Source organism: Protopterus annectens, chromosome 7.part0, assembly GCF_019279795.1.
Source record: "Protopterus annectens isolate FY-2018-M chromosome 7.part0, PAN1.0, whole genome shotgun sequence".
Lineage (NCBI taxonomy): Eukaryota > Metazoa > Chordata > Ceratodontiformes > Protopteridae > Protopterus > Protopterus annectens.
In genome coordinates this window covers 655,356,893-655,428,981 of record NC_056739.1, presented here as the reverse complement: position 1 = coordinate 655,428,981, position 72,089 = coordinate 655,356,893, and the positions used below count along the sequence as shown (strand labels likewise).

General features: G+C 37.8%; 1 long non-coding RNA gene across 2 annotated transcripts; it reads right to left on the bottom strand.

Moving 5' to 3' along the window:
- Positions 1 to 13,656: 13,656 nt before the first annotated feature.
- LOC122805835 lies at positions 13,657 to 68,249 on the bottom strand. 2 transcript variants are annotated; one of them, XR_006365465.1, is made up of 2 exons: positions 68,131 to 68,249; positions 13,657 to 14,243 (listed from the first exon to the last, which is right to left on the bottom strand). It is a non-coding gene; the product is annotated as an uncharacterized LOC122805835 (long non-coding RNA). The 2 variants fall into 2 exon arrangements; XR_006365464.1 differs by lacking the exon at positions 68,131 to 68,249 and adding an exon at positions 15,867 to 15,935.
- Positions 68,250 to 72,089: the final 3,840 nt, after the last annotated feature.

The window sequence follows — 72,089 nt, the reverse complement described above, 5'->3', positions numbered from 1 at the left end:
CTGTTTTGAGGCTGTATTTAAATAAAGATCCAAGTGGGTCTTCCAAGTCATGTTTCAAGCTATTTAATAGGCACTCTGGAATTCTGTCAGGGCCTATTGAGTGGTGACTGGGGAAAGTGTAGGTAGGCAGCATAGGATGGTGGTTTGTAGGATAATGTTGGTGATCAAGAAGAGGAGAAGGAGTGTAAGGGCAGCACCAAGGATCAAATGGTGGAAATTGAAAAAGGGTAATTGTGAGGTGGAGTTCAGGGAAGAGTTAAGACAGGCACTGGGTGGCAGTGAAGAGTTACCAAATAGCTGGGTAACTACAGCAGAGCTAGTAAGGGAGACAGCTAGAAAGGTGCTTGGTATGACATCTGGACAGAGGAAGGATGACAAGGAGACATGGTGGTGGAATGAGGAAGTACAGGAGAGTATTCAGAAAAAGAGGTTAGCAAAGAAGAAGTGGGATTGTCAGAGAGATGAAGAAAGTAAACAGGAGTATAAGGAGATGAGGTGCATGGCAAAGAGAGAGGTGGTGAAGAATAAGGATAAGCCATATGAAGAGTTGTATGAAAGGTTGGACACTAAGGAGGGAGAAAAGGACCTGTACCAATTGGCTAAACAGAGGGACCAAGCTAGGAAAGATGTGCAGCAGGTAAAGGTGATAAAGGATAATGAGGGAAACATACTCACAAGCGAGGAGAGGGTGTTGAGGAGATGTAAAGAGTACTTTGAGGGGTTGATGAATGAAGAGAATGAGAGGGAGAGACAGTTGGATGATGCGGGGATAGTGAATCATAAAGTGCAATGGATTGGCAAGGCGGAAGTAAGGATAGCTATGAACAGGATGAAGAATGGAAAGGCTGTTGGTCCAGATGAAATACCTGTGGAAGCATGGAGGTGTTTAGGTGAAATGGCAGTGGAGTTTCTAACCAGATTGTTTAATGAAATCTTGGAAAGTGACAGGATGCTTGAGGAATGGAGAAAAGGTGTTTTGGTACCGATTTTTAAGAATAAGGGAGATGTGCAGAGCTGTAGTAACTACAGAAGGATTAAATTGATCAGTCACAGCATGAAGATATGGGAAAGAGTAGTGGAAGCTAGGTTAAGAAGGGACGTGAGGATTAGTGATCAGCAGTATGGTTTCATGCCAGGAAAGAGCACTACAGATGCGATGTTTGCTCTGCTAGTGTTGATGGAGAAGTAGAGAGAAGGTCAAAAGGAGTTGCATTGTATTTTTGTAGACTTAGAGAAAGCATATGACAGGGTGCCTAGAGAGAGTTGTGGTATTGTATGAGGAAGTCAGAAGTATCAGAGAAGTATATAAGAGTGGTACAGGATATGTACGAGGGTAGTGTGACAGTGGTGAGGTCTGTGGTGGGTGTGACGGATGCATTTAAGGTGGAGGTGGGATTACATCAAGGATCACCTCTGAGCCGTTTCTTATTTGCAATGGTGATGGACAGGTTGACAGACAAGATCAGACAGGAGTCCTTGTTTGCAGATGACATTGTGATCTGTAGTGAGAGTAGGGAACAGGTGGAGGAGACCGTGGAGAGATAGAAATATGCTCTAGAGAGAAGAGGAATGAAGGTCAGCAGGACTAAGATAGAATATATGTGTGTGAATAAGAGGGAGGATAGAGGAATGGCGAGGATGCAGGGAGTAGAGGTGGCTAACGTGGATGAGTTTAAATACTTGGGATCAACACTTCAGAGTAATGGTGAGTGTGGAAGAGAGGTGAAGAAGAGTGTACAGGCAGGATGGAGTGGGTGGAGAAGAGTGTCAGGAGGGATTTGTGACAGACAAGTACCAGTAAGAGTGAAAGGGAAGGTCTACAAGAAGGTAGTGAGACCAGCTATGTTATATGGGTTGGAGACAGTGGCATTGAAAAAAAGGCAGGAGTTAGAGCTGGATGTGGCAGAGTTAAAGATGTTAAGATTTGCATTGGGTGTGACGAGGGTAGACAGGATTAGGAATAAGTATATTAGAGGTTCAGCCCAGGTTGGAAGGTTTGGAGACAAAGACAGAGAGGCAATATTACATTAATTTGGACATGTGCTGAGGAGGGACGATGAGTATATTGGGAAAAAGATGCTAAGGATGAAGCTACCAGGTAACAGGAAGAGAAAAAGGCCTAAGATAAGGTTTATGGATGTGGTGAGAGAAGACATGCAGGTGGTTGGTGTGACAGAGCAAGAAGCAGAGGACAGGAAGAAATGGAAACAGATAATCTGGTGTGGTGACCCCTAATGGGAACAGAAGAAAGAAGATGAAGTAGACATATACATAGAGGTAGTTGTGAGGTGGTCAATGGTATATGGCAGTAATCACAGTCTAGTTGTGAGGTGGTCACTGGTATATGGCAGTAATCACAGTCACACTATCTAAGCAGTGATGGACTCAAGCCACCTACGTATTCACTTACACCATCTATACTGCACATTATCAGCAACCAGCACCACAGGAAAGTACAAGTGAGACATACAGCATATATGAAGGGATGACATCAGCAGTGTACTGCCAAGGAGATGAGTCTGGTACAGCCATCTGGAGTTGTAAAAGTTGCCACTGAAAATGTGTGTAAAACAATCCTGAATTCATTTGCAGTCATATTTGTAGAAGTTAGGCACTGCTATATTTGTACCTCCTACCTATCTATTTACACATTCTAGAGAATAGTATAAGACATGTAAACACCACAAGTATGACATTTAAATTGCAACAGTTGACTTGCAAAATAATTACCTCATCAGTGTGTTGCACCAGGGGTGTACGCAGACAATATCATTTTGTAATTGTGTGGTTTTATTGCTGCCTCACAAAACATCTGTCAATTGAAAAATGGAAATGTTCCATCTCCTACTTAATAAATGTTTGCATCACCTCCCCTCTAAAAACATTAAATGGATGTTTTTTTTTCAATCTTTGAAGCTGGACTGTAATTGGAAGCATTAATTTAGACATCTGTGGACATATTAAAGCCTAAAAAAGTCATGTTTTCTTTAATTATTGTATAGAAAATTGTACTCAGAGGAATACAAACAGTGTGTCTAGCTACACCCTTTTGTTGCAAAGAAATTGTGGATGTGAAAGGTGGGAGTAAGGGACGGTGGCATCAGGTAGCAATTTAAAACATTTATCCAGAGTAGAAGTTGAGCACATGCTCACCTACATGTAAGCACTCCAGCTCACACACATGCATACAAGTTCTCCATACTGGGCAATGAACCAACTACCTATCTAGTTACACAATATAGACACCACTGTACTAGTTGCAAGCACCACTGGAGCAGACTGCACCTTAAGGGTAGAGAGTGCATTTTGTCAGGATGACCTCATCAGTGTGTTTCATAGAGGATGTTTCATCCAAAAGTGGGATAATGGAGCTGTGTGAACATTAAATGTATTCTGTTAATAGGAAGTGGAAACAGCACCAAGTGTTGCACAAAGTCTCACACACGTTTCCCATGTTGTGTATCAAACCTTCTATCTATCTAGGTACACAATCTAAAGAGCACTGTGTTATTTGCAAACACCACTGGAGAAGTCTGATGTTAGTAATGTGAAATAGAACATCTGACCTTTTTTAAAATCCACTGTTTGGAACGGATGGTGCAACAAATGCATATGTGTGCACAGGACAATGCAACATCACTATGATTGTCACACATAATGACATACTTCTCTACTAAAATTTAGATAATATCCTTCATGTACATTATGTTACTGTAGGGAACATTGATATGTTGATGACATAGATTTTCACTGTTGTACACCACTGGATTATAAATCAAACTTTCCTGGGAATTCATGTCAGGATCATTGCACCCTTGTATTGTCTCATACTTGCACTATGTGCATTGCCAGAACAAACATACAAGTCATACATACAACAGTGCACTGCAGAATAACAGGGATGTATTATGTGAGAATAGGTTCACCAAAGTTGTAACACAGCTGCAATTGTAAACACAATACAGTAGACATATGTTAAACAACTGAATTAGTTGAATCAACATCATTCTAAAATCAAGAATGCCTGCTGACAATAAACAATGTATATCATAAAAAAAGAATTTAAATTTTTTTTCACTCTTTGAGTGCAGCACTACCAAGCTGAATTGCGCTGTTGAAAAGTGTTAGTGCATGCATAATAATATCTTGAAGTTTTGAACTTAGAGTGGAATTAACAGTCTCTGTTGCTCTGTGCCAACTTTTGTACATAGATCTGTACAATACAGGCTTCAAAATTGATTGCAGGCACATTAATATAGCAGCAGGATAAAGATGTGTTAAGTAAAGGTGTAGCCAACATTTACATCCACAAGAGTCAGACAACACATCCTGAAATATTTTTTATCTATCTGTATTTGAACGTTTACAGCATGCCAAGAAGAACAATTGTACATGAGTATTATCTAAGCACACAATGTAGGAAGGCATACTTCTGACAGTTAACATTTGAAACCCCAACTCAGCAAACGTAAATGAATGTATGCATCTTCATTACCCTATTGAATGCTGTAATCTGTACTTCCAACTCTTCAGCTTGTTGAGGAGTACATTAAACTGACTAAACATAGCTTAGTACAGTGGTGCAAAGTGTGACAGAGTAATGCGGCCCAAGGCAATCAGCTCCCAAGATATTGCCATAAGCTGTGTAGTTTCACTTAGCCCTAGTTGCATTTGTTGCTTGGTGCCAGACATTGTACAAATGCAGAGGTGAAAGAGTAATGATACATTGACAGGGTGAGATGGAGGCAGGGGCAAAGTAGGTTATGATGAAGTGTGATAATAGTGGCTCAAAGTAATACATAGCCAACAGGTGCACATAAAATAGTGTACTAAAAACAGTCAGTAACACTTAACTAATGGCTGGATTAGAACTCTTAAAATTAGTTAAAGCCTATCTATACATGAGTATTAGCTCATCCTGTCACAAAGGAATTATTACTTCACAACATTTAAATAACACAATTGAAGGACAGTGACAACTTACTGAAGCAGGAGGGGTGAACAGAGAAAGAGAGAGAGATAGCGACAGATGTAGAGAGGAATAGCAACAATATGTTTTGTGGACAAGTAGGAACATCTGTATGTTGTGTTACTTCCTTATTAAGTCAACATTAATCTGTCATGCTCTGTACAATAAAATTCTTTCTATAGGGACAAATAAGTGGTAGGAGAGAGCAACAAACATGAAAACATTAGCAGGATAAGGCTTTCTTAATAAGTCTTCCTGTTGGGACTGCAGTGTTTTTAAAATGATGTCTTGTTGCACTATTCAAATAGTATGATAAGGAAATGTTTTACAGAAATATAGACATTTGCAGTTAAATATATGATAGGCATATGAAATTTCATGAATTAATAAATTGACCTACAGCTGCAATCAAACCCATGATGCAATGCAAAAACATCAGGCTATAAACAGGGTAATTATCTCCTACTTTAGTACATCCATCAGCCTTAGAACTGTTACATTGACTGTTCCACGGTACTGCCTTTAGTCTGCTTTTACACTGTATTCCCATAGCGCTGTGGATTTAAGAACATTTGCTTGAATGTAACCATACCACTGGGGATTCAATGGGCATTTTTATCTTTTCAATAAGAAGTTAAACAGCAATCACTGTCATTCAGCATTGCTGTGCTATGCCAAACTCCTCGCAAATGCCAAGGATATAAAGTGAAGGCTTTTCCATGGCTCATTTCTGACCAAGTGTGCTGTGTGTGAATTTATTTTTGACCAGATTAAACATGTGAAAAATGGGTCAATAGGACAGTGGTGAAACATGGTTGGCAAGCAGAGGGTAGGACACAGGTGAAAGAATACAGGAATTTGCAGGAGGGTCATGGGAGAGCATCATAGCTATCCACTTCTTCACAGTATAAATACACACACTTTCATGACTTTACAGAATCACCATACCAGTGATGGATTAAAACAGCGGAATAATGTTATACAGCCTATTGGACCAAATCAACATAGACAAAGAGGAGAGCTATGTATGGATGTATGGATGTATGGGACATTTTTTTAATTTTTTTGTAGGACAGGCACCCTTTCTTTTTTTTTTCTTTTTTTTTTTTTTTGGAGAGAGAGGAATACATATTTGATTAGTGTTGTTGCTTATCACACTAACACACTTATATTGTGTAGGTTTAGTGTAGCACCTACATGATTTTTAACATATCCCAGGGATGGTTATGTACAAACTGAATTTTTAAGGAGCATATTATATATAATTTTAGATTTATTGATGACTTGATTTTCATCTCACCCTGTTGATGCATTTTGTCTGACTTTCGCAAGAATTATTTTTAGTTTAAAATTAACTTATAAATATTTGGATGATACTATTGAGGATTTAGATTTAAGCATGATCAAGTATAAGGGTGGTTTAGTAAACAAATTATTTAGAAAAGAAATACTTCCAATGAATTTTTTAATATGGTACTAGTTTCTACCCTGTACACAGTAAGTTCATAACTGTATGGCAAAATGTTGGCTGGATTTTTCAAAAATTAGCCATTTTAATTATGGACTGTTTTTCTAAACATAGATATGATAAAAATAGTTATAATGCTGAATGGAAATACATATTGTTACAAAACAATTTCTGACCACTGATAATTGCTATAAAAATAATGATAGTTTAGTTTAGTTTAGTTTAGAAAATCTGAATTGGAAGACAATTATTTTATTAAAGAATATATGTCTTAAGGAATGAAGTAGTTAAACTAACTTATAAATATTAACATGTTCTTAAGGCAAATTTAGCTTTGTCACAGATTATTAAAACAAACCTAATGTTTCCTTTTCCGTATGAATTTAGCTGACTATTTAATACATAGTCATTATAAAAGACCACCATCTAATATGATGGCAGGTATCATTAGTAACTATGGTGTGGTCCCTTTTAGTAAATGCAATGCATGTAAATTTGTTATAGTACTTAATAAAATTAAAATCCCGCGGTGGTGGTGTTGCGGTAGCGTTGTCACCTCACAGTAAGATGCTGTCCGGTTCGATTCTCAGCTAGAGCGTCTTCTGCGTGGAGACATGAGTGAATGGATGTACCTTCGTTGAAGGTTGTGCATCAGGCCTAGCAAGCCGGTACGTAAAAATATACTGCCAGTCATTACCGGACTGTGGCGACCACTAACCGGGAAAAGCCGAAAGACACAAACAAACTTAATAAAATTAAAAATGTTCAGTTTGATATACAGGAGACATTCGCCATTCAAAAGGAGAGTTTATGCTAAATGTATTTTAGAAAGTCAAATTACAACAACATTGATGTGCATAACATCAATCCAAAATGAGTGGAATGGAACAATTTTGAAGGGCCACAAAAGTGAAAGTCAAAATATTGCACAGTGCAAATAGTTGTTTGTCCAAGTTTATGGTACAGGTGGGAATCGGAGTTGTAGTGTGATCTCAAAGTTGGTGTATATAATAACAGGGGTGTGTGGGGTGCAAGGAGCCCCCCCCCCACTAAAACATGTGTTGGAGATATTTTGACATTTGCATTTGTAGCATTTAATTATTGTGTTGTTTCTCTTATTTGGGATCATTGTTATGAATGTCAATATTGTGGGATTCAATGTTATAACAAACATCTGTTTATGCCATATGATATGACTGTAATTTATATTATATTGGTGACACTACTAAAAATTTTAACATCCGGATATAGGAACATCTAAATAATATTTGTCTGGGTGAAAGGGAGAATCCAGTTTACTGAGCACATAAGAATGTTTTTGGTTCAGAATAAACAATTTTGGAACAAGTATTGTGTAATTAGAGAAAAAGAAGACTTTTGAACCTTTTAAAACAAAAAGAAGCAATGTATATTTTAGAATTTGGCACTTTAAAACCAAGATTTATAAATCAGGAATTGGTCTGAAAGTCTGCTTTAAAACTATTTCATTAGATTTTTTTATGACGTCATGTTTTTTTAATTGATTGTTTATTTGGGAGCAACATCAGGTCATCGAAAGTAGTTTAATTGAACATAAAATGATCGTTAAGTTCACCAAAACTACATTTGGTGACTGCAGAGTTTGCATTTTTCTCGATTGTTGTGCGACTCTGAAGCTAAAATAATTAGTAAATCTACAGATCTCCATGGAATAATATACTTGGCTATATCATTGCACCCTCAGATAGAGGTAAGGACTTACCACTAAATCTCATTACTCTAATTCAATTAAAAATGTTAATAGTACACGCTTTGCATCAACATGTATTTGTGAACATACAAAGTATGAAACTCTAAGCACTGGCACTATTGGCAATTGTAATCCTAATTGCATTACGAGAATATCAAAATGTTTATGATAGACTGAGCGAAAATATGTGGCAAAATCACAGACAGATGAGTGTTATGGGTATTAACAACTACCTTGCTTTCCACTTCTGCAAAAAAGCCAAAATGTTTTTTATACTCCAGCTATCTGCAGCTGTGGCCAGTGTTTATTAGGGTGATGGTGACCTTTTGGTCTCTAGGCTTACAACAGTATTCCATTCCAAATGGCTTTTACAGAATTATTAGACAAGGCATCAACATAAAACCTTTTGAAAGATAACAAGTTCTTATATTTCTCATATTGTTCTACAAAATCTCTCATACTTGAATGAAGAAAAATGTGAAATATTCTGCAATAAATAAGCTTCAATATAAGCAGTTGCTTTAAATATGTTTCTTTACATCATTGTGTCAATAGAGCATGAATATCGACTGAATCATTAAACCATGTAATAATGCCTTGAAGTAACCCAAAAATTTGTGATGCATAGATACTTTCTGGAATTCATTGATAGTGCATCTCGCTGTAATAATCAGTGAGTGGACGGGGTGTCACACATGGGGTATGAGGGATCCAGAGACATACCTGATTAGCAACAAGGTGCCTGACCCAGCAAACTCCTTCAATAGTGACACCATGCAGTAACCTGACACTTGTGCCTAGCATTTGTAATATTAGGAAAACAAAAGCATAAAATATTTTTATGTTTCGTTGCTTCCCATAAAGGCAGTTTATCTGATATAGTAGAATGTTTCAACTTAACTATATAAATATGAACCAGAAGGTCTTATTAATAAAAATACATGTTACACTGTACATTGTGTTACAACATTATGTTCAGTGTTGCTTAAGTAGTATATAATATCTCTGTCCTTGTCTTTGTTTTCTAATATACTGAACATTGTTTGATGATTTAGCCTGCTGAAGGGTCAACGTGACAATAAAGAGACAATTCACTGGGATACATTTTTTACTATAAATTAACAACTCATACTGCCACACTGTGGTGTTAATAAAGCAAGTTAAACATTAATATTATGTCTCTGTCCCTGTCTTTTTTCGGCTACACAAAACATTTGAAGATGTACTCTGTCTGTGGGTTTAGTTAGTCTGCATAACAATAAAGGTAAATATTCAGTAGGAGATATGTTGCTCATAAATGTGTAAATATCCATCACCACATGTTGGTGTTAAGGGAAAAATAAATTAAAAATGAAGGCAGCATTCCCTAGGTTTTGCACCTCTCATCAACTCTCATTTCATATCACTGTTTGGACAAAGTTGCTAATTGTGTATTGCTATATAATCGACTTCCTATTGAAATGTTGGCACTCAAAATGCTAAAAAAAAAAAAAATAAATAAAATTACTTGAAATGGCAAATTATCCAAACATTGATTTAATCCTCAGATTAGTACTTTCATCTAAAAATCAGCTTCATCAGAAGATGAGCTAAAAACTTGTATACTCCAAACATTGATTTAATCCTCAGTTTAGTACTTTCATCTAAAAATCAGCTTCATCAGAAGTTGAGCTAAAAACTTGTATACTCCACACTTGTAGCAGATGCACCAACAAATCCATTTCTTATATAATCCATAAAATAAATAAACCATTTATCAAAATATATACAAACTATTTAGCATTCAATATTTTACAACACTTTTAAAATTAAGATGCCCATTTAATCCAGGTGGTTTTTCAGCACTGAATTTAACCTGCCACCTGAGTTCCTTTATTTCAAGATGATTGTTCAAGCCCGAACCCATGCTAATATCTAAACCACTGTCTAAAAAAAAAGAACATTTTCTAAAGTTACTGCAAACAGTCCAATGTTTACCCAGAGCATTAAAACAATCCTTATTTTTAATTGCATTAATATGTTATACAATTCTCATCGAAAATGCTCTCACTGTTTTACCTACATAAAATAAACAACATGCTTCACACAATGTACAATAAACAACAGCTTCAGTTTTACATCTGTATGTACCCAACACAGCTATTGACTATTGCCATGGCGGATGTAGAATCCAGCTCAGATATTTCCTTGAGTGATGTTTTACCACTTGGTATCCAATTCACTACTTTTAAGAATGCAGTTCCTGTTAAGATTGCATGTGACTCTGAGACATGTACTTCAGCTGGGGACTTTATGAATATTGGTGCCTTTTTGTCCAGACCTGATAACCCCTTTGGAGCACGCTGTTAATATAGCAATAACCCACGCCTGGGTGTGGGTAATGCTGGATTTACCCATGGTTGGTGTGGTTTGGTCCCGAGGGCGAAGCCCGAGGGACCAAACAAAGCCAACCATGGGTAAATACAGCATTACCCACACCCAGAAGTGGGTTATTGCTATTATACCATGACATTATTTAAGAAAAGAAACTATTACTTTTCTTAAATAATGGCATAGTATAATGCCTGTTTACTGCCCTTCCGCAGATGTCTGGCATCCGTGGCAGTTCTGATGTACTCAGAGCTGTGGGCAAAAGCAACGGAGAAAGCAAGATCTCAGTTGCTTTTTTTTTTACTGTTTTCGCTATGTTAAATGGGTTTAACATAGCGAGACAGTTTTAAAATAAGCAAACCCATTTAACATAGCGAAACAGTAAAAAAAGCAATGGAGATCTTGCTTTCTCCGTTGCTTTTTTTTTAAAACCTGTCTCGCTATGTTAAATGGGTTTAGCATAGCGAGACAGCTTTAAAATAAGCAACGGAGATCTCCGTTGCTTATTTTAAAGCTGTCTCGCTATGTTAAACCCATTTAACATAGCGAGACAGTGTTTTAAAAGTAGAGTTATACTAATGGAAAAAAGTCCGGGAGACCGGACCTTTTTCCATTAGTATAACTCGATTTACATTGTGCACGCTGGCCAATCAGCATGCACGTTTTGGGGGGGGTCATGGTATAATTGGTAATAGTGCTTTCAGTTTTTTTATCAGATTCTATCAAGCTTTTTGAAAATAAAGCTAAGATGTTTAAGTCACTTTTGTGGGACAATTTATATTTAGAACAATGTGTAAGAAGCAGACAAGTACCACAAGGCTTGTGTATTGATACATTTCTGAATGTACGGATGCAGACACTCCATTTTACAAAGAATTGTGCATATTCTTTGATCAGATTGGCTTTGAGCTCACGAATATATTAATTTTGCACAAAGTAAAGCTCTGCAAGGATGTTGAGAAAGATATTGTTAATCTAAATGATATGACATGTGGCAATAACGCCTTTCCAGTTCATAAAAGAGAATATGAGGCTATGTTTCATACATTAAATAGACTGAATATGAAATTTAAACAACAGAAGCAAAAGATTATCATTATGGACAAAACATCTATGATGAAATGACAACTTATTTTGTACTGAAATGTAATGTAGCATCAACCAATAGCAAGGCAGTGAAATTATAGTATGAGATTTTATTTATACTTATTTATGACATTTGATTACTATGAACGTCCAACTTGGTAGGTGCCCATTTTCATTCAAGGCCTGAGGAGAAAGTTCCAAAGTATTATAAATGCATTTTAAAAACAAGAAATTTACAGTCTTCAAAAATAATATAAAAATCTCTACATTTAAATAATTATATCAAATTAGACATAATGTGAAAACATTGGTTAAGAACAGATGCAACTTTTATGACAATGATTCAATATTTGGAGAACTTTTAGTCAGTTTATGGAGAAATTAAAGGTAAGTTAGTATAATACAAACAGGAGCTGAACAGGGTTATGGCACATTTAGAAACAGAGTCAGGGGACAGACGTTGATTGACGTAAGGAGGTGAGAGAAGAAGGAAAAGTAAGGAGATATAAGGTTCATATTTAGTGATATAGTTTATCCTGTGGTTAAGCAAGAACAGAGACAGATTTTGCCTAGGAAGTCTTTCAGAATGGTTTTAAAGAGCTGGTGGTAGCTGATGCATACAGGTAAAGAATTCCAGGCCTTAGTAACATGATATGAGTACAGACCATGCCCAGCAGATTTGATAGGTTTGTGAACAAAGACAATTTTGAGGTAAATGGATCATAATGACTTATTGTATTAGATAATATTTTAGATAATTGCATGGGTGGGAACTTGAACAACTATCTTGAAATAAAAGAGCTCAGGTGGCAGGTCAAACGCAATGCTGTGAAACCACCTGGATTGAATGGACATTGTAATGTTAAAAGTAATTTAAAATATTGAATGTTAAGTAGATAATTTCTATATCTCTTGTTAAATGATTTATATATTTTATGGATTATATAAGAAATATATTCATTGGTTCTCTGTGTCATATGATCTGTAAATTTCGGTTTAACTGCTGTTGCTATGCAAGTGTACATAAAGTCAATCTGGACACATCAAGAGAAGAATCTCTAACACAGAAAAACAGCAGGTGGGACTGCTGTCAGTTTGGTAGCTGGTATCTGTAGTGATATAAAATTTGTAAGGGCTACTGCCTAGTAAACATACAGAAGTCAAAACTGCTGTTTTTCTGTGTTCCATATTTTTCTCTTTACTTGATTTTGCTATCCAGACATACTTTACATACACTTGGACAGTGACAGCAGTTAAAAATATGCACCTGTAACACAGAAAGTGCCAGCTGTGACAGTTGTCTGTTTGGTAGCCAGTAACTGCAGTGGTACCCAATTCTGTTACCAGTACAAAACTAATTTGCATGAGTAATGCTGGGTTTATAATATGAATGCTGATTAGTTTGTCCAGTGTGCATGTTTACTGTTCAACTGTCTATGCACATGTGTAGCAGTCTGTTTAATACCAAGCTTCTACTTCCAAACTTACATCTGTATATGTTTTAATAACAAGACTGTAATGTGTGTAAACTGACAAAACTTCAGACTAGAAATGCTAACATCACAGAGTAGTTGTGTAATTAAAGTGCCCATCTTACTACACTGGTAATCTGCCAGCTGTAGATTTGTTGAGCTATAACTGTCATGGATGTATAGTGATGAGTATACTAAATGAAGCATTAAGTACTGCCGCATGTGACTTAACAACAAAGCTAGAACATCACATCCTACTATCCCTGGTTATGTCAGTGAGATATATCCATCATCCAATGCACAGCTGCTGATTAGCTTTGCAGTTATAAGACTGTAAACCAAGAGACAGTGTGTGGTGATTATGTTGTTAGCAAGGGTGACAAAGAACAGAGGATGATTTTCATGTTACAGGAGTTGTAATGGCAATGCGAATGACTTAAACTTTCATTACACAAAATCATGACCTGTGTGAATGACTGCACACAGTTATATTTATTAAATAAAAATGCAAACATACAGACACATGGCCAGGATATAAAAGTTTAAGTCCCAGTCGATGATGTGTTTTGCTTTTGGGTGTTTATTAAATAGTTGTCATATTATCATAAATGTAGCAAAAGTTCATGTATACTAAATGGGTGCCTACTGTGCCATTATATGGTTTATTCTTTATATTTATTTGACAAAAACAAACAGAACTTATAAAAAAATTCAAAACTCATAAATGAACTAAAATACATAAATTACATTTCATAATAACATCCCTAACATATAAAAATGAAATAGTCCTTTTGAGGGATAAGACTTAAAATAATCAGATGGTCCTTATGGTTCATTGTGTGCAAAAAGAACGATTAATAACTTAATTACTAAACACATTTAACTGAAGCCGAGCTTCTAAAATAACTAAACATGCCCATTCATTAAATACTGCAGCCAACATGACAGGCTAATGAAGAACATTAATCATAATATCATGCATTTCTTTGCTTTAATAAATATTCACATCTTGTTCCCAAGTCAGAGCTTTTCTTGTAAGCATACTGCTTTTTCTCCATTTAAATAACACAAGTATGAAACTGCAGAGCAAGTTCTATAATTACTGTAATCATGCCTTCAATTCATGGAAATATGAACATCTTCCTTCATCTGAAAAACAGAAGTATTTCCATTAAATTTATGTTAATTATGCAAAGCTATGGCAGGACTAAAATGCTATATGTTTATTAAAATGAGTTTAGTGCATTCACCATAAGGATCTATCACTCCTATTTCTTTTTTGAACCTTAATTTTGTCTGTAACCCTGCCTTCATTCATACCTATTTGCAGGCATACCCGACTGTAACCATGACAAAACACATTAATTACATGCGTCAGGCAAATCTTTTTAAAGAACAGCATCAGTACAGTGCAGCTTAGGTCTTGAGGTATTAATATTTGGTGATAAAATTCTAGCCACTGCAGATTTCTAAGGGCAGATTTTTATCAGACTCTTTCCTGTAAATTCTGCACAATCAGTACCATATTCTAAATTCATTCACTTCCTTCATACTACATTGCATACTACACCCTGTTCTTCATATTACATTGCATACTACACTCTGTTCTTCATACTACATTGCATACTACACCCTGTCCTTCATACTACATTGCATACTACACTCTATCCTTCATATTACATTGCATACTACACCCTGCCCTTCATACTACATTGCATACTACACCCTGTCCTTCATACTACATTGCATACTACACCCTGTCCTTCATACTACATTGCATACTACACTCTATCCTTCACACTACATTGCATACTACACCCTGACCTTCATACTACATTGCATACTACACCCTGTCCTTCATACTACATTGCATACTACACTAAATCTTTCATACTACATTGCATACTACACCCTGCCCTTCATACTACATTGCATACTACACCCTGTTCTTCATACTACATTGCATACTACACTCTGTTCTTCATACTACATTGCATACTACACCCTGTCCTTCATACTACATTGCATACTACACTCTATCCTTCATACTACATTGCATACTACACCCTGCCCTTCATACTACATTGCATACTACACCCTGTTCTTCATACTACATTGCATACTACACCCTGTCCTTCATACTACATTGCATACTACACCCTGTTCTTCATACTACATTGCATACTACACCCTGTCCTTCATACTACATTGCATACTACACTCTATCCTTCATACTACATTGCATACTACACCCTGCCCTTCATACTACATTGCATACTACACTCTGTTCTTCATACTACATTGCATACTACACCCTGTCCTTCATACTACATTGCATACTACACTCTATCCTTCATACTACATTGCATACTACACCCTGTCCTTCATACTACATTGCATTCTATACCCTGTTACTCTACCAGTGAGGTTTCCCACATCCTTTGTCCCCTTTCCTTCCACTCTTGCTTTACTCTTTCCTCCCTTCTATCTTCCTGCCTATCTCATTGAACTGTTACTGTGTCTGCTATATTCTGATTCTGTTACATAATGTAACTTGCAGTTGTGTTTTAGTTGTAGTTGTTATTTCATATAGTTGCATTTTTAGTTATAGTGCTAATCTGTTGCTTGTAAAAAAATGCTTCAGTATTCATCACTGTGGATGCAAGTATTTGAAAATGTCAACTCTGCTGTTATAGTACTTTTAAGAGTTTCCAAGAATAGTTTAGTCTAATGACCATGTACACTTTATTAGTACCAACTCTCAGGCCTTACCTCCTTTCTCAAGGTGGAAGAGAAGAGTTAGTCCCAGGGTAAAATTGAAAGTACCCATTCAGTCGTCCTGATTTTGTCTAAATGAAGAAAATGAATTGCATTACTTAAGCTGCATAGTAAATTTCCTGCAGAGAAGTGGAAGGTGCTGGGTGATAAATCTATTTCTGCATCACATTCTGTTTATTTGCTGATGAAAGTTCAGGTCTCTGATTTTAGTGTTAGTTGAGTTGTTTGACTTACTGCAATACAGGAGGTCAAGGAAAATGGTCTGGTAAGTGAGGCAAAGATCATCCCTCAGGAGCCTATAAGACACAGCCTCTCCTGGTAGCTGAGGTTCTTGAAACCAGAGATCTTTTTAGTTAGAAATAGATGGGACTTTTCAAGTTTGTTGATATGTCAAGTGAGGCCTAAACAAAAGACAGGGCTGTACTCTATAATAGGCCTGATCAGTGCTCAATCTAGGGGAATGATAACATCTTTGGAAGTAGACAAAATACCTTTGGCTATTAGTTTCGTAAGAAGAAAGATGCCCTAACTAACAGTTGCCATGTGACAATCAAAGGACATGGAACTATCAACCCAAGTACCCAGGTCCCTGTCTACATTTTCATTTTGTAAGAGAGAGTTGTCTATATGTATGTTCTATGTAAAGGCTGTTTTCCAAAAGAGGCAGTGCTACATTTTTTTATCATTCCCTTTATCTATCTGTACACGAGGTATTAACTAGGGTAAGTCCTTTCTGAAGGGTATAGACATCTGAGGGAATTTTCCAAGTTACACCCAGTTTACAGTTGTCTTCATATTTGAATTACTAGACATCCTGGTTATCCATTTTGATACGAGCAAAGTATATATTAAATAGGAAAGGACCCAGTATAGACCTGTGAAGGACTCCACTAGCTAACCTAGCACTATTTCAAGGGTCACTTGCCACATGGACTGTGTAGGCTCTGCCTTTCCAACAGCTGGCTCTCTATTTTACCAGATATAAATCTATGTTTAAGGCTAAGAGTTTCCTTTACAATTCTGCCATGGTATGGTATTGAATGCTTTGGCCAGATCACGATAAGGTGCATGAAAAGCATGGCCACTGAGAACAGATCGTGGGAGCATCTTGAAGACATTAACAATATTAAACCAGCTATTTTGACAAGGCCAAATTGTTACAGCAGGTCATGCGTAATGATATTATTAATATTTATTATTTATTTAAATTTGTTTACCAGGTTAGAGCACTGATCAGTTAAGACTGATTTCAGTCTGAATATTGGGTTAAAAGCTGACCAGACATACAAAACAGACAAGAGTACGATAATATGACAATAATACAGTACAATGGTAGAGTAATGCTTTGGATACACGCCATATCCAGTGTATTCATTACAATACGCATACTGCTCACTCTCTTAATGTAAGAAGTCTGGACAAAGCCTAAACTAATAGAGGGACAAAGGCCCAAAAATATGGATAGATTTTAAATATTGCTCTTAGAAACCTAGAAAGTTGCTAATCTAAAAGATTTTGTGTTAGCATGCATTTTCTGAAGAATAGCAAGTCTGAAACTCAAATGTGTGTCATTATCTAGTGACTTCAATCCTTGGTGATTTGCCAGAAAAAACACAAATTTTATGAGGAACATACCAAAAATATGAGTCAAAAATCTGGACAGTTGAGCAGTGTGACAATATGTACAAATGTTTTAAAGCATTTGAGAAATTTGAGTATAATAAATTACAGATTTCAAAAGAAGCAAGGGATCTTAGTGGTTGAGTTAGAGTGAAGAAGTATACTTACCTCATATGACCTGAGGTATAACAGGTACACTTTGCTTGATTCATTAAATGTGATTTCAGCAGAGAATGGATCTTGGCGTACGAGGATGAGCCCCTAATTTCAGGAGGCAGTGGCTCCCACAGTTTGGGCCTGAGCATAGCATAATTAATGAGACTGGTAATGATGCATGCCGTATCACTGCAGATCAGGCTCGTAAGGATGAATGGACTGTAATCCAATTTTTGTAATCTCATTTTTCCAATTAAGGGGCATCACTATAGCAGTGCACCAGGCTTCAGGAACATAACCTGTTTCTAAGCTTAGGTTAAACAATTTAAGGAGATGTTCCGTGGGCTTGTCTTGTCCCTGATAACATGATGTTCTGGGGCCTCTGGGTATCAGTGTAGATGATGTATGTTTATAACAAACAGGAAGACACCACTTCAGTTTCCATCAGGCCTAAGGGCATGCTAGGTGTGAAACCAAGTTATGGACGGAGTCCTTTATTTAAATTTAAACAATTATCTGTAACTACATATATGTAAACATGCTGCAGATGCATGAGTGTCTTAAGATTGGGCAGTTTGTTTATGAGACTCCTGGCACTGACAAGACACCCTTTAATGTGTTCAAGTTAGGTTGACATGAATTTTCTATTTCAGGAAAAAGGGCATTATGGAAGCAGCAAAGGCTTTTGCCAGTAAATGGAAACCCTTGAATGAGATGCAAGCTATCCCTTGCAAAACAAGAAAGATTAAAGAGCATCTCATCCTAGGCTAATACATACTGGATGTCCCCAGAATGACACCAACTATTAAGCTAATTGTTAATGCCAGTTAACTTCTATTTACTCCTTCTTAGTGAAGGAAGACTTTCATTCAGGACCAGAGTCTTACCTGCATCTGTCACATGCATCAGAAGTTCCACCATGTATGTTTGACTATCCCACAGGCTTTTGGATCTCAACTCCTTCATTCCCATATGGAACATCTCTCTTTTGAAATGTTGTCACTCTAAATGCTGAATGCTGACACACCGAAAAAGACAGAAAATCCAGGAGAAGTGAATTTTACAAATTGCTCTTCTCCTTTAAAGCTTTTTTTTTTGTAAGGGGAAGCAAGCCCCCCTGCAAGCTCCGATGTGCGTGTGTGTGGGGGGGCAAGCCCCCCACACCCCTGAACTCTCTCACACACACACACACACACACACACACACACACACACACACACACGTGTGTGTGTGTGTGTGTGTGTGTGTGTGTGTGTGTGTGTGTATGTATATATATATATATATATATATATATATATATATATATATATATATATATATATATGGTTCCCATTCAGAAGCCTGAAACATCATAAGCCTGAAAATCAAAATCCTGAAACCAAAAGCCTGAAAATTCAGAATCCTGAAAACTCAAAATCCTGAAAGCCCAAAATCCTGAAAGACCAAAATCCTGAAACTCAAAATCCTGAAAACACAAATAATGCTAATATGTCACTATAAAGACACTAATATCTACCAACTGACCCTGACCCTAACCCTAACCCTAAGGTCTGTCACTATCGCACACTCACCTGACCCGCGCCCTAACCCTAACTCACTTAAACCGCCCCTAACCCCAATATCTGTCACTATTGCATACATGCCTAACCTGCGCCCTAACTCTAACTCACTTAAACCGCCCCTAACCCTAAAATAAAACCAACCGCACACTTACCTGACCCCAACGCATGACCTAACACCACAGGGCTAACAATAGCAAAGCCACAATGACATCAGTATGTCTATTTTGTGTTTTCAGGATTTTGAGTTTCAGGATTTTGGTCTTTCAGGATTTTGGGCTTTCAGGATTTTGAGTTTTCAGGATTCTGAATTTTCAGGCTTTTGGTTTCAGGATTTTGATTTTCAGGCTTATGATGTTTCAGGCTTCTGAATGGGAACCATATATATATATATATATATATATATATATATATATATATATACATACACCATCTCCAACTTCACATACCTGGGACAAAAGGGAATATTCCAAGAAATGACCATCTTGGACTTGGCAGATATAATTCTGCACTTTGGCAATTTAGTCTCCATGTTTCAGGACCTGCTGTAGCGGATCTTGACATTTAAAATGGTTACCCATGGAGCATTACCATATCATTGTCATATTTTTCTTGGGAAATGGTTTTGAACCCTCGTAATATCTGTGAACTTTAACCTAAAGGGAAGCTGACAATGATCTTGGACTTGTACAGTCTGGTCCTTGTCAGATGCTAGTTTAGGATTACTTCAGTAGAAGCAAATTTGCTGTTGGTGACTTGCTAACATAGGTATGCATGCATGGAATAGGTGAGATGAAGGAGTTCTACTGAGGCCTATTCTTACAGGTTCTAGCAGGCTTTGGCAAGGATTTCTTCACAGCATCAGAATGTGACATTTTTGTATGTTCTGTTTGAAAATGTGTCAGTGGTCAAGATAATGGTGTGACTATGTGATGCTTACTCTGCATTTTTATTTGTGAGGGGGATGTCTACATATTAGCTAGGTGTTTGCACTTCTCACAGACAGACATTTTTGTGATATGTAGTTCATATCAGTGAGCATTTAGTCTACTGCATTAGGATATCAATTGATTGGAAGCTGGTAAGAGAAGAGGAGCAAATCTATTAACCATCCATATTGACTAGAAGTTCGAGTATTAGTTGGCTATGTGTACAAGGAGCTATGGGATGGCCTGTGTAGTACTTCCATAACCATACATATCAGTGATGTAAACAAAGCCACATCGTGTATTGATGTTACCAGCACAAATAAAAGCAAATTTAGCAGCCAAACAATGATAAGCATGAACTAATGCTGCCCTGGACATAACAGAGACAACTGTCAACTAGGGCAATAAATTGTGGTTTAGGAATACTGCTTGAAAGTAAAAATGAAATTGTCCTCACTACTCACTATTCAGCTACAACTAACACATCACTGCCTGTTGAACAGCTCAGTGCACAGTCTTGCAATAAACAGCAACTAACATAATCAAAACAAAAGAATCAACCAGAAAACAACCATGGGAGAACCAAATGATTCTAAGGAAATAGAAACAACTACTTTTCTCTCACAAGAGTAATCACTACAGATTCCAGACTGGCCCACAACACCTGCCTAAACAAGTTGTTCTTCATGAAATCCGCACTTTGAGTCAATGCTCCAAAGAGAATATTGGTAGTTTAAGGCTGCTAAACCAAATCAAGTGTAATAAAGTTGTACTTTTATGAGTCTTAGAAAAGTCATCAGATTTAATTTTTTATTTATATTTGTTTACCATGGTAGTGCACTGATCAATATTGACCAGTCTTAGGCTGAACTAGGGTGAAATATAAACCATTTCACAAACAAAAAAGTACATAAATGTAAGCAATAATAAAGCACTTCAGACTAATTGCATAGAAAAAAATGTGTATATATATTTCAGTGAACAGGCACCATGCAGTCTATAACCAAGCAGAGTATAATGTGAAAAATATACATTAGTTTCTAAAGTGTGTCAGTCTTCAGTGAATCTTGAGAGAGGAGAAGAGACTTGGAAAGGAAATAGGTTAAGTGACATGTCCTCTGAAAAGCAGGAATATATGGCTTTGAGGAAGAGGTGTTTTTTCAGTTGCATTCTGATTTGTAATAAGTATTGATTTTCTTACTGCAGATGGGGAGAGCTGGCTAAAAAGTGGGAATCAAGGAGGAGACATTATGTGCGGTGCTGTGGAGTTTGGTTTATGGGGTAATGAGAGTTGGAGTGGCTTGTGGGGTAGTGTCTCGAGTTGTATGAGGAGGTGTTTTCAAGAAGTCTATCTACAAGGGGAATAAATGTGTGGAACTAGAGTAATTTGTAGATTTAGAATCCTAAAAGTAGTTTAGATCTTTGTTTTATGGGTAGCCATTTTCTTTTTCTATGGTGATACAGTGATGCTCACAGAAAGATGAGTTTATAATGAATTGACAGATGCTGTTAAAGATTGTTTGGAGTGTGGCAATGTTTTTCTTGGAAGCAGAAGCAAAATTGAGAGCCTGTATACTAGCTGAAAAAGGAGAACTCCTTTGCCCTTGACTGTTCTCGCTGGTAAAGATAGAGAAGAGGAGATCTTTTTGGCCTGGATACGGAGGGAATTTATTTTGGATCTCACTTTGTCTCTGTGGAGATGGAAGTTTACTGACTGATCAAGCAATAATCATAAGTATTTGAAGGTGGAAGTTGTCTCTCTGGCATGGTTGCATAGGTCAAAGATAGTTAAAGAGTTAGGTGTTTTGTGAATTTTCAAAAAACATAGTTTTGGTCTTGGTGGAATTGATAAGTAGTTTATGGTTTATGAGCCATTAGTGGAGCTCAGGTAAATCTGACTGGAGTTGGCACTGAATGTTGATGTGAGAGTGACCTGCTTGTTAAATAACCATGCCATCAGCATAGATGATAAGTGGGAGATGGGGAAGGTCACATGGAGGTTTGTTAATGAATATGGAGAAGAGGATCCTTGAGGTTCAACTTTGGTAATAGGTGCAGATTCTAATTGAGAGGAACCTGTTTTAACTCTGAAAGTGTCTATCAGTAAAGAAATTTTTAAACCAGAAAGCAGTGTCTGGACTGACATAAATTTCAAATTCAAAAAGCCACAAATACTATGAGATGAATGCTCTGCCTAAAAAAGAAACAATTTGAAACAGACAAAAATAGACAAAGCAATACAATGCCAGAGCCAGGTCTGTAAAAACAGGTGCAGTGGTAGCATTGTCGCCTCACAGCAAGAGGTTCTCCCGTTCGATTTTCGGCTGGAGCGCCTTCTGTGTGGAGTCTGCATGTCCTCCCCATGGTCGAGTGGCATTCGAAAGACATGCGTGAATGGGTGTGCCTTCCTTGAAGGTTGGGCATCGAGCTGGCACCTCGGCACCATAAAAATCTGCTTCCAATCATTAGCGGACCGGAGCTTCGCTGTGGCGACCCCTAACCGGGAAAAGCAAAATGAAGTACAAGAACATTAACTTGATTTGCAGAATTGCTTGTATTTTTTTAAAGTGTTGGGAGGGTGGCTTAATAGTTAGAGGTGTTTGCCTTACAAATACAAGGTGCAGGGTTTGAGTCTCACAAGGGATAGATTTGTTTGAATGATGGGAGTGGTTTTGTAGCCTCTTATCTAAGCTTGCTTAACTGTGGAATTGTTAACGCCTGATGAAGTAGTTGTAAAAATTGTGAAAGCACTTACGTTTTTGTTCATAGGTTCATAGATTAGTACTAAGCTAACTGCCCTTGTGAGCCATTTTAAGCCTAGCCAATTGTCCCTTGTGGATTTTATTATATATATATATATAATTTATTTAAAAAAAAAGTTGGGAGGGTGGCCTAATGGTTAAGGTGTTGGATTAGAGTCTCACAAGGGACAATTGGCTAGGCTTAAAATGGCTCGCAAGGGCAGTTAGCTTAGTACTAATCTATGAACCTATGAACAAAAACGTAAGCACTTTCACAATTTTTACAACTACTTCATCAGGCGTTAACAATTCCATAGTTAAGCAAGCTTAGATAACAGGCTACAAAACCACTCCCATCATTCAAACAAATCAATCAATGACTTAAAGAGAAACAGCTTTAATGATTCTGCATGATTAATATTAGTAAAAATGTATTTATTAATCTACTCAATTACAATTCTCATATAAAAAATAGCATCATAAAGCTCAACAATAACAACATTATGTAAAGATACATATTTAAAACATACTATACACATATAAATAAAAATGTTTACATAAAAAATAAACATTATAATAAAAAAAGAAATAGAATATATAAAGAATATATAAAATATATACTAACAACCATACACCTGTTCCTTTGAAATGGTGACTTATATTTACCTAAATAGGGGTCTCGCTTTCAATATTGGTTTCAATGAAACCTTATCATTCAAACCTTTACCTACATCAGCTCTCATCCTTACTATCCATTTTACCTCACTGACCTCCATTTCATTTCTATGGCCCTTCAGTCTCTCATTGAAAGGTATTCTATTGCTAGAAATTTAAAGTGATGTGTATCATCATGGTCATTATTTATTGTTGAGCTTTATGATGCTATTTTGTTTGAATATAGAGGTAGAGGTGGGTGTAGACTATCTTTCCAAGAAGTTTGTCCAGAATTGGAAGGATGGATATTGGATGGAACTGAGAGGTATTTTTGAGTTGGTGTGCTTTTGGGGGGGGGGGGGTAATTAGTGCCGTTTTACAAATCTGTGGCATGATGTTTTGCCAGAGACATAGATTATATATGTGGATGAGACAAAGGCATAGATGCTCTCTGCAGTTATATATGAACTAGGGGGTTATGTTGTCAGATCCAGGAGGGGTGTCAGTGGAAATATTTTCAAGCAAAATAGAGGCTTCTTTGGGACATATGCATCTGAAGTGGAAAAAGAGGACTAATTGGAGTGAGGTGGAAATGCATGATCTTTAGGAGGTGTGGAATTTATTGATGGGAGACTGTTAAATTCTTTAAGGAAATTCTCTGGAGAAATGTTACCATACTGCATAGAATGGTGTTTGTAAACAGGATACCATGAGGAAATTTTTTCTTTTAAGTAGGCTAACCTCTTTTCAAAAGGGTTTGAGGAGTGTAAAAGGATAATGTGTTTCTTTGTTTAGAGATTTCTTTTGTGCCTTCTGATGGACTTCTTGACTAGGTTGCACAAGACTATAAAGGAGGTGCAGCTGTGAGTTGGGATCTGTTCACATTTTTGCCATGCTTCATCATTTAGAGTAAAAAGATGTTTAAGTTGATGTGGATAGCCATTCAGTTTTGGTGAGTTTATAAAGCCTGTGAATAAGTGGAAAGAATTTGTCATGCAGCTGGAGGTGAAAGTTGATCAGGCTTACATCTGCTATATTAGGGTCAGTTAGGGGTATATGGTCCTAGTTGTGGGCTGTAAGAAAGGGTCTGAGATTCTCTATTTCTGCTACTCATGGGTTTTCAGATGCTTTTAATATTGGTGGCTATAGGATGGTTGGCAACTTTAAAGGTGATTGGTCAGTGGTCCATTAGCAATGGTGGCAGAATGTTTATGTTGGCAATGGAGTTTTGTATCCTTGTAATAATCAGGCTGAGAGTGGAGTGTTTGGTGAACCTCAGATAAGGTCTTGTTGGCTCTTTTATGAGTTGAAGGAGACCTAGGTCTGCTAGGAAAGTACCCATGTCAGATGAAAGATGGCTAAGATAATTAATATTGAAGTCACCTAGAATGATTATCTTACAATTTTTGGGCTAATTATTAAGGATGTTAGTAATGAGTGATTCAAATTTATTTAGGGAAGTGTAGGGGGGGCTCTCTATTGAAATGTTGACACTTGAAATGCAGAGTCCCAACAAGCCAAAAAAAAAAAAGACTGAAAAAGCAAGAGAAAAGTGAGTGTCAAAAATTGCGGGTCCCAACATTTCAAATGGTTACTAGCAGGGGGTGGTAGAGAGGCTGTACTGAAAAGTAGTGGTTTGCCTTTTTGAATTGGAAATTTTAGGAGAATCCAGTTATGACTGTAGTCTGAGGTGAAGTATCCTTGGATAATGACTTTTGGGTTTAGGTTATTTTTGTACATAAGAGAGCATCCACATAATCATTTGCCTGGTATGGCATCACTGACATACTTGTAGAAAGTTAGAAAGTATTGGAAGTTGGGGGAGCCTTTTTTAACCCAGGATTCTGTAACTGCTAGAATGTCTGGGTTGTGCTGGGAAAAAGAAGCACTAATGAGGTCTAGCTTGTTTTGGTGCTACGTGCATTGAGGAGGGCACAGGCCAGTATAGGAAAGGAGTAGTTCTAATGTTGAGGAAACAAACTCATTGGACCTGGGTTAAGTTCCATTGTACTCAAAAGAAGGAGTATAAAGATTATGGAGGATAGTCTGAATGAGGTCTTTTGTGTTTTAGGCAGAGAAAAAATTGTTTCTGAGCCTTAGTAATCATATAGAAGAGTGATCCTGACAGTGGTGAACTAGGAAATAGGTTTGGTCTGATTACTGGGGAGGTTGTGGTGGTATATTTTTGTTCAGGAAGTTATAGAAGTTGGGGTAATACATAGTGATATGATGATTGGTTGTGTAAGTGTTTTATAAGTTGTTTGATATTGGTAGTAGGTGGTGGGAGTAGTGAAGACGAAAGAAGAAGGCAGTAGAATAAGGTAAGTTGTGGAAAGAGGAACTTTTTACTGATTGGATGTGTGCTGTGTTTGTACAGGAAGTTGTAAGTGGGAGTTAAGACTTCCAGTGGTGGTGTCTTTTTAAGAGGTGTGTCTTCAGGATGGGACAATAGGTGGAGATCAGAGCAAATATAATTAGTGGTCTTGGAGGTGGCTGGAGAATTAGGAATGGGACACAACTCCCACTGGCTTGGGAGTTAATCAGTCAAGGCTGTGTCTAGCACTGAGCTCAAAAAGGGTAGGTACAAAAAAGCATGTCTGGTTCAGAAATGAGAGCCTGGAGAAAAGAGGCAACACTAATAAATGTATGACAGTAAAGCAGTGTATGTTGTTCCATCACTTTAATGGAGTAGGCTCACCCTAAAGAGAATGTACCTACTGAGATACACGTGTTTTGAAAGGAAGAGTCAAGGAAAGAGCAGTCATAGAGATACCTCCTGCCTTAACATAGTTATAAAAAAAAATTAGAAGCGTAAGACACTTAAGCACAATTGGCAGGTGGGAAATGTACCTTATAGTCAGGTGGAAATGTCCTAACCCAGTGCAGACAGATGTATCTTAGAGCAGGCCAGTCACAAGGAGCCTTCTATCTGTTGTGCTGTCCCAAACAAAGCCTGAAAATGGTCCATTGAGATCAGTGTTCTACCCTGGTTAACATATGAAAATAAATAAAGTAAGTAAATAAAGTGCAACAACTACTGCAACAATGCTTGATACCAAAAAGAAACTTTCCACAATCAAACCTCTCTGTATACAGACTCCTAAAAATTATCATATAAACAGTACAAGAGTACAAAAGCCTCAGCCTAACAAAGGATCCCACTTTGTCATTTAAAACCCATACAGATATATGTATTACTAGAGTTGAACCACAATGTAAAATCCCCTTACTCAACATGAAATTACCAGACCCTTTCTATGGCATGTAGCTTTATGATCCTCTTTCCTCATCCTGATCACTGAACCACCTTCCAAAATGGAAGATGACTTCCTGTTGCAGCTTGCTCTGCATTATTACTATTTATCTTAACCTTCAAAATAACATATGAAAATTTCTGTTACGCCATCAGAAAACTAAATAGAACTCACACCCTTCCTTTACTCTTTGACCACTCATGATGACAACACTCTAATATTATACCTTCCCATTTTGTCTCATCAGGAGAGAAAAGCTTCAGTAAAATAGCTCCAGCAAACTGGAACTATCTGCCCCAGTCTTCAGGAACATTTCAGATTACACATTATTTAGAAGAAAAACCCACTGTACTCCTAAAAGTTAATTACTGTTTTCTGTCTATACCAAAACTAACTGAAAATGTGCATAAAGAATATTGCTGGTAGCTTACTTTGTACTTGTTATCAACTGAATTGGATAAGACTGTATGATTCTGTATGTCTAGACACATGGTTTCATAGACTGCTATTAACAAACTGTGAACCTAGACCCTCTTGGGCAACTTACAATTGTGGCATTTTTATTGTTGCTTATGGTACATTGTAAGCTGGCTACGTGATTGTATTAACAGTATACACTCTATGGAATAGTGTGGGTCTTGCAAATTGTATATTGATACTGCAGCAAGGAAAGACATTTATCAGCTTTGTTAGAAACATATAACACTGCGACCACAATTTAAGTGTTTGAATTATAACTGTGCTTCGAGTATAATCCCTGCCCTTGATGTTAGGCTAATCAGGAAGTACATTAGTATACTTTAGCTAGGACTCCAGGCTAACTACTTTATTGTACAACCTATTTTTCTAACGTTCACATGTTCCTAGTCTGGAAGTACAGTGGTATACTTTAGTTAGGTTCTCCACGATAAGCACTCTATTGTACAAGCTATGTTTCTACTGTCCACATGTTTTTCTGTTTTTTTCCCCTCAGCACTTGTCCTTACTGTTCTCTATCTCTGCTTACCTACTAATTCTCTCTCTTCTATTTCCCATTCCTAGTTCTGCCCAGCTACTTCCCAGTAGCATCCAACAGTGATACTCCGATACTACTGATCTACCTACGATCGAGTCACTCCCTAAACAAATAAGGACCAACTCCAGCAAAAAAGTAGACAAACTGATTAGCTTTTTTGCAGCTAAATTGATCTGTAAATTAGTGACCTCCTTGAGAGCATGTTACCAAGAGCACCAGCTATCATAGCTACCATAGCCAAGATTTAACTTAGTCTCAGGTTCCTTAACTGCCCAAATAAGACCCCTGCACCTCTAAGCTCTGTGATTACAAACAATCTTGTCCCTAAAACAAACTAGTGCTCTCCAGGCTTACCAGCATCCTCAGTATTATCTGACTTTCAAAGCAGTGAGGAACTGCGGACTAGGTTGTAGCCCTGCTCTGTTTGCCCTGGCTATGTTTGGGATCACTCTGCTCCTCTACCCACCCCCATTCCCACCCACCCCCATATCATTTCTTTTATACTCATTCCTCTATATTTACCTCTGCCCCAAAACCCACCCCTTCCTGTTCCCAGGCACAACCCAAACTCCCCCTACTGGTGACATCTTCCAAATTGTTCTATCACTTTCCTATAGACTTTAATTTTTACCTCTCTTTTATTTACTGACTCTCTTCCTAGCACACATTTCTCAATCCATACCTTTCTCTTCTTACCTCCCTTATGCCTTATTTACACTCTTACCACCTATAAATCCCACCTAACACCAACATACCTTTATCCTACAAATACTCATGCCAATGTATTTACTCACTCTCTGCAATTCTTCCCTATCTGCTCATCTGTCTTCCCTCTGAATACTATCCTGCCTAAAATCAAAATACCACCATACCCTACTACCTTTCTTAAAGATAAAATAAAGTACCTATTCTACAAAGAATACTTCCTCCTCAAGTCTCTTCTTCAAGCAGGTGATATTTATTTATTTATTTTACATTTGTTAACTGAGATAGTCCGACTGGACACAAGTCAATGTTCAGCAGAGGCCCGGGAGAAAAGCTCCACATGTGGATAGTTACATAAGAGTTAACAGTAGCAGTTTTATACACTTACACACACACACACACACACACACACACACATATATATATATATATATATATATATATATATATATATATATATATATATGTATATATATATATATATATATATATATATATATATATATATAGTCATCCAAACCCAGGGCCCAACCCTCCCTCTTCAGCCAATAATGTTAATTTTCCCAACCCAGCTGGCACTACTCCTCCTAAAAAACAGGTATCATTTTACTCTATGAATACTCGAAGTGTCCTAAACAAAATTAGTGAATTCTATACATGGATGGCTAAAAACAGCCCTGATGTAGTCACCCTGACAGAAACCTGGCTGAAGCTGCACAATCCTGACAGAGACATGCTTCCTCCTGGACATAATATACTTAGACTAGATCTACAAAAGAAAAACGGGGGTGAAGTGGCCATTGTCTACTCCAACCATCTTACCCCTTCAAATCTGAACAAACCTACTCCCTCCTTTTCATCCACTGAACTCCTGATGGCTAAATTTAAATTTAACAATTATACTACTATCACTGTTGTAGCTATCTATCTTCCCCCAGAGGACAACATTACCCTTCTAGAAAACATTCTCTCTTACCTTTCTAAACACATTCACAATGAAACCATCCTTCTCTGAGACATAAACATTAACTGGCTAACTCTTCAGGCACCAAACACTACTTCATGCATCAACATACATGGTTTTATACAACTAATCTCAACACACACCCATACGAACAGATCACATAACCCTAGCTCTCGTATTGACTGGATTTTAGTCTCTGATCCCTGTAAATACCATGATCCAGAGACCCTACCCAAAACCCTAAGTGATCACTCCCCTGTAAAAGTCTTTAGATACACGCCTCACTTCATTAGGTCTCACAGATACATAACCTGTCGCAAACTTTCCACCTTCTGTCCTGAGACATTTAATGCCCTCCTCTCCTGAATTAACTGGACACATCTAATCCTACTCCCACTTGATGAAGCTGTCCACTCATTCAACTCTAGCTTCCTAAACATCCTTAACTCACTTGCTCCTCTCAGCACTGTCTAGGTCAAATCTAATATATCCCCATGGTTAACCAATGCTACCCACACCTTAATAAAAACTAGAGACAGGATGTGGAAAATGTGGGTGAAAACTAAGCTTCCTACTCATTTGCAAAAGTATAAAGAACTCAGAAATCTAACCAAAAACACATTAACAAAGAAAAAAAAAGACTTCTATTTTACCCCCCCCCCACTACCCAAAGATCAGATCCCAAAAAATATTGGAACTATATAAATCAAATTTTGCATCCTGGTAACCCTTATTCTCCCAGTCCCTGCCCAAACAACACACTAGAAGAAACTGTTGCCATATTCAATACCTATTTTATTGAATCCATATCAAAGATGATAAATTCCTACCCCTCCGACCAATACTAATAACTCTTCCGAATCCTCTCCTACTCTAAATTCTTCCAACAATTTCTCCCTTAAAACTGTACCTACTAACTATATTAAACCCTTACTCTCTAAACTTAAACTCTGCTCTTCATCTGCTGACAATCTGCCTCCCTATTTCTTGGCTGTAGCAGCTGAATCTCTTGCTATCCCTGTATCTATCTTAATAAATTGCTCTGTCTCTGAATCAAAAGTCCTTTCTATATGGAAAGAATTCTACACCTTACCTATAAATAAAGGAGGTTACTTCACTGATATTACAAACTTCAGACATATCACGATCCTCTTACCACCCTCAAAAATATTGGAAAAATGCATACAAAAGCCAGTGATGCAATACCTACTACAGGAAAACTTGTTCACACCCATCCAGCATGGCTTTCACCCAAAACATAGCACTACAACTGCCCTAATATCCTTCATTAATACTATTTCTCTGGCCACAGAAAACAATAAACTTCTCTCTTGCCTATTCCTCGACCACTCTAAAGCCTTTGATACAGTCTCTCACCCTCTTCTACTGACCAAACTGTCTAACCTTAATTTCTCTACTTCTACTGACCATTTACAATCAGTGCAATGGCTCTCAGCTCTCTTCCCTCCTCTCCCAGTTAGAATGGGTGTCCCTCAAGGATCTATCCTTGGCCCAGTACTTTTTAATATCTTCACAAATCTACTCTATACCTCATGTCCCCAGTCATCCCTTATACAATATGCAGATGACTCTACAGTCATTACCATCACTGACATTCCCTCTGACCTTACCTCTGCTACTCAAGCATCATTTAACTCTGTCAAATCCTGACTCTGTAACAACCAGCTTATTCTTAACTTAAAAAAAAAAAAAAAAACTCTTACTCTTTCTTCCCAAAAACATCACCCAGCTTAAACCAGCATTTTCTATACTGTCCCTCAGTAACACTTCCATCAGTGCTGAAGCTAGCCCAAAACATTTAGGAGTAATTATAGATGACCAACTTAAGTTTGGCTTACATATAAATAACTTTATTAAAAAGGTGCACCAAAAACTTGGCTTTCTTTATCAAAATAAAAAGTTTCTAACAAACAAAGCAAAAGTAACCCTATCTTATGCGTACCTTCTACTTAGCCTATTGTATAGCTCTCAAATTCTCACTAATCTCACCTCCAAACTCCTAGCTAAATTAGAATCAACCTACAACAAGGTTGCTAGATTTGCTGCACACCAAACTTATAAATTTCATCATTGTCTTTTGCTAAGATACTTAAACTGGTTGGAAATCTCCCACGAGCTCCTACTCTCTCAACTGCAGATAATTCACTCAATTCTATACCAGCAATCCTTCTAGTCCAGCCTATCTCCTCTCATGTCTCAATATTCCCCACTAGGTGTCTGCGTAGCTCTGACCAAAACCTGCTACAAATAAATAAACCTAAGACCAAAATTGGATGCAACCTCTATAGCTATAATCCTACCATATCATGGAACAAACTGCCACTAGAAATCAGGTCTCTCAAACATCCTAATCAATTCAAAACAGCCACCAGAGAATACCTAAAAACTAACTGGTCCTGCCACTGCACTCATCTTCCTTAAACTACCTTATTATTTCAAAGACACTCTACTACCTCTCCTCTTATAGACCCTACTTTACTCTATCTGTAAGCTGTCTTTTGCCTCTTAATCTGGGCAATAACATAAATTACAGTTTTATTAGCTGTAACCTCTATGAAGTATCACTTTACTTGTTCATCTCTCATCTTCTCTTCTGATTCATATATTATCAAAATAACTGCAGATATGTTGTAAGTTTTTCTGTTTTGTTAAAAATTGTTTTGTATTGCATATTGCTTCTATTCATGCTTACATACTGAAGTTTTGTATCTATTACTTCTGTATAACTAATAATGTGGAGCTTTTCTCCCCAGGCCTCTGCTGAAAAAAAGGGCTACTTGGCTCAGTCGGAACAATCAAGTCAACAAACGTAAAATAAAAATAAATTAATAATTAAATAAAAGAAACTTACAAGAATAAACTATTGAAAGACAAAGACAGACTTAACCAGCAGACCACACAACTAATCCTGACTATACATAGAACATTCAATGCACTTCCAGGAACATCATCATTCTTCCAAGCACCATAACAGCCAGGTAAATCCCCTCCTTCAGTTATAAGATCTTCAGTGGTAATAATCTGTGTACTCAATGTATGCAAATACTGTGTATATGACGTTATAGGAACACTGTAGATGTGCATTTTCTTCTTTGTTATTGCTGACGATTTTTTTGCAAAACATTATTTCTAAATTTTGTGTACAAGACCTTTTGGGAACATTGTAAATGTGCTTTTTCTTCTCTTGTTAATGTTGACTATTATTTTTATTGCAAAACATTATTTTTAATTTTGTACTTGAGCTTTTCTCCCAAGGCGTACACTGAAAATGGGCTCTTTCTGCCCAGTCGGACTTTCCCTGTAATCAAACGTCAAATGAAGTAAATAAATAAATAAGCCATCCCTCCTATAATAAATCCTTTAAAAAGGAATTTTTCAGCCAAGCCAATTCTCATTCACAGGCATACCATCTTTGCAGAAGTCCTCCCAAAAAGGTTAAGTCTGGTAACATTGAATCTTTGTAGTATTTATAATGAAATTACAGATATACTTGTCTGCATATCACACTATTCCCCACATATCTTAGCCGTCACTAAAACATAGCTTAAATCCAGTATGAAAGATACAGACATACTGCTTCTAAGCTACAACATTAAGAGCCACAAGAAAATCAGTCCCAGCAGGAACAGAAACCAATCCAGTAAAGGTACTGGAACAGGATACTGGATAGAAAAAATTTTAATTAAGAACACAAGTATTAAGTGCTTTTGTCTCCACAAAAGCGAGAGACTAACATTAATCAGCTTTTTCCTGTAATACAGGAGATATAGAGATTACTTCATTTAGACCTGGGGGAAAGTTAGCAGCCAGTCTCAATTGCTACTGCATCTCTTTCTTCATCAAAACATTTTTCCAGTTATCCCCTTTGTGGTCTATCGCAACAATATCCAAAATGCTAAAACAAAATTTATTAAACCCCTCACACACTAAGGAATGTTTATATAGGGCATAGCTGTCCTTCTTGTTATTTATGTCATATATATTCTCGTAGATTCTACTCCTCAATGCCCGTTCCGTCTTGTCCACATAATAATTTGCACACTTGCCACATATAGCAAGCTATATCACCGTCTAGTGCCACAGTTCCCAGGTTTAAACCTGATATTCGTTTTCATAATATTCTCTAATGTGGACTGTATCTCCTTACTGAGGTATGCACACTGCCTAAAGTGCCCCCAAGGGTTAGGCCCCTTTCTGTCTTCCTCCTTGATCCTAGTTTTGTATTCTAACAACTGTTTGAAATTGACACCTGTTTTGTGAATAAATACCAGTTCATTACCCAGTACCCAAAAAATCTGTGGGTTTATCTTAAATATGTTCTAGTTCTTTCTGATGATATTTTTGATATCATCAGACAAATAGTTGTACTGCAGTATTCAAGCCTTCTCAAATTTCTGGCTACCACCATTTGTTTCAGGTCTATCGATATTCAACCCCACGCCTAACAATGGTTTAAATGTTAGAGAATAATTCTTTTTTTGAAAAAGTGTTGTGCATGTATATTTATTATACACTATTTACCTTGTGAATTTTTATGTGTGCAAGACAATGCATTTTATTCAGTTGTGTTGTTTGGCAAGATATTTAAACAGGGTTGTTGAGTGTAGCTAGCTATTCTGATGAAGTCTTGCTTTTATGGAGACAAATGCACTTAATACTTGTGTTCTTTATTAAAATTTCCATCCACTATCCTGTTCCAGCACATTTTATTGGATCTATAACAATAAGAGAATTGACTTGAACCCACAAAAAGGAGGACGAGGAGTCACCCTACTGTATCTTAGCTCCTATAACCTCTCTGCCTATTCCAACTTCATCCCAAAATTTTACTCAGCTGAAACACTCATAACACTTTTAAAGCTAAACTCTGTATGATTGTACTTTACACATCCCTGGAAACAACACTCCCCCACTTGAAAACATTCTGTTCTGTGTATCTAGCACAATTATTATGAAAAAAATAATTCTGGGTCATGTCAATATTGACTGGCAAAATGTAACCTCTGACAGTCAATTGTCCTGCATAAATCTATTTAGTCTGACTCAACTAATCACAATTGATCCAACTCAACTAATTACAACATCTGCTAGTTAGAACAAAAGCAATAAGGGCACAATTCTTTATTGCATTTTAGTCTCAGACCCCAGTAAATATATTATCAGTGGAACCGATCCTCACTCCCTAAGTGACCATCTCCCTGAATACACACACAGACTTACCACTCATCACTCAAATACCCACCAACTTAAACCAACCAGGAATTTCACAAAATTTATCAAAGACTTATTCAACAGTATTCTAAGGTCCTTCAACTGATCTATACTTAAAACCCACCCATTAGATGTTACAATTACAACTTTTAATGCCCCTTTTTAAATTTAAACAACCTAAATAATCTTGAGCCAGATGAACGATCCACCAGAATGCTAAAATAATTAGAAATCCACTTCACAACATGTAAATATGATCAACCACTGAAAATTTTATTTTAAACAACAGAACAATCCTGCTTTTCGTCAGCAACACTTCGCCAACTTCATCAAAAGTTAGAATTTAAAATAATACGCCACTTTCTAGAGTAATTTAAATACAAAAACATGATGTCAACATTGAATCTTTGCATAACATGAACATTTAAAATCACCTTATAAATTAACTTATCATTGCCTCTATTATGCGTTCACTAAAATGTCTTAAAAATTATAAAAATAATAATATTTTAATTAAAACAAAAAGTTAACTGACCAGCATTTGTCTAAAAAAGCATTTTAAACAAGCATTTTAAACATTATAAACAGCTGACACAGTTCAAATATATGCTCATCCAACCATAATGATACCAAAAACTCTGAAGAAATACTCGAAAAAATATTCTGAAAAATATGTATATATATATATATATATATATATATATATATATATATATATATATATATATATATATATATATATATATATATATATATATATATATATATATCCTCCTTACTCGTAGACCATCAACAAGCACTATCTAAAGGCTAACCTTAAGAAATAAAAAATAAAATAAAAAATAAAAATCAATCTAAGCTGACCCACTCACTTAAGTACATAACTGATCGATACCATCAAAATTAACTAAAAAATACTAATAATAAATAATACATAATAATTGTAAATTATTATGGAGGATTATGATTCACACTGCCTAGTAACATCTACCTTTATAAACTCCTCAATTTCAGCATGCTAGCAATGGACAACATACTGTTTAAACCTGGAAAATGGTAGGCATCCAATTGTAACTGCCATACCAATTCCTTAAGTTCAAGCAACAAAGATTAAGGGCCCCCCATATTGTTTGAAACCAACTGGTTGATAACTGTAAAGTTAAATTCATGCTCTGGATATTCGTTAATGTGTTTGGCCAGGGCATTGTCCAATTTTCCCCTCCTGATGGCATACAAGTGTTCATAAAGGCGCTCCTGAAATCTCCGGTCCGTTTTCCCTATATAAAAAAACGGACATGAAGTGCACTTGGCTAATTACACCACATGGAAACTTTGACAGTTGAATCTCCCCCTGATGTAAAACTTAAAGTCTCTAATCATAAAGAAGGTACTCGCTTGTATATACCGGCAGTATTTGCACATACTGCATTTGAACTTCCCTGATCTAGCATTGAATGGCTGGGTGCTCGTTTCTAAAATCTTTTTAAGATTCAAGCCTCTCCTGAAAACAACTTTAGGTAATTGGCCAAACTGGGAAGAGATCTGGTTATCTGACACAAGAAAGCTCCAATTCTTCTTAATGATGGACACAATTTCACCCGCATCGACATTATTAGAAGTGATAAAACTACAGGAAAAAAGGCTGTCAACCTGGGCTTTTGGATAAGCCAGGCATAATTCTGAATTGTTATTACTTAATATAGGGAGATAAAACCCATTTTCTCTCTTCAAACGAACCTCGTTGCATAATTCCGCCACCAAGCCACGTGGGTAACCCCTATTCAGGAAAAGATCCTGAATGAAAAGACATTCATCCAAAAAATCACCGTCTCGTGATACCATCCTGGCCACTCTCACCAACTGGCCCTTCACTATTGATCTCTTCTGGTGAAGTGGATGGTTACTGTTAAAATGCAAATAAGAATTGGAGAATGTGGTTTTTCGGTGGATTTTAGCTAGGTAGCAACCCTGGGGTATATTCTTATACAAATCCACATCCAGGTAAGCTATCCTCTCTTCAGAGGAATTTGAGGTAAATTTAAGGAATTCAGTAGAGCTGTTAAAGCTTGTAACTAAAGATTCTGCCAATTCATCATTGCCCTTCAAGATGATAAAAATGTCGTCCAGAAATCGGGTATATAAGAGAGCTTTTTCTTGGATTATAGAATTAGAGACCACAAACTCTTTCTCCCAAATAGCCATCACCAAATTGGCGACACTGGAATGACACAAAAATGACTAGGAATCCTTACATATGTGGGCCTCACTGGATACATACTTTTAAATCACTCTAGGAAGTGGCGCGTTATTTTAAATTCTAACTTCTGATGAAGTTGGCAAAGTGTCGCTGATGAAAAGCAGGATCGTTCTGTTGCTTAAAATAAATTTTTCAGTGGTTGATCGTATTTACGTGTTGTGAAGTGGATTTCTAATTATTTAGCATTCTGGTGGATCGTTCATCTGGCTCACATTCTTTTTCCTGGTTTGTTGTCATTTTGGAGTTGTAGAGCGGTTTGTTTTTGTAGCAGCCATGTCGACCGCTATGCCAGAATCAACGCCACCCACGGAAGCAGGAGACTTAACTTTGTTGATTGATGTGCTTACTCAAGAGGTGGAATCACTAGCACAACGAGTGGATGGAATTATCAGTTAATCACAATCCATGATGGGTGCCGGCCGGCTTACTGCAACACAAACTTTCTAATCTGAGGCGGCCATTTTTCAACAACCCCTGCTTGTTTTGGCAGAAGTCGAAGGAGTTAATTGCAGTGTGAATACTGTTCTCATGCACCCCAGGACTGGTGGGGCAGGGACAGGAGTCTCATCCAATTTGGCCGAAATAGGTCAAAGTAATCAGGGGGGATTGCTTCATTTACCAAGCCCGGGTTACAGGAGCAAGACCAAAGTTGTATACACATCGGTTTGAACCAGTGGTTAAACCACCTGTTCCCTTTCTACAATGCAGAGGGGAACCTTGAGCCCGATTCCAGTTGACCCGAAGGCATCGATCTCCCCCAGAGATTGAATTTATTTGATCTGAAACTTATCAAGTTAAGAAAATTGAAGTTGGAGGGTGCTTATTTCAGAGAATGCCAACGCTCCAACATTGTACCTAAGGGCCTTCGCTCGTGGCAGTACCCGACTGGGTTAGAAGAAGGTTCATCTTTCCATAAGGACTTGATCTCACTTTTTGATAAACATGGGGCTGAACTTCTGAGTTTAATCAGCAAACACTATCAGGAAGCAGCCAATTCATTAACAGAGGAATTATCTAAGTTGGATGATGGGATCAGGAATGATTCCAATTTCTCGAGGTACAGGTATGATTATGACAGAATTTTTACAAGCATTGACCAACAGATAAATAAGATCACAGCCAACAAAGTTAAGACGTTGCAGAGGGACATTAATGCATACAAGGAAGGGGTGGCTTATCCAACCCCCCCCCCCAAATCCCAAGGCAATTACTTAAGGACCCCAGCTGTGGCTGGGGGAGATTGGATGGATACCAACCAGCCTAGATCCAATTTGTCCCATCAAGATCAAAATGGTGTAACCCATGGGAACCCGGCTGCACAGAATCAGTCAATTGAGAGTGATCGAGCAGGTCCACAGGGTACACCTACTAATCTCTCCATAGGTACAGGGAGTTCAAATTTTTGGAACCCAGCCTCTCCAACCCAACAATCACCGGGCACAAAGAACAGGTACAGAACCAGGAACAGGAGGAACAGAATGGGTTCGAGAATAGTCTCTCAACCATCAGTCATACCTCGATGGAGATAGTTTTTAATACAGGAAAGGATTTTAAAATTTTCAATTATTCAAGTTTTTTCTTTCCCCCAACCTTTAGTGGACCTCTTGGCTAAGGGGCTATCCTTTGTGTCTTCATGGAGGGCATATTTCTCTAACACCATCATTGATTTAAAATTCTTTGTGAGAAAACTCAATTTACAGTTATTAATGGGGGAACTGAGGATCTTGAATAATCCGTTCCACATCTCTAGTACTTTCAACCCACCATCCTTAAGCCTTTTTGAGCAGCTATGTGACTTAGACATTCATTTTTTACTCCATTCCAACTGACCAGTGCCTTTCACCATCAGCAAGGAGGAAAAAGACCTTTTGGACTTATTACATAATTCCTCAGTTCGGGTTATGCAACCGGACAAAGGTGGTGGCCTAGTGGTCATGGAGGGAGATGATTACATCAATCAAATGGTATCCATTTTGGAATCCAAGGCTTATAAAGAAGTCTCAAGAAATGAGTTTAATGTCAACATAGCTCGAGTGAAGTCTTATTTCGATGACTTGTTTATTAATGGGGTTATTGATGTGGACATTTTAAATTACATTTCTGTCCTGAACCCCTGAATACCAGTTCTCTTTGGGAATCTGAGGATTCATAAATGTATCCAAAACCCCCCCATGCGCCAACTGGTTAGCGCAAGGGGAAGTATCATGTATGCAGCGGCAAAAGTTGTTGATACAATATTGAAGAAGTATGTATCCAATGAGGCCCACATATGTAAGGATTCCTGGTCATTTTTGGCTAGGGTGTGTCAAATTCCATTCAGTGTTGAAAGACTTTTTCTAACCATCGATGTGGTAGATTTATACTCTTCTATTCCACATGATGTGGCGGTGGAATGGATTCAAGCAATAATGATGTTCAAGCAAGCTCCAGCTAATGAAATTTTGATGATTAGAGAATTGTTGGATATCGTTTTGACATGTAATTCTTCTCCTTTAACAACCAATGGTATCACCAATTGGTTGGGGTGCCTATGGGATCCGCTTGCGGGGCCAGTGTCGCCAATTTGGTGATGGCTTTTTGGGAGAAAGAGTTTGTCTTCTCTAATTCTATAATCCAAGAAAAAGCTCTCTTATATACCCGATTTCTGGATGACATTTTTATCATCTTGAAGGGCAATGATGAATTGGCAGAATCTTTAGTTACAAGCTTTAACAGCTCTACTGAATTCCTTAAATTTACCTTGAATTCCTCTGAAGAGAGGATAGCTTACCTGGATGTGGATTTGTATAAGAATATACCCCAGGGTTGCTACCTAGCTAAAATCCACCAAAAAAACACATTCTCCAATTCTTATTTGCATTTTAACAGTAACCATCCACTTCACCAGAAGAGATCAATAGTGAAGGGCCATTTGGTGAGAGCGGCCAGGATGGTATCATGAGATGGTGATTTTTTGGATGAATGTCTTTTCATTTAGGATCTTTTCCTGAATAGGGGTTACCCACGTGGCTTGGTGGCGGAATTATGCAACGAAGTTTGTTTGAAGAGATAAAATGGGTTTTATCTCCCTATATTAAGTAATAACAATTCAAAATTATGCCTGGCTTATCCAAAAGCCCAGGCTGACAGCCTTTTTTTCCTGTAGTTTCATCACTTCTTATAATGTTGATGTGGGTGAAATTGTGTCCATCATTAAGAAGAATTGGAGCTTTCTTGTGTCAGATAACCAGATCTCTTCCCAGTTTGGCCAATTACCTAAAGTTGTTTTCAGGAGAGGCTTGAATCTTAAGAAGATTTTAGAAATGAGCACCCAGCCGTTCAGTGCTAGATCAGGAATGTTCAAATGCAGTATGTGCAAATACTGCCGGTATATACAAGCGAGTACCTTCTTTATGATTAGAGACTTTAAGTTTTACATCAGGGGGAGATTCAACTGCCAAAGTTCCCACATGGTGTACTTAGCCAAGTGCACTTCATGTCCGGTTTATTATATAGGGAAAACGGACCAGAGATTGCAGGAGTGCCTTTATGAACACTTGTATGCCATCAGGAGGGGAAAATTGGACAATGCCCTGGCGAAACACATTAACTAATGTCCAGAGCATGAATTTAACTTTACAGTCATCGACCAGTTGGTTTCAAACAATAGAGGGGGCCCTGAATCTTTGTTGCTTGAACTTAAGGAATTGGTATGGCAGCTACAATTGGATGCCTACCATTTTCCAGGTTTAAACAGTATGTTGTCCATTGCTAGCATGCTGAAATTGAGGAGTTTAAAAAGGTAGATGTTACCAGGAAGTGTGAATCGTAATCCTCCATAATAATTTACAATTATTATGTATTATTTATTATTAGTATTTTTTAGTTAATTTTGATGGTATCAATCAGTTATGTACTTAAGTGAGTGGGCCAGCTTGGATTAATTTTTATTTTTAATTTTATTTTTTATTTCTTAAGGTTAGCCTTTAGATAGTGCTTGTTGATGGTCTACGAGTAAGGAGGATGTATATATATATATATATATATATATATATATATATATATATATATATATATATATATATATATATATAGATATATATAGATATATATATATATATACATATATATTTTTTAGAATATTTTTTCGAGTATTTCTTCAGAGTTTTTGGTATCATTATGGTTGTATGAGCATATATTTGCACTGTGTCAGCTGTTTATAATGTTTAAAAGCGTGTTTAAAATGCTTTTTTAGACAAATGCTGGTCAGTTAACTTTTTGTTTTAATTAAAATATTATTATTTTTATAATTTTTAAGACATTTTAGTGAAAGTATAATAGGGGCAATGTTAAGTTAATTTATAAGGTGATTTTAAATGTTCATGTTATGCAAAGTTTCAGTGTTGACGTCATGTTTTTGTATTTAAATCACTCTAGGAAGTGGCGCGTTATTTTAAATTCTAACTTCTGATGAAGTTGGCGAAGTGTTGCTGACAAAAATCAGGATCGTTCTGTTGCTTAAAATACAATTTTCAGTGGTTGATCATATTTACGTGTTGTGAAGTGGATTTCTAATTATTTTAGCATTCTGGTGGATTGTTCATCTGGTTCACATTCTTTTTCCTGGTTTGTTGTCGTTTTGGAGTTGTAGAACCTAAATAATCTTGCCCCCTGCTTATAAAAATAGTAAAAGTAAAACACTTCCCCCGGCTATCCACCCTTACTAAAAACATTGTGTGTACCACAGACATGGCTTGGAAGGAGCTGCTAAATAAAAAAAAAAAAATTCTGTGATATAAGGAACTTTGTAATCAAGTGAAAAACAAATACACAAAGATAAGAAACAATACTATAACCAACTACAAAAAGATAAAAACAATACTATGACCAATTACAACTTAATCATAAAAATTATTAAAAGAATCTGATCTTGTATCTGCACACTACTTAAACCTGGCTCAAAAAACGTTCCATATTCTTCTCAAACCTGCTCCCCCCTTGAAGTAGCGACTACATTTAATAAATGCTTCATAAAGAACATTGCTGCCCTCACCAACAGCACATCGCCCTCCTCTACACAAACCCATGACATATTACCAATTGCCCCCTCCATTATCTTATTAACCTCTGAAAAATATGAATCCAAACAATCTTTAGCCACAAATGCTGACAATTTTACCTTAAAACCTATAACCATATCTACTATAAAAAATTGCTACTTAAACATAGACCTTGTTCTACAACTGCAGGCAACCGCCCACCTGAATATCTCAAGATGGTAGCAGAAGCCACATCTTACCCAGTAAGTGTCTTAATCAATAGATCCATTCAGGAATCTTATGTCCCAGATATTTGGAAAAGATCATATGTCATCTCACTGCACAAGGGAGGTGAGGTAACTCTACAGAAGTCTCTAACAGTCTTTCTTTTCTCTCAAAAATCCAAGAAAAATGTATCAACACTCAGCTTCTTCACCATCTCCCCTCAGAACAGCTCTTAACTGATACTCATGATAGATTCTGCTCTGGCTTTAGTACACTACTGCACTATTATCATTTTTAGATAATATAACCAATAAAATGAACTCTGGCAAATGTATCTCTTTCTGAATCTGTCCAAAGCCTTTTATATAGTCTCGCATAGCAAACTCCTTCAAAAACTGATCCATCTTGGCCTATCCCCTCCTTTACTTCCATGGTTTAAAAGCTATCTATCTGATAGAAAGCAAACTGTTAGAGGGCAACATACTTTCTCTTCTTACCTCCCTGTTACCTCTGGTGTACACTAAGACTCAATTCTTGGTCCACTTCTCTTTAACATTTTTTTATTAATAACCTCTATACCTCTATACCTCTTCTAGGCAAACATCACTTATACAGTCTGCTGATGATTCGACACTAATGTGCTCATTTGACACTCTGGCACATCTTCTTTAAATCACACAAGAAGCAGTCACCTATGTTAAAAACTGTCTTTACAAAGCCCAGTTACTACAAAACTACCCCTATCCCTCCCCAAAGTACATCTGAAGGACAGATCCAGATTCAAATCCTTCTCACTTAACAGTGAAACTGTACACCATACAAAACTGCTTGATGTGGCAATTGATGACAACTTCAGATTTAAACTCCACCTTCAAAATAATATATATATATATATATATATATATATATATATATATATATATATATATATATATAAAATAAAAACTCACCAAAAACGTCTGCTTTCTAGACATAACTTTCTTACTATGTTAAAATAATCTTGAAATATGCTACAACAAAGTTGCTAAATTTGCTGCAAATAAACCTACCTATGAACCTATATGATTGGATGGGAAATAGGAAATTCACCCTGGGGATCACCTCTGTGGCACTGCTCGACAGTGGCACAGGAAAATAATTTTCTTGGGTGGCAAAAGCCAGGGTACCTTTTTGGCTGGGCTTGTATAGGCCCCAGGGCAGATAGCCTAGTACCTATCTATGAACATCACTGCAAGATCATTAAAAGTTTGAACTGGCTTAAACTACCCAACTACCTGGATGTTGTACAACTAGCTACTTCCTACAGCATCATTTATAAACCCCATGCCTGCCCTGTACTAAACTGTGTGTGTGTGTGTGTGTGTGTATGTGTGTGTGGGTGTGTGTGTATGTGTGTGTGGGTGTGTGTGTATATATATATATATATATATATATATATATATATATACATATATACATACATACACCTCATAAAGCAGTTGAACATAGACTTTACTGGTACTATGTTCCCAAAAAATGGAATTCTATACTACAGGCGAGTAGAGATGTAACTTACCATTCTTCCTTCAAGCATCTTCTGAAAGAGTACGTATCAAACTCATGGTTCAGTTCATGCCATACCCCCGGTTAAACATCAACCTCATCTACTTTGCGCCACACCTATCAGTACAGATTCTCTGCCCATCACCAATTCCTCATCTTCACCTGGCTGTCTTACTCTATCTGCCACTTTACATAAACTCTTCCTTTTTCCTCCTCCCCATTTATACTAATCTATCCTAATCTCTATCCCCTTTGTAGTTCAAATTAAACTAAACACATAACTTTTACTTATTACTACTGTGAATTGCCAAAAGGGTACTTGCCAGAATTGTACATAGTGTTGTACTTTGCTTTTTCTCATTTCTATATTTGTAACATATTTTTGTTATATTTGAATGCCTTACAATATTGTTGATTATTCTTGGAATGTACAATTTTCAACTCTTTTTATTCAATGCCATTGAAAAAACATTTTTCCTGTTAAATGGAACTTTTCTCCCTGGGCGTCTGTTGAAAATGGGCTCTTGTGACTCATTCGGACTTTTTCAGACTTTCTTAAATATGTAAATATGAGTATACATCAAAATAACTGGACATACTTTGGAGTAAATCATTCAACCTTTTTAGAAGAATTTGAGGATCCAGTTATTGTAATTCCTTCATAATTAATAGATATGAGATACTTGACACTAAGGGTTGTAGTATACATAGTTCATACGTTTATAGGTGTATACTAGTCTAATGACCACTAGGACCTTTATAAGTCTAGCCATGCATCCCAAATATATCCCACACATTTTTAGAGCCTTAGATTTTAATTTAAGGATTAAATGTAAGCTAGCATATGGTTTGCAGGCTGCATTGGTCCATTAGAAATGCAGGTGCTAGACCTGGAGTTAATTTCTGATTTCCTATCCACTATTTCAGGATAAGCTTGAAGAGTATTAGGAAGAACTCTGATTAATGTGGATAGGAGGCCTGTTCCAAAGAAGGGGAAATTCTCTGATACACAAACTTTCCCTGCAGCATGTCCTACTTATCTTGCAAGCAAGGTTAGAGTCCCTAGATTGATTAGTTTTCATGTTATTGGTTTAGTGGGTGTGCAAAAGACCCATCAGAGTGGAATCCAAGGATGCCCTGTATGCTCTGGGCAGATGTAGATCAAGGCACTTTTAGACCCTGCCTATGAAGTAGCTTGTCTATATGTGTGGAAGGCATTGTATCCCTGCACTGCTGGGGTGATCTTTGTGGCTTTAAACCAGGTCTGGGTAACTCCGCAGATGTCTGCATACTGCATGGTGAGGAAAGCTTGGAGGAAGTGAGGTTTATTGTTTAGGTTCTTGGCACTGAGCAGTAACAACTTTAGATTCTGATGAGTTCATTTGGTTAACTTGGAAGCTTTGTCAGTTTGGCATTGCTAAAAAACACTATATGGAGGACAATGTTTTAGCGAATATTTGAAAACCTAGCAATGTGGTTTGTTGACCCTATCCTCCCATGCTGGCAAATATTGTTTTCCCTTTGAATGACACCAGAGGCTAAGCCAATTATTGAAGTCAGTCATCTTCTGTTCATATAGTTACACCATCCTTGGTGAAGGTAGAATGCTTTTCAATGCTAGGCTCATACCAACCTAAGGCACATAGTCTAAAAGCTCCAGGAGGTATATCACAGGCTATTTTCACCCACATGGACTATGACTGAGCTATACTGATACCTGTATTTCAGTGACCTGAGTTTATTAACTGATATTTGCCCCAATAGGAAGCTTACCATGATTTTCCCCTTGTTCAACCTGTTCAATGGGGCATCATTATGTCTCACAGTGGAGTCTCCTATGACTAGAGTTTTGGTAAATGTGTTGACTTGCCTTGCTGACTTTATAGTTGAGGCCCCATGGTGTGTTGCATTTGGGTCTATATTAGAACACTGAAGTTTCAAAACTTTGAATGTTCTAATATCGAACCCTATTCAGCAAAAGCTGAAAATATCGAAGCAACAGAAAACCAAATTTTTTCCTAGGGAAAGAATTTAGTTGTCCATTTCTGTTACTTCAGTATTTTCAGTGCTGTGGTAGAAAGTTACAGGTCGGGTTCAGGTAAGTGTGCGATTGAGTGCGGATTAGGTGAGTTAGAGTTAGGGTGCGGGTTAGGTATGTGTGTGATTGTGTGGATGTGAGGGTTAGGGCGGGTTAGGTAAATTAGGGTTAGGGCGGGGGTCAGGAAAGTGTGCGATTGTGTGGACGTGAGGGTTAGGGTGGGGTAGGTGAGTTAGGGTTAGGGCGCTGGTGAGGTGAGTGTGCGATAGTGACAGACTTTAGGGTTAGGGTTTGGGTTAAGGTAAGTGGATAGTTAGTGGTGTGTGTATAGTTTAGTGTAGGGTTAGGTGTAAGATTTTAGGTGTATGTGTGTGGATTGCCGTTTGTTTGGTGTGCTTGTGTTGTGTGTATGTGTTTTGGAACATCAAATTATTTCCCTAGGAAAAAATTCGCTGTTCTGTATGTTCGATGTTTTCAGCTTTCGCTGAATAGGGTTTGACATTAGAACATTCGAAGTTTTGAAACTTCGATGTTCTAATATAGACCTGTTGTATTTATGGTGTCCACTGTTGTTTTGTTAGAGTGCTTTTGGGTGAGCTGAGGATAATTAATGTTGGTTAAGTGTTTGGGAAGTCTTTGGGTTTAGGAAGATTTATTCAGTGGTTCAGCATATCTTGTTCTATGTGTCAGGTGCATACTGTGTGTGGTGGGTGTAGGGTGTGCCTTACTGACAACCTGATTGTTATTTTTATTCTTGCATATGACAGTCTTGCCTCCAGTGAGATTGTGTAATTATATCCCTTGCATACTATATTGGCTTCTCTATGGATTGGTTGGTTGTCGATGAACATGAGAACATTGTCTCAGGATGCCCATATCTACCACATTGTTTATGGAGAAATTGGGAAAGTGCATATCCATAATGCAGGTCCTTTTAGGTGAACTACAAGAGTGTGGGAGAAGAAGGGTTAATAGCAGGCAAGTTTGAGTGCTTTTGAGGCTACCACCAAAAACTAGGCTGTGTAGGAGTAGATTCATGGAACAATGCTGCTCAGTGCACAAACTAGTTGCTCTTTGCACAGCTGAGTTACAGGATACAATTTCAGAGTTAGTTTTATAGGGAAATGTATTCAAGTACTTGTGTCTATACAAGGCACTGCTAAACACCAATAACCCCCTGACCAATAAAACAACCACACTTTAAAGGGTTTTGTGTGTTTCACAACCGAGACAGACAAGGCTACCCCATACTGCCACTAGATGAGTAATCCCGCATCTTCACAATGTAAAAACACACAAAGTTTAGTTAAAAGTGAAAAGATAACAGAAATCAATTCCACAACTTTGCAACACAACACTTTTACAGTGGTTTCAAGCAATTAATCCAACAGCAAGGACACTAGAAAACAAATGCACTTTACGGTTTTACAATGCATATAAATACAATAAGTAATTCTTAGCAAAGTACAATATTTCCTGTAAAAGTGCTTCTCTCAGCCTGAATAACACTAGATTAACCAAAAATAATCTGAGGCACAGGTGAGGATAGTAGGTGTTCCTATGCTCTTTAGGAATGAGCCAAGAGCTGTGCAAAGACACCAAATTTATAGAGGCAATGTATTAGACGGGGGCCGTAGCAGACACTTGAACTGGGGAAAACTATGTATCATACTGAAAGGCACTGGAATGCAACTTTAAGCAGGCAAATGATAAGCAGACTACAGTAAGACTGAACAGCAAAATTGGAATGTAAACAGATGTAGAAGCACAAATCCTGCAGTACAAATTGCAATACTGGTACTATTGCAATCCCACTACATTCTAAGGCAGCAGAATAAGCAGAAAATTACCAGTAACACTGTTTATGAAAAATGAAGTAATAAATAACCAAATAAGGCCTAGATCCAGCAGTTGTTCACATTTCTCCAACAGATGACATAGAAACTAAGGTCCTAGACCAAGTTCAAAATACAAATAGCTAGCTGTTTCAAGTGATTCTACTTATGTAGGTAGAAATCACTATATTAGGTTAACTAGAGTACTTATTAATATCACATTCTCTGTTGTGTTGCTGTGTAATTGGGCCATACTCTGTACTACTGTTACCCTTCAGTACTAAGCACTGTGGTATTACAGTTTATCCTCTGACACTGTACTTAGAAAGGTCGACTGGACTTAGATTCATTGTCTTTTATCTTGCTACTACTGTGATACTGTGCATTTCTGTGTGATAGTTGTTTGTACGAATGTGTAAAGGTAACTATTTGTAATGTCAGGACCTGCTAGAGGGAGTCCTGAAATACTGAGACTGAATAACTGAAAAAAAGACTGACCTGTATGAAGTCTGAGATGACCATTTATTGGAATATTCCCTATTCTTCAATGTATGTCAATCTCAAAGTTGGCATATATAAGTTCGGAGGCGTGGGCCTGCCCCCCCCCCCATTGGGGGCATAGGGGGCTTGCCTTCCTACAAAAAAGAAGTTTAAAGGAGAAGAGCATTATTTTGTATCAGATTTGCTCTTTGATCTTTTTTTAGTATGTTGGCATTCAACATTTCAAGTGCCTACATTTCAATAAGGGAGCAGTTTATAAAATCTCAGCTGTAATACTGTTGTTATATACCCAGGATGTGATTGAAAAGGCTCCCAGGAACTGCTCCCTTAGCCAAATCACAAAAAGAAAATAATTCTCATGAGATGGAAATACAGGTTTCAGACTTGAAGTTATCAGTACATTTCATACATCAAATCTACTCTAGTTTATTTTATAGGATCATAGGAAGTTACTAGGCTATTGGCCATGAGGCCTTTATAAGCCTAGCCAATAGTTTAGCCCATGTTTAGATAAGTCAGCAACCAAAGCCCCTGTCCAGCAGGGACACAGGTGGAATCCCAGGGGTGTATTTTCTGTTTCCCATTCAGTTATCCAGGTTGCGCTTAAAAAGGGATAATGAGGTACTCTGCTTGATTTCAAGAGGGAGTGTATTCCACATATGGAGGAGTCTCTGGAACACAAATCTGTCCCACCAACAAGTTCTATTGATATCACAGACCAGGTTGAGGTTGCGTGTATGGGTTACTCAAGTGGAGCTTGACTTGCAGATATGCAGCAGTCCCGTCAAGGTGGGGTCTGAGATTGCTTTGTATGCCAGACAGAGGTCACCTCTGAGGAGTCTGTATGAAACTGAGTACAGGAGCAGGGCTTTTAGCTATGTAGGGTAGATGTTTGAGGCCCTGGATTCTCCTGGTGAAGAACCTCTGTGGTCTCTCCAGCTGCTGCATGTGCTTTGCGAGGTACATGCTGAAGAGGGGATTGTACTCAATAATTGGCCTTATAAGGGAAGAATACAAAGATGTTATGACCTCTTTGTCCCTGGATGAGATGCCCTTACTTATGAGGTGGGCTAGGTAGGAAGCTTTACATACAATATAAGCAACATGATGGTCAAAAGTCAGGTTACTATCAACCTGGGTGCCCAAATCCCTCACTACTGATTGTGTACTTAGGGCGTTGTTGCCAATGTGATAATATGTTGGGACATCACTCACCCCAAAGGCGAAGATGAAGCATTTTTTGGCATTCAGCTTGAGACCATGTCTCTGGCACCAGTCATTTGCTTGGGAGAGACCATCTTGGAGGACGTCCACATCACTTGGGGAATTGATGACTGCACCTAGCTTGCAGTCATCTGCAAATGTGGTTAGCCATAGCCCACTGGTTTTGGCCTGAATCTCAGAGAAGTATATCCCAAATAACTGAAGCCCCAGGACCGATCCCTGGGGTACGCTGCTCATTACAGGTCTACTGTTTGAGGTGGCTTACCCTATTTTGATTAGGTAGGTTCTATCAGTAAGTCAGTTTGCTACCCATCTAGTAACATATGGATTGATGCCTACTTGAGAGAGTTTATCTATTATGCCCGACTGCGGAATAGTGTTGAAGGCTTTGGCCAGGTCAACGTAGGTGGTGTCTTAACCCCATCCATTGCTTTGGTGACCATCTCAAGGAAGTCAACCAGATTTAACATACATGACCTCCCCTTGACAAAGCCAAACTGTGTGGGGTCGAGTGTTTGGAGGTTGCCATTGTCCATGTTCATAGGATAAGTTATAGGCTATTGGCCCTGAGGCCCTTATAAGCCTAGCCAGGTCTTTAGCCTATGTATAAACAAGTCAGCACCCAATGCCCCTGTCCAGCAGGGACACGGGTGGAATCCCAGGGATGTATTTTCTATTTCCCATCCAGTTATTCAGGTTGCGCTTAAAAAGGGATAAAGAGGTACTCTACTTGATGTGAAGAGGGAGTCTATTCCACAGATGGGGGAGTCTCTGGGACACAAATCTGTCCCACCAACAATTCCTATTGATGTCATAGACCAGGTTGAGGCCGCGTGTGTGGGTTACTCAAGTGGAGCTTGACTTGTGGATATGCAGTAGTCCCATCAAGGTGGATTGTCAGCCATAGCTCACTGGTTTTGGCCTGCACGTCAGAGAAGTATATCCCGAATAACAGAAGCCCCAGGACTGATCCCTGGGGCCCTGAGGTCCATGATAATCCATTCCATGGCCTTGCAGATCAGCCTAGTTAGGCTGATGGGTCTATAATTTCCCGGATCATTGGACACTCCACCTTTGTGTAAAGGAATGACAGTGGCTGTCCTCCACTCAGCTGGGACAAAACTGGAAGTCAGGTTTTGGTTGAATAGGGTGTCTAATGGTGCTGCAAGTTCCTGCCTAAGTTCATGTAGGATGCAGCCTGGGATGTTATCATTCCCATGGAAGCTGTATTTTTTGCTTTTGACAGGGGAGTGATGACCTGTTCCCCTAGAGATAAGGGGTGGGGTGCAGGTACTGGGGATGCCTGAGTTACTGATGGGAGAGACAGAGGGGTGAAGTTTTCACTGAATCTGTCAGCCAGAAGATTGTCTATATCTACAGCATTTGCGTATGTTGTGTCCTTGACCACCAGTTCTGAACATATCTGGGTGCTTCCTTTGAGATTGCGGACATATGTGAAGAAGGCTTTATGATTGTTTCTAATAGATGTGGCCAATTTGGACTCAAAGTTGGCTTTAGAGGATTTCACTAGTGCTTTTATTTTCTTGTTCCGGCTAAGGAAAGATTGCTTCCAGTTGGGTACCTGCTCCTTCTTGGTCCTGGTCAGCAATTTTTTTCCTTTTGTTATAAAGTTTATTTATTGCAGATGTCCACCAGACAGGTTTACTCTTCCTTTCAGAGGATAATTTTGTCCTGTCAGGTATTCCTGATTCCATGCATCTATATAATTGCTCGTATAGTACTTTGGTGTAGATTTTGACATTGGTGCCAGTTCCAACAGAGGGTGAGGGGGCTGAGAAGCTGTTTATACCATCACTCAGAAGGTTGTAATCAGCTTTGGAGAAGTTTTTGTGTTTGACCCTAGCTAGAGGGAGGGTTAGAGGAGATGGTGACTTCGAAAGTGACCGCTTTATGGTTAGATCTTACCAGGGAAGATGATACTGTAGGGGTGCTGCAGTGGTTACGCATGTTGGTTAATACCAAGTCCAAGATATTATCACCTCTTGTGGGGGTACTGACTAGCTGTTCCAAGCCTTTTTCATTGATAAAATCAAGGAATCTCTGGGCATTTGTGTTCTGGCATGAGTAGGTTTTCCAGTCTATGGTTAGGTAATTAAAGTCGCCCAGGATCAGGGTAAAGAGTTGAATCTTGATAGGTTTGAAGAGGTCCAGATAGGTGAACTGGGCATCCTGAGTCAAATTTGGGGGCCAGTAGCTGGCTATGATTTGAATAAGGGTCTTGTCAACGGTTAACTGCACCCTGAGTGTCACCTGTGTATCATACTGTTTGACCAGCCTGGAGGTGTGTGTGTCTTTAATATATATTGAAACTCCACCTCCTTTGGCTTTGCTGCCCACAGTTTGGGGTCTGAATGTATGATAGGATGAGTAACCAGGTAAGGCTGAGGTGCTCTCTGCAGCTTTGAGCCAGGTTTCTGTGATTGCACAAATGTCAACCACTTCCAGGGTTAAGAATGCTTGCAATGATTGCAGTTTCATGTTTAGACTCCTAGCAATTAGCAGCATGACCTTTAATTTGCATTTTGTTGAAATGTTTATGTTGCTAGTATCGACCTCATGACTTTTCCTAAAAAAGGCACTATGGGGGAGGCAAGGGCCTTTGCCAGCAGGCTGAAGCCCAAGTGAGATAGATGCAAACCATATTTAAGTACCTTAGGTTGACTGAAAACAGAATTTGATCCAGCAGTGAACTCTACAAGACACCGTTGCCCACGGATGTACTCTGTCATTCAGTGTGACCCTCAGTTTTCTACTGATAACCTCTCTCTGACTCATCCTTTTGTAATATAATCTGGTCTTAAAGTTTCAAATTTGGTAATCAATAAATCATGGTTCAAAGTACCAAATGATTTACTAAAGTCCAGAAAAGCTACATCAGTTTGCAGGCCCCTTTCCATAGCATCAGAAAATGTTTATTATAATGACAATCCCTTTTTATAAAACAGTTTGTTTGTCAATAGTTCATTTATTGTCAGTTTATTAACATTTTAAATATACCACTTAAAATGTAGTATCACTAGTAAATTACAGACCTATAGCTATCTTATCCCACATCTAAAATAACTTGAAACACCTACCACTGATCAACTATATAGCAGAGAGCAGATTACTTCCCACTGTCAGCATGTATTTAGACCAGGCCACAGCACAGACATACCACTATCATTTTCATAAACTATGTTCATGAAAGATAAAATCAATGTGAAATGGATTTATCTCTAGTTTAGACCTCAAAATATTAGATATAATTTCACATCCCATACTATTACTTAGACAAAAGGGACTAGGCTGCACAAACAATGCAATCAACTGGGTTAAAAATTTCCCCAACAACTAAATACAGTGTGTATGATACCCACTATATCCTCTATACATTAGACAGATGCCCTGTTACCAGACAGTTATTAAACTGTTACACTCCCCGCAGATAATTGCACTCACTAAACCAGCATCTAGTACCTGCTCAGAAATCTAAAAATCACAAGGACAGACTTCCATCATTTAGCAACATATACAGATATTGAAAATATCTCATCTACATTTTAAAATCTCTTTGAACACAACTCTCAAGAAAATTATCCTATACTTGTAACAACCCCATTACTAGGATCAGGTTGTATTCTAAATCTTACTCTGTTTATAATTTATAACCCTACTAAATTGTACTTTTCAATAAAAATAGTCCTGAGAAACAAATGACTTTAAAATGTTCACTCTTTTACTATAGTAGTTTCCTTGGTTACAAGTCTCAACTGAATGCAACTGGTGGAATTAACATGTTGTATATACTCTATTTTACACATTGTCTGAGCTTAATAGAGTATAAATATTATACAGTGTATAAAACATTGTAATTGCTTCACAAGTGAAATAGTCGTCAATACTATATAGTACATTTTAACTGTTAGCTCATACAAATGAATGCAGTATGGAGGTTTTCTCCCCAGGCTTCTGCTAAAAGGGGGGTTTTACCTGTTATCAACATAAATAAATATTATTTTTTTTTATTTTAGTTTGTTTACCAGTGTAATACACTAATACATTAATTAAATAAATAAAAGATTGATACAGATTTTTTGTTTTGCAGTATTCCTATCCCACTTCCTTTTGTAAGTTATAATGGTATGTGCTCTCTCCCAGACCAGCTGTAATTGTTCTCTATGAACACTTCCACTGTATTTATGACACAGGATGGGGATATGATCTTTTTGTAGTTCTTTAAAGTGATAGTTTGTCGAGGCAGCTAGATTTATGCATCAACATATAATTTTTCTAAATTTGCAGTTCTGTACGATCTTTACTTATTTTTATTGCCTCAAACTTATTTTTACAGACACCTGTGTAACAGACTTTTATAAACCTTTCTGTATTTAGCTTTTCTATTCAAACATAATCACTTAATCCTACTTCTGTTCTGTGAATTGGATCATTATTATAGATATCCTATTTTTACAGACACCTGTGTAACAGACTTTTATAAACCTTTCTGTGTTTAGCTATTCTATTCAAACATCATCACTTAATCCTACTTCTGTTCTGTGAATTGGATCATTATTATAGATATCCTATTTTTCCTTCACATATATTAAACATTCTTTATGATCGTCTTCATTATTAACTGGTAAATTAACCTCTTTCATGTTTCCTTCTCGACCTAAGTTTTTACATTTTTTAAATAAGTTGTACTCTTTTCTTACCTTCTCATAAAGCTTGTGTGATTTTTTTAATAAAACCAGACTGAACTTAATTCTGAAGCACTATCGCAGAGTTTTTTTGCCTGCATGTTATCAATAGTATGCAGTGGCAAAATGCAAGGAGTTCTACTAGCTCTCACACGTTATTAAACAAGGAAAGCTATCTCTGGACATGAGAAATTTAACAGTATTTAGACAAATATTTTTTTTCAGGGCTAATCTTGTATTACAATATTGTGGATAATATAAAACTTTACTACCTCACTGTTAGGAAAGGGATGTGGCAGTGGTTACAGCTATATAAATATTAGACTGCCAAACTTTTACATTTATTTTTCAAGAATATTTTACACAACTAGTTAACAAGCTTAATACCAAACTTCCTATTATCACCTTATGCTTCAAGACCAGGGAGCAGTGATTCTCCTAAAACCTATATTTTGGTTAACAAATGAAGAAAAGACATTGCCTGAAATAATTTTGTCCAACCGTAACTCAATTTCAGTAGACATTAAAATGAGCTTAGTAATTATTCCACGTTTTGAAAAAGGCTGATTAATCACTTTGTTACCACATATAAATTTACTTATTAGATTGCTAATGTCTTAACTACAGCATTGTTATAGCCACTTATTTAATAGCCTGTTGAATTAGGGGTGTATATTAGGCTAGATTTTATTATTATGATCAATATTCTTTCTTTATTTTGACTTTGAAAAGTGTTTGTTTTCTGAAGATGTTAGTATTGTTTCTGCACTTTCTGCTTACCTTTTACAATGGTGCCAAAGCTCTCACTCCTAATGTGTATATGCAAAGCTGATGGCTTATTGCTGCACCTCATATGCACCTGCTTCATTCCCCTTCCACCCCCATCCACTGCAGGAAGTGTTAGCTTTACACTCTATTAATGCTCTGAGAGATTAATGAGCAGCTTTGTGAAGTGAAAAATACAGCGCTCGATTCCTTCCACCTCCATTTACCTGCTGTGTGACCTTCACCAAGTCACTTAAGCAGACAGTGCTCCCAGGGTGCCAATAAAAAGGAACTTTACCTTGCTAACAAATATATAAAATAACTCCCCGTCACTATTCTATCATCATTCCAGCCCCTTAAAGGTAACCAGAATTTACGTACAATTCTTAAGATCATCCCTTATTTTCGCTGTCTCACCCAACATATATACTTTTTCTCATTCGCCTTCTTCTAACAGACGTCTGAACTAAAACCAACTTTGCAATATTTTTGAACATAACAGCACTTTCTAAAAGATAGCTCTCTATGTTTGTCTATTGTTCAGCAAGGAAAACTAAAATAATAATCATCTGCATTCCCGAAAGGCATTCATCTATTACTTCTGCTACAAAAATGTCAAAAATATCCTTATCACTATAATTATTGCTCTGATCCTCTAAAGGAGACATTAAACTAAATGCTGGGCACTGGCAACAGAAGAAAATCAACAACTTTAAAGATCCAATACAAGTTTAGACATAAACAAAGAATTCTTATCCATTAAATATTGGCTGTTTAATAACACTAGGCCACTAATCACAGCATGGCTCCTGGAACACAAACAAAGTATGGTTAATACTGAATTAATGGCTAAAACAGGAAACAATGATATCCTGTTATGTCTGAAAATGCTCATCTGTCTTAGGACAGCACAGCCCAACTCTGCAAAGTGGGGGTGTCTTGATAAGGATTGGTAAAACTGTTAACCTATTCCCTAAACTTATCAGCAAAAGCAGATCCCTCAGAGACAAAAATCCCAAATGGCTATTGATGAAAATTCAGTTTGGAATCCCCACAAAAATACTTGCAGCATCCATATATATTCCCAGTCTAAGCTTTCTATCTACTCTACAAGAAACTTTACAAACTCACAAAAATACCAGAAGCTTGTTTCACTAGATGAAACCAACTTTGACTGAATCAGAAAAAAACAAAATGAAATGCTAAAATGAATAGGTGCTAAATTTAACTTTATACAAGGTATACAAGGTTGTACTAGACCAAAACCCCAATACCTCTATATGTACAATTCTTAGGGTACTACTAACCAACATTCCTGAACACATTCAAACTCTCTCAGTCTTCTCTAACACTCTAAGCCTATCTATTCTGTGTGATATTTGAAATCCTACAACCTCCCCATAGTTTACATCCCAAGGAGAAACGTGAAATAATCTTGCTTGTTTTTACCAGGCTGAGGAATGGTGATTCATCACCGTGACAAAGCTGAAATTCCCTGAGGCTCCAAGAGCAGAATATGTTTTTTCTTACATTTACTTTATTGAATTGCACTTCTTAATGCTTATAGTTGGGCTATACAGCTAATCTACTACATTTTGCACTGTTATAAAGTTTTTTTTTTTACTGTTTCACTGCATTGTTGTACTGTTTTATACTGTTCTAACTGTATTTTCATTGCTAGATAGTGTTCCATTACTGTAATTGCATTCTTATTGAATTACTTAACTGTAAACTGTTTTTTCATACTGAGAGTTGTATTTTCTGTTTGTGAGTGCTCTATCTGTGATTTTCTGTGAATTTTCTGTGAGGTTTCTGTGTTCTAGTCAGGTAGCATAGTCTGGATAGAGGCCTGCTGTTATCCAGGCCTGGTTGTTTTGCTTGTTGTGTTTCCTGTGTTTCTGGTAACCATCTTCTGCTGTTAGTGTCTTGTCTTGTTACTGAGAGTAACAGGATTGCCTGACCTTCTCTAGCATGAGTGATTGGTTGAAAGAGCAGGGCTAGCAGGATTGGGTAGTAATTTAAGCTTCTAGAGTCTTCCATATTTTCTGGTATTTAAACCCTGTGTCTGCAGGGGGCTGTGCTTGTTTTTACCAGGCTGAGGAGTGGTGATTCATCACTGTGACAAAGCAGAAATTCCCCGAGGCTCCAAGAGAAGAATATGTTTCTTCTTACATTTACTTCATTCAATTGCACTTCTTAACGCTTATAGTTGTGCTATACAGTGAATCTGCTACATTTTGTACTGTTATAAAGCTTTTTTTACTGTTTCACTGCATTGTTGTACTGTTTTATGCTGGTTTAACTGTATTTTCATTGCTAGAATTGCAATTGTATTTTCATTGCTAGAACTGTAATTGCATTCTTATTGAATTACTTAACTGTAAACTGTTTTTTTCATACTGAGAGTTGTATTTTCTGTTTGTGAGTGCTTTATCTGTGATTTTCTGTGAGGTTTCTGTATTCTAGTCAGGTAGCATAGTCTGGATAGAGGCCTGCTGTTATCCAGGCCTGGTTGTTTTGCTTGTTGTGTTTCTGGCAGCCATCTTCTGCTATGAGTGTCTTGTCTTCACTGTTAGTGAGAGTAACAGGGTTGCCTGATCTTTTCTAGCATGAGTGATTATTTGAAAGAGCAGGGGCTAGCAGGACTGGGTAGTCATTTCAGCTTCTAGATTCTTCCATCTCTTCTAGTATTTATACCCTCTGTTTGTAGGGTATTGCACTTGTTTGCTCATTGCACACTGCATCTCTTTACTTTTTTCCCTTACCAGGACTCCTGTGTAACTGATGCCCTATATTGCAACTACTGTGATTTATATCCAGCCCTACTCATGCTTATAGGTAATCTATTCTGATATTACCCACTCTACCATCCTTTACATCTCTTCCACAGATCCTGTTAACCATGGAAGGACAATTTCCTGTGGTTTCTCCTTCTAGTCTTGTTGATATGGGCATCCTGAGACAGTGTAGCAACTGCCTCGTGTACACAGACAACCCACTTCTTCTAACACCTAGGAACACAATATGTGAGAGATGCAATTACATTAAGAACCTAGAATAATTGCTGTCTCAATCACAAGCCAGTACATCTGGCACTGAGAAAGTTGTCTGCATAAACACCACAAGCACCACAAGCACCACACCTCTAACACTGTCCACACCTGTACAGTACATTCCTCCATATATGGAGGTTCTCAAAAATAACATACCTAAACAAAAGAGACTTCCAAGGCAAAAGCACACACACACATCACAAACCACTGCACCAAGCACCACACATAGTCCACATGCCTGTGTCGCACAGCCTCTAAGGCCCAGCCACAAACTCAACATACTAGTCATAGGACACTCTAGTGTGAGACATACAGATGTGCCCCTCACCAGGCTAGACAAGGGGAAAATCACGGTAAGTTGCTCATCAGGTGCTAGAATCCGTCATATTACTTATGTACTCAAGTCTCTCAACAACAGGTACTGTTATGACTCTATCATAGTCCATGTTGGTGTGAATGATTTGAGATGTACTTCTCTGGACTATATGAAGAGAGACATGATTGAGCTTGTTGAATATGTGTCCCAGGCAGGTATGTCCCTAGCCTTAAACAGCATCATTCTGTCACCCAGAATGATGCCTCAGTACAAACTGAAAATGATTGACTTTAACGAATGGCTAGGTTTCTGGTGTCATTCCAAGGGGATCCAGTAACTGACAGCCTGGGGGGACATGATTGACAGACCACAATGCTTTGCCAAAGATGGCCTTCACCTGTCTCTCTGGGCTTCAGGTTTATGGGAAAGGCTCTTGCCTCCCCCATAGTGCCTCTTTTAGGCAAACTCATGAGGACAAAATTACCAACGTGAAAAATTCTTCTAAATGAAATTTAAAGGTCATGCCACTTAACACTAGGAGTCTTAACATGAAACTGCACTTATTACAAGTATTCCTTACCCTGGAAGATACTGACATTTGTACAGTCACTGAAACCTCATTCAAAGCTGTGGAGAGCACCCCAGCCTTACCAGGTTACTTGTCCTACCATACTTTCAGAGCCCAAACAGAGGGCTACAAAACCAAAGGAGGTGGAGTTTTAATATTTATCAAAGACATACACACCTCCAGGGTGGTCAAACAGTATGACGCACAGGAGAGACTCCATGTGCAGTTAACTATTGAAAAAACACCTATTCAAATCATAGCTAGTTACAGACCCCCAACCATATCTCAGGAGGCCTACTCCTCCTATCTGCACTTACTTAACTCCAGCAAGATTCAACCGTGTACCCTGATCCTGGGCAACTTTAACTACCCAACCACAGAGTGGAAGACCTATTCTAGATCAAACATGAATGCCCAGAGATTCCTCGACTTTGTCAATGCCAATGTATTGGATCAGCTGGTTGACACCCAGACAAGAGGTGAAAATATCCTGAATCTGGTACTAACCAACATGAGTGGCCACTGTAGCACCCCTACAGTGTCATCCTCCTTGGTAAGATCCAACCATAAAGTGATCACTTTCAAAGTCACCATCTTCCCTGACCCCCCCCCCCCCACCAGGGTCAAACAAAAAAACTTTTCCAAAGCTTACTAAAATAGGTTCATAGGTAAGTACTAAGCTAACTGCCCTTGCAAGCCATTTTAAACCTAGCCAATTATCCCATTATGGGACTGAAACCCTGCACCTTGTGTTTGTAAGGCAAACACCTTAACCATTAGGCCACCCTCCTACCCTATTTCTTTTTTGTATTTTCTTTTTTTTTTTAAAAGGGCCTGTCACACATTCATTTATTGCAATTTTTTAACTAACACCCATGGTAAATAAAAAGGAATTATAAGTAAACATTGGCACATTTTAACCATCCTATGAGCTTCCTAGTTGAAGTTGTTAGCTGTTAATAAGTGTTTCACATTTTGGCCATTAGTTCCATATTATGAGCGGTGGCATTCCTCATTTTAGGTATAGAAGGTTTACAGCTATGCAATACAAACAACTATAAGAAAGTGTAGACATACCCACACACACACACACACACACACACACACACACACACACACACACACACACACACACACACACACACGCACACGCACACACACACCAGCTGTGGATTTTCACCTAGGAATACTATAACCGACTGAAGCACGACCGTCCCTTCTTACATAGGACAGTCCCTATTTTAGAAAATGACAAATGTTCTGATATTTTATGCTGCATAAAACAATCTAAATCACCTTAATGTTATATAAAACTGAAACTCTACAAGTGTAAGCTATTATTTTGGACAAAAATTTTAGTTCAGGTCTTTGCACTGGTTCTCATTGCAGCAAAATCACACATTTCTGTAAAAAAATGCCCAACTTGGGTGTCTGAAAAGGTGGCAAGTGGCAACTCTAAATGAAGCAGCTTTCAACAGCCCCCCCCCCCCCAAAAAAAAAAAAGAGAGAGCAAGTCCTCTCTGGCATTACTGCCATCTTTTTTGGAACCGGAACCCTGCATTACCAGTGTAAAATGTGAAGCGGAATGGATATGAAACGGATTCCTGTTTGTTAGTAACATATCCATCCCATTCACTACCCCCCTCCCTCCCTCCCTCCCTCCAAATTACTACTCATGGGGATCGGGGTATACACAAACAGTGACAAGCAGCTAAAACTAATGTTCACACTGCTGGATGACTAGTCCTCTTCCTGTGTTTCTTGCTTCAAGTTGTGAGATCAGGTATAAACAGCTTCACAGTCACCATCCCTTCAGCTAAATCAAGCACTAATGTCCAAGCCTACACCAAAAAACTATATGATCAACTATATAGCTGCATGGACTCAGCAATACTTGACATGACCAAATCATCTTCATCAAGGAAGAGTAAACCTGTCTGGTGGACAGCAGCAATAAACAGACTCTATAATAAAAGGAAAAAATCGCTGTCCAGAACCAAGAAGGAGCAGGTCCCAAGTTGGAAGCAATTTCTCCTTTGTCTGAACAAGCAAATACGGTCATTGGTGAAATCCTCTAAGGTTAACTTTGAGTCCAAATTGGCCACATCCACTAAAGACAATCACAAGGCCTTCTTCACATACGTCTGCAGTTTCAAAGGTAATTCCCAAATCTGCTCTGAATTGGTGGTCAAGAATACCACATGCATAAACGCCATAGATATAGCCAACCTGCTGGCAGACAAAGTCAGTGAAAACCATATTTGAAAGCACAGAATACACCCTGTAAGATCCAGTCACCTGTTATTAATGATGCTTCTTTTATTAATGATGCTTCTAGTATTTAATTGGTAATGCATTTTAATAGGATGATATGTAATTGATGTTAATTAATGTTTGTATTTAAATTATGCATTTTGTTGTTTAAGTGGTCTGAAGAAGCACTGTGTTTTTGGGTGCAAAAGCGCTTACAATATTAAAGCTTTTGTATTAATTTTATCTTGTGTGCCATGTCTGCCCTGTGTTATCCTTGTACTATTTCAGCTTTTTTGTCCCCACTAATTATGACATTAATAACAAAGTACTAAGCATGCAATCAGTCTTGAGGAACATGGACACCCAGGTTGATAGCAACCTGACTGCTGGCCACCATGTTGCTTCTGTTGTATGAAAGGCTTTCTATATGGCCCACCTCATAAGTAAGGGTATTACATCCAGGAACAAGGAGGTCATAACACCCCTGTACTCCTACCTTATCAGACCCATTATTGAGTACAAAGTCCCCTTTGGCATGTACCTTGCCAAGCACATGCAGCAGTTGTAGAGACCACAGAGGTTCCTGACCAGGAAAATCCAGGGTCTCAAACACCTATCCTATACAGATAGGCTAAAAGCCCTGTCCCTCTACTCAGTCTCATACAGATTGCTCAGATGTGACCTGTGTCTGGCATACAAGGCAGTCTCAGACTCATCCTTGATGGAGTTGTTGCATATCTGTAAGTCAAACTCCACTTGCGTAAGCCACATACAAGGTCTCAAACTGGTGTGTGACATTAATAGAACTTGTTTGCGGGACAGATTTGTGTCCCAACAACTCGCCCATCTGTGGAATAGACTTCCTCTCCATGTCAAGCAGAGTACCTCACTAGCCCTCTTTAAGAGGAACCTGGATGACTGGATGGGAAACAGAAAATATACCCCTGGGATCCCACCTGTGTCCCTGCTGGACAGGGAAAATGGGTGCTGACTTTGTGTGAAGATGGGTGAAATTCTTGGCTAGGCTTAAAAGGGTCTCCTGTCCAATAGCCTAGTATCGTCCTATGAACCTATGAGAAGACACTCTACTTTCTGAACTACATTTAGCTGATTGTCACAACTATTTAATTCTACCAGTCCTTGATCTGCAATAAATAAATTCTACAATGTATTGAATTTAGTGCAAGATAAACTCTTCCCAGTACATACCAGATAAAATGTAAAATAACACCCTTATTATCCTATGACTTAGCTCAATAAATCAAAAAAAAAAAAAAAGACCTCATATGCTGAAGGCTTGGGAAAAAAAAGTCCAAAGAATTGCAAGAATAATTTACAATAAAACCATTCTGAAAAAAATCAATTAAAATATTAAATAAGAACAAATACAATGATTACATAAACATTCCTATACTTAATTCTACAACAGCAAATGTACTGTCAACTCGAGAAACCCTGCTATTGTCACTTTTATCAAGTTTTCCACTCCTATTCCCTGACACTCCATTATATCAGCTGCATTCCTGTCCTCTCTTTTATTTTAAAGTTTTTACAAAAAGAAAATCAAAACACTGATTTGTAAACTGCAAAGTATAATCTAAATGTTCACCTAATTCAACCTCTTATATTAAAAACAGACAAAAAATACTATATAAGCCATTAACACATATCTATAATCTTTCTCTTTCTTAAAAAAAGCTCCCGCAATTATACACCATGCTGTAATCAAAGCACTTTCTGAAACTTATGATCTAAATACTTCTAAGCATTATTGTCTCATTGCTAAAACTGATCCACTGGCAAAACCAGACTTGGAAAAAAATAACTGAGAAACAAACCCTTGAAAACATAAACAAATACAATACTCTCACACAAATGAATAAGGTTTTAGATCTTCAGATAGCCCTATAATTGTCATCTACTATAAAAAATGATGACATATTCTCTAATATTGAAGCACATCTTTTTACAGCTGGCATTTTTGTTGATTTGTAAAGGGTATTTGAAACCACAAATCATGAACTATTGCCCCCCAAAATTACAAAGATGAGACATCTAAACAGAAATCGGTAGCAGGTTTTATGACTATTTTGGTAAACAGAACATTTACAGTCTTATCACAAGGTTGTTGCACTCATAGTCCGACAACATATATAGGTGTTTAACAGGTTTTAACAGTGTTTTGATCACTACTACTTACATTCTGCACTAGGACCTACCCAGTTTAAATTGTTTATTTTTTTTGTACTGATGAACAAGTCAAATTCAAAGTAAATGTTATTGTTGATCAGATGTACCTAGCAGTGCCAGCTGAATGAAATTTCATTTCTTAGTCCCAGGTCAAGACATAACATAACATTTAATTATAGGGACAGCAAGACAGATTCACATATGGTATAATTAGGATACTTGACAACATATAACTTTAACACATATTGAACAATAAGATATTAGACAATATTATACTAGTAGGTATTGCACAGACTAAGCATTCCCATTGTGATTTGCTTAGAATATTATACATCCACGATAGTAGTGTGATAAACTCTGTTCATATTGCACATATATGGAGTGATGGCTCTCCCTGGCTATTGCACCAATAGTAATAGAAGAGATTGGCTAACTGTTCCAGTTATTAAGAAATCACCAAATAGTTACTACAGACAGGATCAATATGCCTCAAGCTGTGGTATACTGTTATCTACTGTCATGCTTAACATTTGGGGTTGAGAGGATGGATTAAGGGGATGGAGAGATGTGGTTAAGGTGTTTGCCTGTTTGCAAGCACAACAAGGGGGGTTTTGAATCTCCAGGGGATAATTGGCTTTAAAAAAAATGGCGCAAGGGCAGTTAGCCTAGTACTAACTTATTATTTATTATTATTATTATTATTTGAGTTCAGCAGCCTTATGGATAGAGAGAAAAAACTTCTGTTCAGTCTAGATGTTCTGCAGTGTAAGCTGCAATATCATCTACTCAAGGAGAGGGAGAAGACCATGCCATGCGCAGGATGGGTGTGGTCATCTATTATCTTCCTAGCTCTTCCCACACACCTAGTCTCATGCAGCTCATCCAAGGATAGGACCGAGGAACCAATGATTTTTTCTGCTGCCTTCACTACCCTCTGGAGAGCCTTGCGGTCAGATGCTTTACAATTTCCATATTATATGATGATGCTATTAGGGAGGATACTCTTGATCTTCCCCCTATAGAAGGCTTTGAGGATGGTCTGTGGCAAGTTTGCCTTCCTCGGTTTCCATAGGAAGTGCAAACATTGTTGTGCCTTCTTCACTGTGTGGTTAATATGAGCCATCTAGAATAAGTCATCAGAGATATGCACCCCCAGAAACTTGGTAATTTTTACTCTTTCCACTGCCAGCCCCTTAATCTCCAGAGGTTGAAGTGCCTCCTGTGTCCTCCTAAAGTCCACTATTAATTCTTTGGTCTTGCTTTTATTTAAAGTCAGATTGTTGCCATCACACCAGCCTATCAGATGCTCCACTTCTTCCCAGTAGGCTGTTTCCTCTCTGTTTCTGACAAGAAGAGTGGTATCATCTGCAAACTTGATGATTTTGTTGGATTCAAGCTTGGCCATGCAGTCATGCATCAGCAAGATGAATTGTAGAGGACTCAAGACGCAGCCATGGGGGAACTGTTTGAACTATTTCCAACACATACCTTTTGGGGTCTGTTTATGAGAAAGTCCAGTATCCAGTTACATAGGGGGTGTTGATGCCCAGCTGGATCAACTTCACTATTAGATACTGTGGGATGACAGTGTTGAAGGCAGAACTAAAATCAATCACCAGCAATCTGACATAGCAATTCTTGTTCTCTAGATGGGACAAGGAGTCATGAAGTGCTATAGCTATAGCATCAGCTGTGCAGCAGTTAGATCTATAAGCAAACTGTAATGTGTCCAATGTTACAGGTAGATCTGAAGACATTTGATTATTGATTAGCTGCTCAAAACACTTCATTACCGTAGATGTAAGAGCAACTGGTCGGTAATCATTTAGACTTATTGGTTGAGATTTCTTGGGTAAGGGGATGATTGTCTTATTTTTGAAGCATTTAGGTAAAATGGCTAGATGCAGGGATATATTGAAAATATCAGTTAGTACAATGACCACCAAGTCACATGTCAAAGTGACCAACCAGTGACTTGAACAAGTCACAAGTCAAGTGGTCACCAAGTGACCACCAAGACAAATATATCTTGACATAATACAAACCGACTGCTTCAAAATGATTTAATATTACTTTGAGGTTGCTATAAAATAACAAAGTCTGATTGATTATGCAAATATCCACCCGAACTCTCTTTAGATCCCCACAAAGATGATCTGATTCCCATCAGATGATCTGATTCCCAGATATTATTCACATGCAACTAACAACGGGCAAAACTGTAATTCAAATTGTAGCTAGCTACAGATCACCCATCATGTCCCAGGACCCCCATTCTGCATTTCTGGAAACATTGGGTAACATAAAGGTCATACCAAACACCCTAATATTGGGTGATTTCAACTACCCAAACATTAACTGAGAGAACTACTCAAGTACTTACTCCCTTGCCCAACATTTCCTAGAATTTATAAACTCAAATGCCCTGGAACAACTGGTCAACACTCCCACCAGAGATGACAACATATTGGACCTGGTCATCACCAACAGTGTTCCACACCAGAGGTCAACCCCTTGCTGGTTAGATCTGATCATAAACAAATCAATTTGGATATCCACATTCTGCCCCCACCCCCTGACAAGGAAAACACCGCGAAAAACTTTTCAAAAGCAAACTTCACGTTACTTAAAATGGAGGTGGAAAGTTTCAAAGCCCCCATGCTAAAGGATAACACTGTCCAAGCTGCAAAATCCTTTACTAATGCATTCTACGGACACCTACAAGAATGCATGGATGATGCAATTCCATGCAAAACCAAGACTCACTCCTCCAAGAAAAGGAAACCAGCCTGGTGGACCCCTGCCATAAACAAGCTATACAATAGAAGGAGGAAACTAGTACAGAAAAGAGTAAAATCCCAAGAAGGGAAGACATCCCAGATCAGTATCAGCAAGAAACTACGATCCCTCATAAAATCGTCCAAGTCGAGCTTTGAAAGAAAACTTGCCAAGGACTCCAAAGATAACCACAAGGCATTCTTTAGCTATGTCAAGAATCTAAGTGGCAATGCTCAGATCTGCTCTGAGTTAGTTCAGAATGGCACAAAATACACTGAACCAACCGATATTGCCAATATCCTGGCAGACAGGTTCAGTGCAAACTTCACCCCCTCTCTCCCCCAAAAGGGCCAATAACCATACCAGAAGAATGTAGAGCCCCTGAAATCACAGACATTAAAGTTAAAATAGCCCTCTCCAAAGCCAAAAACACAGCATCAATGGGACCGGACAGTGTCCCAGGCTGCATCCTACATGAGCTCAAAGATGAACTAACCCCTCACCTAAACACACTTTTCAAACTCAGCCTCTTCACAGACTACGTACCCACAGAGTGGTGCACAGCAACAGTTATTCCACTCCACAAAGGTGGAGCCAAAACAGACCCTGGGAACTATTGCCCTATAAGCCTGACTAGCTTGGTCTGCAAGGCTATGGAGTGCATCATCATGGAACTCATTAACAGAGACATTGGGAACCTCCAAACACTGGACCGTAACCAGTTCTGCTTTGTTAAGGGCAGATCATGCCTCCTAAACCTGATGGACTTCTTTGAAACAGTTACCAAGGCTATAGATGAAGGAAAGGTGGTACACACAGTCAACCTAGACCTCGCAAAGGCCGGCAACACCATTCAACATTCTGGTATTATAGACAAGCTCACCAGCCTAAACGTAAACCCCTATGGTACAAGATGGGTTGCCAATTGGCTCACAGACAGAACCCACATGGTGAGAGTTGCGGGAACTAGGTCTGACTCTAAACCAGTTACAAGTGGCATTCCCCAGGGCTCAGTCCTAGGACCCCTCCTGTTCGGCATATACTTCTCAGAGGTACAAACAAAAACAGGAGGACTATGGCTGACCAAGTTCACAGACGACTGCAAACTTGGGGCTATAATTGACTCACTGGCTGACACAGACATCCTCCAAAAGGGTCTTACTGAGATGGATACCTGGTGTCAAAATCATGGCCAGTAGCTAAATGCCAGAAAGTGCATAGTTATTCCCTTTGGAAATAACAAAGTACCCACAAACTACCACATAGGGGGTAGTCCCCTAAATATGGAAAATGTAATAAGGGATCTGGGGATCCAAGTAGATAGTAATCTCTCCTTTGATAATCACATTGCCAAAGTGGTTATAAAATCCTTCTATGTGGCCCACCTAATCACAAAAGGATTTGCATCCAGATCAAAAGAGGTCATTGTACCCCTCTACTCATCACTCATCAGACCCATCATAGAGTACAATGCCCCATTTGGGATGTACCTTACAAGACACCTGCAACAGCTGGAAAGATCACAGAAGTACCTCACCAAGAGGATCACTGGCCTCAAACAGATGCCCTATGCAGCTCGACTGAAGAAACTCCAGCTGTACTTAGTTGCATACCGCCTACTCAGAGGTGATCTCTGCCTGACATACAAGGCCATGTCCAACCCAGAAGTGATGGACATGCTCCACCTAAAGAAAACCTTATCCCCTCAAGCCACATGCTCTAGGAATCTAAAACTCACCACAACAATAAACAGGACGTGTTGGAGGGACAAATTCCTGTCCCAGAGACTTCCCATGCTTTGAAACATTAGGCAGAGCTCCTTGCTAACACTCTTCAAAAGAAACCTTGACGAGTGGATGGGAAACGGAAAGTTTACCTCGGGGATCACTTCAGTGGCTCTGCTGGACAGAGGCACAGGGAACTAATCTAAGCAGGTGGCGAAAGCTAACACATTCTGGCTAGGCTTATAAATGCCTTCAGGCAGATAGCCTAGTACCTACCTATGAATCTATGAACTTATCAATCTTATATGGAGACCCTGAGGGGCAACATCTACCCACTGTTACCAGTACAGATATCTAGGCTTTACTTTATATCAGACTCGAACATTCTTGCCACATGTTGAAATTCAACCACAGAAAACTTTATCCTAGTTAAAAATACCTTTCAAAATTCCCCATCTTCTCACAAAGGATGTTTGACAGGCTATTAAAGTTAGTGTCTACTGCCAATGCTTAAGTACATTTTCCCAATCACAGCTCAACTGTCATCATAAAAGCATTAAAATCCTAAAAAAAAAGAGAGAGAGAAAGAGCTCAGATTTTTGCAAAAGAACACAACGGTTTAAGTATTAATAACATTAACTGATTATCACTTACAGCCAGAGTTACCATCCTTCTAAATTTTTTAGCTTTTAAACTTATCTGTTACCCACTAAAGAACAAGTTACAAATAAAGAACTGTCCTTATTCCCATAGAAATTCCATTAGCACATCTTTGCTTGGACCCAAATTTTAATAGTCATTTGTACAGAAGTCCTTTACAAAAACAATACATGCTTTCTGGAACAAGCGATAACCATGCTAGATACTTTTAAAAGAAGAGCTTGAAAAGCATCCAGTGATATCAAACAAGTCTGACAATTTATAAACTGTGTTGAAGAATGTATATTGAATACTGAACCTTAGTGCAACTGTTAATGCTGACAAAACTGTTCTTAATATGAACTGAAAGCAGTTAATTGAATTGCATACTGAACTGAAGATTAAAAATGTTTAAATGAATCGTATGTGTCTAAATAGTTGTCCTTCCCTATTCAAAACATAGCCTTCCTTTGTGGTTGCTCTGTGTAGTAAACATCAGATTATAAATACTACAACTTTCTGTTTTTTTCTTTAAGTTCTATTCCCTCTTTCTATTGTTGCCAAATGAACCATGTCATACCTTATTATATTTAGAAGTGGTGGTGATCTAAAACAATTCACTAAGACAAGAGAATTACACTGGATTATAACTATGTAAGCAGATAAACTTCCTGGTTTAAGTAGCAGAGTTTCCATCAAGCCTGTTTTAAAAGCCAGAAGTCTTTTTAAATAAAGGTACTTTTTATTTTATATGCTGTTTTAATTTAATAAATGAATAATTGATTGATTTGAATTATTTTAGAGTATAAAAAGTTTGTCATGTGTTACTAGCACTTTGAGGAAGCACATTTTATTGTGTGAAAGTGCTTACGGTGTCATTAAACTAGCTTTTATTTTATGTCACTGGTCGTGTATCTGTGACTCACTGTTTTGTTTTTACTCTGCTTTTTGTCTTTGAGCACAGTTTATTCCTTGGGAACTATTTTTTCTTCTTTTTTCATACCTGAGATATTCCTGAGATACTACCACATTGATAATATAGGTGTTAAAAGTGTGAAAACCAGCAGATAAAAATAAATACTAAATTTGACTAGCAGAAATAGAATTGCCAAGTCTGTGATCAAAGATTATAAGTGAGTATCGCAGTAAAATGTTTTACAGGAGGAAAAGACAGACAGTTTGAGGATCAGATATGTGAATATTGTGACTTTGTAATGACTGCAACACAAGTCATTGACAAAGGAAATAGTTTATTTATATTTGTTTACTGGGCTAGTGCATAAATCAATACTGCCCAATTTCAGACTCAGCCCAAGTTACTTTCTGTTTGACAAATATTGGAAAAGTCATTAAAAAAGCAAGAATTAAAAGAATTTCACGGAGATAACTCATGTTTGCAGTGTTAAGGAGCCATAGCAGGAGAGTCTCATCTCCAAACTGGAATAACTTCAGCTAGTTTAATGTTGAAGAACAAATTTAATAACAATAGTATTTCATACATTCCTGAGTATTCCATTGAAAACATGAAACAGTGCAGAAGAGAAACTGTTTTGATATGAGAAAAAATAAGCATAAAAAATTTAAATTACAGGTAACTAAAGCAAAATAAAAAAGATATCAGTCAGTTTTGCAGAAACAGTGGAAAAAGAGAAAACATTCATATCTTAATATGTACAAGACTTTATGGGTGCCATGATAAATTTACCTAATGGGAAACATCTTAAGCACTATTTCCTTAACAAAAAAGTTATTTTATTTAATACTTAGGGAAAAAACTGAATATTTCTATCAGTAAACGTATATTGGCTTACTGAAAATAAATAGTTGACATCTATTTGCTTAAATAAAGGACTTTTTTCCATTTAAAAAGAGTGAAAAGGGTGCTGTAGAATCATAACAGCCCACCAAAAGCAGTAACAAATGTAAAAATAAAATCACTGTGATTGGTTACTGGTGGGAATGCATTCATATCTGGCATAACTCATGGATTGCAGGCCTGACTCATTCCCATGGCTGAGCTGTCCTGGGTGGCAGGTAATTTTTGACGCTCTTGATATTGTTTTGGAAGTTACTGACCCTTAGACTTAAATAAGAGAATTGTGACTGGATAGTTGCAAAGGCAGTAGCATGTGAATGGCAAAGCATCCTAAATGCATAATATGCCTTATGACTAATGCAGGATGTTCACTAATATGCAGTACTTCACAAGTAAAATCTGTTATATGTTCTGAGAGAAATCCTGCACCAGTTCTGAACTGTAATAGTAATCAAATGTTGCTAGTTGTCCGCAGGGGCTGTAGCAGTGATAATGTGAATACTCTGGACTATTTATAAATTAAAAATCAGTTTTTAATAGTTCCTATCTGTGAACTGTCACTAAATTATTTTATATCTTACAAGGAATGGATCTTATTATCCTATCCTGCTAAGTATGTTTCAAATGTCATGTAAGTTTGTGCAAACATTTTTAGTCCACTTCATTTAAGTGAAAGAAAACAAAGCTATTCAGACATAACACTTACTAATAAACAATAAAATTTACATTTTTGGTTGTAGGAGCATGTCATTTCCCTCTCCTGCAGGTGTCTTTTTGTGCCATGGATAGAAAAAACAAATCTGACATTTTCCTAAGTACAGCTCTGAAATTTATATTCACTACAGATTTTCCAGTGTTTTCCATCTCATTCTGTCACTATGCCTTCCTTCCATGAAGGGTTTAAGAAACTACAGCCGCTAGTCTTTGAGCTATACATAATTGGGCTCATGTGGGCCCTGTCTCCCACAAGGAGAGACAATGTATTCAACATTCTTAATGTCTGTGGTTGTGTTAACCTGTGATTGCATAAGTGTTCAAGTTCCAAGCTTGAATGCAGTAACTTCATGAAGCACAATATATTTTTTTAATTTTTGAGACTGCAATAAGTATGCTAACTCACGAAGCAGAAATGGCTTTTGAAATTCCACTAACTGTTCCTTTCCTTCCTTGCTATCTGCATTATGTACTACAATGGATAGTGCTTGGGGTAGTATGAAGGTTAAGGTGTTTAACTAACAGACACAAAGTACAGCATTTGATTTTGACCTTTGAAGGGAAATTGGCTAGGCTTAAAATGACCTTCAGTGGTAGTTAGCCTAGTACTTGCTACCTATGAACCTGTGTAAATACAGATTCAGTAACTATATCCTGACAAGTGTTACTGTCTGCAAATACCCCCTACAGAGCATCTGCAGCTGTAAATTTCTTTCAGCCATTTAAGTGGTTATTGAAGCCTATCAGTTTGTGTTATTGTTGAAAATAATACAAATCTGAAAAGAAAATAAAGATGTCCATGATGGGAATAACAATGTTTATTTCAAGAAATCTTTGCCTTGTGATCTTCAGTCAATGAATCTACTATATATTGCAGGAAACTTAAAATATATACATCACCCACCTGAAAGAATAAGAATATTCTTAAAAATATTGTTTATTCATAAGCTTTGCCGCATTATACTATCCCCCGGATTTATGAATCCTCCATGTAAGACTTAATAAGTCTTACTCGGAGGCTGCAGTTGAAATGTATGATATCAGTGTGCCATGAATATGCATGAAGGCACGCTGACTCAACCGTAAGTCTTACACGGACCGTGTAAGAAAGCAGGGGGCATGTCTGACTGCTGAGCAGTCTAAATGTCCATGTGATTGAAAAGTAAAAGCAAATACACAAGAGCGAGTCCGCTCAAATGTCCTTGCACCCAACACCACACTCCCTGATA